At 42.3% G+C, this 72,089-nt stretch overlaps 2 protein-coding genes across 2 annotated transcripts in view; both read left to right on the top strand.

The window, feature by feature from the left end:
* The window catches only part of LOC136940303 (uncharacterized), a 13,687-nt gene extending 642 nt beyond the window's left edge, over positions 1–13,045 (top strand). The window contains exons 1-5 of the mRNA XM_067232365.1: positions 1–823; positions 1,787–1,996; positions 2,291–2,425; positions 2,463–2,622; positions 12,877–13,045. The exon at positions 1–823 is cut by the window's left edge and continues 642 nt beyond it. Of these exons, the coding sequence (XP_067088466.1) occupies positions 1–823; positions 1,787–1,996; positions 2,291–2,425; positions 2,463–2,622; positions 12,877–13,045 (1,497 nt within the window). The remainder of the gene's footprint in view (positions 824–1,786; positions 1,997–2,290; positions 2,426–2,462; positions 2,623–12,876) is intronic.
* A 1,240-nt stretch (positions 13,046–14,285) lies between these two features.
* rab40c (RAB40c, member RAS oncogene family) lies at positions 14,286–63,245 on the top strand. Its single transcript, XM_067232411.1, has 6 exons — positions 14,286–15,954; positions 41,292–41,352; positions 49,108–49,168; positions 50,402–50,479; positions 58,273–58,495; positions 59,560–63,245. The coding sequence occupies exons 1-6, from the start codon at positions 15,813–15,815 to the stop codon at positions 59,832–59,834; spliced, it is 840 nt and encodes a 279-aa protein (XP_067088512.1). The 5' UTR covers positions 14,286–15,812; the 3' UTR covers positions 59,835–63,245.
* The last annotated feature ends 8,844 nt before the right edge of the window (positions 63,246–72,089 follow it).

Below are 72,089 nucleotides of genomic sequence, written 5' to 3'. Positions count from 1 at the left end.
CCATCCTGCCCGCCCCGGCTGCTGCCTTTCCTGATGGGGCCCTGTCACCCCTGCGCTTCCCGCTCCGTGGACCCCTCTGCCTCCGGGCCTCCTCCTCCCCCCCCCCCCCCCCCCCCCGTGTCTGCCTCCCTCCGGGTGGCCATCCCCCAGGGTGATTACGTGGTCCTGGCGTCCTTCTCCTCCCGTCCCGGGTTGCAGCCCCCCGCACCAATGCCGTGCGCCGTGGCCCTGTCCTCCTCTGTTGTTGGGCTTCGCTGTCCGCCCTTCACCCGCTCTCCTCCCGTCCGGCCCTGGGGTGTTCGGTCCCGGCCCTCGCCCCTGGCTCCTGCCTGGCCCCCTTTCGCCTCCTCCGGCCCTCCTTCCCCTGCCCCTCCCTGCAGCCCCTCCTGTCCGGACCCGCGGGCCCTGACCCTGGTGGTCCGTCGCGATTTCGATGGCTGCTCTTTGTCTGCCTGCCGGAGCCTCCGTGCATGCTCTTCTGCGGCGGGACCCGCCCTCGCTCCTCCTGCTCCCTCGACCCAGCCGGCCTGCGGGCCTTGGGACCGCGTTCGAGGCCCTCCCATCCGCCCGCCTTTCTGGGTTTTCTTGGGGTTCACTGGCAGGACTCAAACTGCTTGCTGTCCGCCTGGCATTGGATGCAAAAGCAGGCCGTGCATCTTCGTGTTTCTTGAAGCACTCCGCTGGATCCTCCTCAATGAGTCCCCTCCTCCTCCATCTCCTGGACGACTTCCTCACTATCGGCCCCCCTTCATCTCCACTGGCGCAAGGGCCCCCACACTGCATCAGGCTTGGCTCTGCTACCAGCCTCCACCAACCACATCAGGCTCGGCTCTGCTACCGGCCTCCACCACACTGAATTAGGCTTGGCTCTGCTACCAGCCTCAGGCTTGGCTCTGCTACTAGCCTCAGGCTTGACTCTGCTACCAGCCTCCACGAACCACAACAGGCTTGGCTCTGCTACCAGCCTCAGGCTTGACTCTGCAACCAGCCTCCACGAACCACAACAGGCTTGGTTCCGCTACCAGCCTCCTTCACACCGCATTAGGTTTGGCTCTGCTACCAGCCTCTACCACACCGCATCAGGCTTGGCTCTGCTACCAGCCTCTACACTGCATCAGGCTTGGCTCTGCTACCAGCCTCTACCACACCGCATCAGGCTTGGCTCTGCTACCAGCCTTTATGAAACGCAACAGGCTTGGCTCTGCTACCAGCCTTTATGAACCGCAACAGGCTTGGCTCTGCTACCAGCCTTTATGAACCACAACAGGCTTGGCTCTGCTACCAGCCTCCACACTGCATTAGGCTTGGCTCTGCTACCAGCCTCTACCTCACTGCATTGGGCTCGGCTCTGCTACCAGCCTCTACCACACCGCATCAGGCTTGGCTGTGCTTCCAGCCTCTACCACACTGCATCAGGCTTGGCTCTGCTACCAGCCTTTATGAACCGCAACAGGCTTGGCTCTGCTACCAGCCTTGATGAACCGCAACAAGCTTGGCTCTGCTACCAGCCTCCACATTGCATTAGGCTTGGCTCTGCTACCAGCCTCTACCTCACTGCATTGGGCTCGGCTCTGCTAGCAGCCTCTAACACATTGCATCAGGCTTGGCTCTGCTACCAGCCTCTACCACACTGCATCATGTTCGGGTCTGCTACCAGCTTCCTCCACCATCAGGCTTGGCCTGCTACCAGCCTCCACCAACCGCCTACACCAACCACATCAGGCTCTGTTCTCTACCAGCCCCTCCTCGCTATTACACTAACTCCCCCTCCCGTCTCTCCATCCAGAAATTGCCTCTTGGCACAAGAGACGGACCACTTCCTATTTCCGGATCCTCCGTTTTCCTGTACCATCTTCCCATGATGGCACCCCTCCACAACCTTCACTCCACACCCAAGAGGCCATCCTCCAAGCTTCATTCCACGCACACATACACCTCTCCATCCGCACTTCCACTATCCTGTACCTTGGCAGCATCGGCTTCATCAACTTCTTCTGCAAGTTGCTCTCCCTCTGCACGGCTCCCCCTCACTGCCGACCTGCTAGCCGCCTGCATACACACCGCGCACTGGCTACTCCTCCCCTTCCACCCAAGAGGCCATGCTCCTCCTGGCCTTCTTTGGCTCCCTGAGGTGCTTGAGTTCACGTCCACCTTCAACCCCTACGCTCACCCATGTGTCTCTGGCATCACGCTACATTCCCCAGACAAATTCATCTTCACCCTAAAAAGCAGCAAATCAGAACAGGCCAGCTGTTCCGATCTTCCTCTTCTGCCTTAACTCTCCCCTCAGCACCTATGAGTCCCTGGATAATCTGGCTCTATCCAAACCAAGAAGCCATGCCCTCCCCTCCAGCCCACCATTCCTCACGGAATCAGGACATGTCCCCTCCCGCTTCTGGTTCCACCATCATCCTCGCCAAATCAGGTATTGACCCTTCACACTATTCCGCACATTCATTCAGGATCGGTACGGCCTCCTCTGCTTCCAGCCAGGGCGTTGCTGACCACACCATCAAGCTCCTGGGTCGCTGGTCCTCCCCAGGCATACCGCTCATACGTCAGGACCAACATCCCCGACCTTCACCACAGTCAGGCTTGCATCAGCCTCGCTGCAGCCCGTAGGTGAGTCTGTTCCTTTTGGGGATCTGCTTGAGCTGCTGCTCTGCCGTGACCCATTAGGACTCTCCGCCACACCCCGAGTCCATACCCGGACACCAGGCCCGGCTCTGCTACCGGCCTCCTCCACCATCGGGCTTGGCTCTGCTACCAGCTCTGCTTCAATAAAAGCCATCTATTCAATCTATGGTGTGATTACTGAACTCGTGAAATGGAGTTAGGCCTGAAAGGGTTAACTAAAGTTCTGGAGGAAGGTGGCACACCAAGACTCCTCCTTCTCCAATCAAACTAATACGCATCAGCCCAAAAAAGCACGGAAGAATGCGACCAAACTCCCTTTGGTCAATTAAGAGTTCTGTATAAAGTATCTTCCATTCCTCTGGTCCCTGTGCTAGCATGTTGTTGTCACCCTCCCACCCTTCCCTTTCTTCTCTGCTTCTCCCTGTCATCTATCCAGGCTTCCCAGGGGATCTGCTTGAGCTGCTGCTCGGCCGTGACCCATTAGGACTCTCCGCCACACCCCGGACACCAGGCCCGGCTCTGCTACCGGCTTCCTCCACCATCGGGCTTGGCTCTGCTACCAGCTCTGCTTCAATAAAAGCCGTCTATTCAATCTATGGTGTGAATACTGAACTCGTGAAATGTCATGGTGGGAATTCAAGTGGCACTGTGTACATCTGAATAGTCAAGATGGCAGTTTCAATATGATTTATTTAGTTTGTACAATTTAAGAATTAAGAGTACTCTGGACCGGTCATAGCGAAAGACATGCAGATGTAACCTACAGGTCGTCCGAGAGTGGTGAAGAACAACCCTAAAACCCTCCCTTATATAAACTTAGAACAAATGGTTCTTCTGATGGTCAATCCATCAATATAGCGGTCTCTGATTGGTCAGCACTGCTCAGTGACAGTTTGACTCCACATCAAGTGTCCCACAGTTCTTTGATGCCCCAGCTCCCTCTCTAAAGAAGGAGATGGTTAATGATACACAAACAGGACACAATCTCCTTGGCCAAAAGGTTAGGTCAGCTCGCTTAACTGAGATAACAATCTCCCCCAACCCCCAGACCTAAGACCCAAAGGTATCATAAATAACACCATAAATACCTTAAGACAATCTGAGTGTCCATTCTACAGTAAACCACACCACAGAGCCTTAGTTTCTTACATTCGTCTGTCTATAACAAAGGAACTTACTTTTTACCGCTTAAAGAAACATAGATATTGTAACTGTCAAAAACTGCCATAACAGTAGATAGCATCAAGTATGTGTGTGAATACACATGCTGTAACGTGAGTGTTGTACACTTCTTTGTTATTTGGATAACCGTTCTGCTGTTGGTGTTATGGTGCACGCGATATCCGCCTTTCCCCTCATTGAAATGACTGAGTGTGTACTTCTGCAAACCAGGGTTATCAGATGAGAATGGGCAAATTTGAGGCGTCTTACAGCAACGGGGCTACAGCCATTGCGATACATCCATTGTAAACAATAGCGCATGGTGCCGCCCCTCATTAGCATTTAAAGCTACAGACACCAAAACAGCGCATTCTGAGGAAAGCTCCTTGTGGGACTGCTAGTAGTGGCTGTAATTCTGCACCAAGGCTGAATTTCGGGAAAGAGACTTCTGATACAGTATTAGGGCTAAGGCCTATATAAAAGCATCCAAAAACAGCATGTCATGTCTCCTTTAAATAAACGCCTGTATATTTACACGTGCAATTGCAGGAATTAATTTTTTTTTCGTATATTTACACGTGTAATTGCAGGCGTTAAATAAACGTGTGTATATTTACACGTGTAATTGCAGGCGTTAAATAAACGCCTGTATATTTACACGTGCAATTGCAGGCGTTAAATAAACGCCACATACAAATCACTGCCCACAATTTCCCTAGCTCCTCCTGCAGTTATCTGGGCTAGTGTGATTTGATTATTCCCTGTATTTTCAAGTACCAGCCATAGAGTTAATATTACTAGAGTCAGGAGTCAGGTGGCTGAGCGGTTAGGGAAGCGGGCTTGTAATCAGAAGGTTGCCAGTTCGATTCCCGGCCGTGCAAGATGACGTTGTGTCCTTGGGCAAGGCACTTCACCCTACTTGCCTTGGGGGGAATGTCCCTGTACTTACTGTAAGTCGCTCTGGATAAGAGCGTCTGCTAAATGTAAATGTCTAAATGTAGAGGAAGCAACATTTGTCTTCCAAGATGGCATCCCCATTCATTTCTATGAGAAGTGCTCAGTGGCGCAGTGAGGCAAGCGAGAGCACGAAACTGGACCGCGCCATCTTTCCACTTCCGACTCTTCCGGTCTAGCTTTTTTTTTATGGTTGCGAGCGTGTGAGCTAAGGCATTGCAGTGGCAGAATGGGGTACAAGTCCGATAAGAATCAGAGACATGATGCAAACTTTACGGAAATGTATGCTGTCACTGTATAGTATTCCTTTCCTTACTTGGTTTTTAGAAATAGGCTATAGGGCTAAATAGGCTATAGGGCTATTCTAGATGGAACTCATCACATATGTTGCTTTTCTTCTTTGTGATATGAGTATGATTTCCAACGCATTGTATCGGATTAAATAAACTGTTAACATGAACACTTAGCTCCGTCGTTGTTCTCGCCAGGCAAAGAAAGCTTAATAGTTATTTTTGTAACAGAAATCTTCCATAATGCAGACTTACCATAGCTTACTGTCAACTTTATATTCAAACGAAATGCCACGAAATTCACACTGCCTTCAATTTAACATCAGTGTAGAAATGTGGCCTGAGTTTTATATGTTCAACCTACAAAACCAAACGCCTATTAATGTATATAAAGTGATCTAACAAGACTTGGTAATAATGTAATAAATTGAGAAGTGTGTCTAAAATATAGTCTACTTTATTGAACATGTGCCTTTGAAAGGTTGAAAGATGTTTCGATCAGATATAAGTGGGGGTGAAACAGTCACTGAGGTCCTTCATTGTCCCACAAAAGCAGTCTGGCTTGATGACACGATCAAAAAAAGAATAATGAGTGTGTTTAACAAAAGCTTCTGAAGGCAAGACTAATATTATTTAAATACATATCATTTCCTATTGTGGTTATCCGTTAAAGTATTAATCTTCATCTTTGCTCCAGATAGACATGTCAACAATCTATGCTCACGCTTAACATAATATAATATTTGCCATCATGTCATGAACGTTTTTACGAAAAATCAAATCTGTTTTAAAATAACGGGAATTAACTATATTAATAACATTTCATGTATGTGTGACAACCATTTGCTAAACTTGTTACAACAGGGCAGGCAACTGAAGCTCCAGGTAAATCGGCTATCGGCCAATGTGAACTTTTGTGCTCGTGCCCTGTTAGTATCCGTGAGCACATTTGCAGGCAACTTTTATTGACGTAAGCAAATACATGGGGTGCTAGTTTACCCATTTCGGATTGGTTTCAAACTGAGCAAAAATCAGGAAAAATTCTTCCATGAAAAAGCTAGTAGTATGAGCCATGTTCGAGAATCAAACACAAATTATTGGGGGAGATAGTTTTGTAAATGTTGACTGGAATTAATAGAAAAAAAACGACCGGAAGAGCCGGAAGTCTAACAAGAAATGCAATACCACCTACATCCACCGGGACCGTTGCTTCAAGCCGAGGGGCGAGGGGTGGGGGCTTGCTTGTACCCCATTCTGCCACTGCAATGCCTTAGCTCACACGCTCGCAACCATATAAATCTATGCTCGCAAATGGTTGTCGCAAAGTATGACGTGTACAGCTATTTGCATGCGTGCACGAGGTCTCTGAGCTAGGGGAAAAAGAGCCACTGTTTAAAGCTAGACCGGAAGAGTCGTGGAAAGAAAGAAGGAAAAAAGTGGAAAGAAGTGGAAATATGGCGCGGTCCAGTGAGCACTTTTCATAGAAATGAATGGGGACGCCATCTTGGAAGACAACAGTTGCTTCCTCTAGTAATATTAACTCTATGGCGGCCATACTGGGCGAGATCGGTAGGGCATATGGCGGCGATCTGTTTGGAAGTGACGTAGGTGGCATCTATGAATTGCGGTTTATTTAATATAAATAACGATGGCTTGAAGAATGCATAATAAAATTACTCAAATAAAAATATTTCATAGAAGTATCGGTATCGGTATTGATATCGACGATACTGGTCTTGAAAGTACTTGGTATCGGATCGAAAAGAAAATGATTGGTATCGCCCATCCCTATAGTATACTACTGTTTCCGAAAGTAGATGTACTTCCTTATTAATATCAGCTTATATTGTACATTACACTTCACAATTGTGTTTCGTATCACAAGTAAAATGAATCAGAATCAGAATCAGAATGGGATTTTTTCGCCATGAAAGTTTGCACAGACAAGGAATTTGCTTTGGCAGGAAGGTGCATACAATAAACATATACCTACAATTTAAATATGTGGACTATCTATACTAAGGGTACATAAACTATCAGTACTAAGTGGGATTAGAATATAATTAAATATACAATAAAATAAAATATAAGTTGCCGTAAATTACAATATAAAAAAAAAAAAATACAAATATTACAAAAAATACAAATTTACAAGATACCATTATTGTAATGCAGTGCAAAAAGCAGTGTGTTTTAAGCAGGAAGTCATTAGAGTCAGTGTGGTCCCTTGGCCTTGTTGAAGAGGCCAACAGCGGAAGGGAAGAAACTGTTTTTGTGGCGTGAGGTATTGGTCCTGATGGACCGCAGCCTTCTGCCGGAGGGGAGTGACTGAAACAGGGAGTGTCCAGGGAGGAGTCGGCCACAATCTTCCTCGCTCGCCTCAGGGTCCTCGAGGTGTGCAGGTCCTCGAGGGTAGGCAGATGCAGCCAATCACCTTCCCAGCAGTGCGGATGATACGCTGCAGTCTGCTCTTGTCCTTGGCAGTGGCAGCAGCGTACCAGACGGTGATGGAGGAGGTGAGGATGGACTCAATGATGGCTGAGTAGAAGTGCACCATCATTGTCTTTGGCAGGTTGAACTTCTTCAGCTGCGGAAGGAAGTACATCCTCTGTTGTGCTTTCTTGATGAGGGAGCTGATGTTCAGTTCCCACTTGAGGTCCTGGGAGAGGATAGTGCCCAGGAAGCGGAAGGACTCCACAGTGTTGACTGGGGAGTCACACAGGGTGATGGGGGTGAGTGGGGCTGTGTTCCTCCTGAAGTCCACAACCATCTCCACCGTCTTAAGAGCATTGAGCTCTAAGTTGTTCTGGCTGCACCAGGTCACCAGGTTGGCCGCTTCCCACCTATAATCAGACTCGTCTCCACCAGAGATGAGCCCAATAAGGGTGGTGTCGTCCGCAAACTTCAGGAGTTTGACGGACGGATGACTGGAGGTGCAACTGTTGGTGTACAGGGAAAAGAGCAGAGGAGAAAGGAAGCAGCCCTGAGGTGATCCGGTGCTGATGGACCGGGAGTCAGAGACTTGTGTTCCCAGCTTAACGCACTGCTTCCTGTCAGACAGGAAGTCTGTGATCCACCTGCAGGTGGAATCAGGCACGTTCAGCTGGGAGAGCTTGTCCTGAAGCAGGGCGGGGATGATGGTATTGAAGGCAGAGCTGAAGTCCACAAACAGGATCCTGGCATAGGATGCTGGGGAGTCCAGGTGCTGTAGGGTGAAGTGGAGGGCCATGTTAACTGCATCGTCCACAGACCTGTTGGCTCTGTAGGCAAACTGCAGGGGGTCCAGTAGAGGGTCAGTGATGGATTTAAGGTGTGCCAGCACCAGGCGCTCGAAAGACTTCATTACCACAGAGGTCAGGGCGACGGGTCTGTAGTCATTATGTCCTGTTGGCCTTGGCTTTTTGGGCACAGGGATGATGGTGGAGGACTTCAGACAGGCTGGCACATGGCATGTCTCAAGGGAGGTGTTAAAGATGTAGGTAAACACCGGAGACAGCTGGTCAGCGCAGTGCTTGAGGGTCGCTGGAGAGACAGAGTCCGGCCCAGCTGCTTTGCGGGGATTCTGCCTCTTGAAAAGTCTGTTAACTTCACCCTCCTGAATGGAGAGAGTCGTCACTGTAGAGGGGGGGAGGTGGGAGGCCTCCTGGGTGGGAAGGGGTAGTTCAGGACCGTCCAATTGTCTTTCAAATCTGCAGTAGAACTCATTCAGGTCGTTGGCTAGGCGGGAGTCGTTAGTGGAGTGGGGGGCTCTGGGCTTGTAGTTGGTAATCTGCCTGAGCCCTCTCCAGACAGAAGCAGAGTCGTTTGCAGAGAATTGGTGTTTTAGTCTCTCTGAGTACAGTCGTTTTGCCTCCCTCACCGCCTTGCTAAACCTGTTCTTCGACTCCTTGAAACTGTCTTTGTCCCCACTCCTAAACGCGGCCTCTTTCTCTGACCTCAACCTTCTGAGTTTAGCTGTAAACCAGGGTTTGTCGTTGTTGTAGCTTACCCTGGTGCGTGTTGGTATACAGCAGTCCTCACAGAAGCTGATGTATGATGTCACAGCCTCTGTGAGCTCATCCAGACTATTGGTAGCAGTCGTGAACATGTCCCAGTCAGTGCAGTCCAAGCACGCCCGCAGATCCTCCATAGCTTCACTGGTCCACTGTTTTGATGTCCTCACAGCAGGCTTACAGCGCTTTAGCTTCTGCCTGTATGCAGGAATCAGGTAGACCATGGCGTGGTCAGAGTGACCCAGTGCTGCCCAGGGGACCGCATGGTATACAAGGTGTTTCCTTCTCTGGTAGGACATTTGATGAATTGTCTATATTTTGGGAGTTCTTGAGTGAGATTGCCTTTGTTAAAATCGCCTAGCACAATAACCAAGGAATCCGGATTTTCATGCTCCACACTCAGTATCTGGCTGGCGAGCACACGTTGAGCTTCGTTGACGCTAGCCTGCGGAGGCATGTAGACGCCAACCAGAATGAATGATGCAAATTATGAGTAAATAATTATCACCCTGGCCTCTTTTCTTGAGGCGTTTCTGCAGCTGCCTTGCAGTACAGCTATAGTTAGCCTATATCTATCTCCCAGAAGTAGTGTCGTACGTGAACGATTCGTTCATTTTGAACGAATCATTAGTATGACTCGGGAGTAACAAGTAGTCTCAGAGAGCGATTCGTTTCTCGTGGCCGAAAAAAAAAAGTTACAATAACAAAACCTATAATTATCACTTGTGAACGAATATCATTCACGTCTTACTAAAGGCGAAAGTGATAGAAGTAAACAAATAGCCTACTTTCTGGTTCCTCTTCTGAGCCTATGCAAGTCACGTGAAAAATGATCCAAAGACTCATACCCGGCAGATGAACGAATCATTGATCCGAAGACTCGGTTGGCAGAAGAACGAAACATTGATCCGAAGACACGGTTGGGAAGTGAACGAAACATTGATCCGAAGACTCGGTTGTCAGAAGAACGAAACAGTAAGACGTGAATGATATTCGTTCACAAGTAATAATTACAGGTTTTGTTATTTAGACTTTTTTGTACTTTACTTACAGTAAGTGCAGTGTCATTGTTTGCCGCGATAATTAAATGTTAGTGTGAAATGACCATTTTGAATCATACAAACTGTCATGATGCATTATTTTAATCCAGGAATTTCTTTTAAAATAGTATCTTCTGGTTTACATGAGAATGTGATAAATGTTTGCAGTGGACGTATTAAAGCCAGGGAATTGGCTAAAAATCCCCCCCCCCCATTGAATTGAACGAATGACTCGAAAAAAGATTTGTTAATTTTACTGAACGAGATTCACAGAACCGAGTCAGTAAAATGATCCGAACCTCCCATCACTACCCAGAAGTTAACGAGCTGCGAAACGAATGTTCTGCCAGAGGTAGTCACGCGTGTTTTCGTGACGTTAGTGACGTTAGTCACGTCAGTAACTGTGGCTAGCAAGTTAGCCACCGTTAGCTTCACTTTTTTGCCACAAAAACGTAATTCCTACTTAAACCATGCAATGGAACGTAAATAAAAATACAAACACTCAATCGCTACCAAGACGAAACTTTTGACACCGACGTTCTCTATGTGGTCCAAATATTGAGGGATCCTTAGGGGTGCGAAAAGAAACATGAAATATATATGTGAGAGAATAAAGGCCGAAGGCAAAGCACAATGCTGTTGCTCTTGTTAGTTAGCTGTAACGGTTTTAAATTCTTGTACTCGCTGTGAAATATTTACTGTTGATTGTTTTTCTACAGGTACACTCTTGCACTTTTTGAGTTTCATGTTGTTTAATCGTAAATTGTTTAACTGCATGCTCTTATGGTTCTTCTCTTTGGCACTTATTTGTTTTTTCACAATGTATGCCTCATGTTTTGCTGCTCGCAATGTTTGGGGCTATCTCGTTGTTATGATCAGTGACCTATGCTCTTTTGTAAAGCTCTCTCTTGGAAGTTGCTTTGGATAAAATCGTCTGCTAAATGCGTAAATGTAAATGTAGAACAAAGGTTGTGTCCTTACCAAAGGCAAAGCACACCCAATTAAATGTCAATCAGCATCCAATTGCCAGGGATATCGAATTACATTTTGGGGTGGCACCTGGGGTGGCTAGTCCGATATCATGTACGGTCAAATCTTGGGTGAGAACCTCCTTCCCTCAGCCAGGGCTTAAAAATGGGTCGTGGATGGGTATTCCAGCATGACAATGACCCAAAACAAATGGCCAAGGCAACAAAGGAGTTGCTCAAGAAGAAGCACATTAAGGTCCTGGAGTAGCCTAGCCAGTCTCCAGACCTTAATCCCATAGAAAATTTGTGGAGGGAGCTGAAGGTTCGAGCCGCCAAATGTCAGCCTCGAAACCTTAATTAATTGGAGAAGATCTGCAAATTGGAGTGGGAAAAAGATCCCTCCTGAGATGTGTGCAAACCTGGTGGCCAACTACAAAAAGCGTCTGACCTCTGATCGCCAACAAGGGTTACAAAGTCATGTTTTGTACAAGGGCCAAATACTTATTTCACTCATTAAAATATAAATTTACAACAATTTTGACATGCGTTTTTCTGGATTTTGTTGTTGTTATTCTGTCTCTCACTGTTCAAATAAACCTACCATTAGAATTATAGACTGATCCTTTCTTTGTCAGTGGGCAAACGTACAAAATCAGCAGGGGATCAAAACATTTTAATCCCCTCACTGTATTTGGTGTTCACTATTTTTTATAATGTTTTCAGTATATTATTTTGGATAGACTCTTAATGGAGCTGACCCACTGGCTCTAAACCAAGGACATTTTTATGTATTTGGTGCCGGAGTGTGGGGTGGTTTTCCTCTGGAAAAAGCATTGCAAAGGGAGATACAGTGCATCCGGAAAGTATTCACAGCCCTTCACTTTTTCCACATTATGTTACAGACCTATTCCATAATGGATTAAATGCATTTTTTCCTCAAAATTCTAAAAATTGATTGGGAAATCTATTACAGATAAAATACGAAAAATCACAAAATTCACTGCCTTTGCCATGAAACTCAAAATTGAGCTCAGGTGCATCCTGTTTCCACTGATCATCCTTGAGATGTTCTACAACTTGATTTGAGTCCACCTGTGGTAAATTCAGTTGATTGGACATGATTTGTAAGGCAAACACCTGTCAATATAAGGTCCCACAGTTAACAGTGCATGTCAGAGCACAAACCAAGCCATGAAGTCCAAGGAATTGTCTGTAGACCTCCGAGACAGGATTGTATCGAGGCACAGATCTGGGGAAGCGTACAGAAAAATGTCTGCAGCATTGAAGATCCCAATGAGCACAGTGGCCTCCATCATCCATAAATGGAAGAAGTTTGGAACCACCAGGACTCTTCCTAGAGTTGGCCACCCGTTCAAACTGAGCGATCGGGGGAGAAGAGCCTTACGGTACATTACCAAGATAATCAGGCAGATTTTGGTCCAATTTCCCCCTTCCGACAATCCTAGGTAATGTCCTGACAATCCTAGGTAATGTCCCGATTATCTATTGATTATCTTATCAGATTTTCCCTTAGTGTGAGGTGTGTTAAGAGTGACCGAACTTGCTCGGAAGAACATCGGAGCCGCCCAGATTGCGAATCGTAAGATCAGAAATCCTGATGTTTGGGGGGAACCCCGAGGACAAACACCACACACTATAGGGGCAAAACGGTTAATTCTTTTCGGATTTTTTTGTCCTCAAGTTTGTGGTCTCTCACATTTTGAAAATCTTAAAAGATTAAAAAAATATTTTTGTGTGTACCCAGCATTAGCCAGGGAGGTGACCAAGAAACCATTGGTCACTGACAGAGCTCTAGTGAATGTTCTCCTCCAAGAGAGGAGAACCTTCCAGAAGGGCAACCGTCTCTGTACCACTCCACCAATCAGGCCGGTAGAGTGGCCAGATGGAAGCTACTCCTCAGTAAAAGGCACATGACAGCCTGCCTGGAGTTTGCCAAAGGGCACCTGAAGGACTCTCAGACCATGAGAAACATAATTCTCTGATCTGATGAAATAAAGATTGAACTCTTTGACCTGAATGCCAAGCGCCATGTCTGTAGGAAACCAGGCACCGCTCATCACCTGGCCTATACCATCCCTACAGTGGAGCATGGTGGTGGCAGTATCATGCTGTAGGGATGTTTTTCAGCAGCAGGATCTGGGAGACTATTCATGATCGAGGGAAAGCTGAATGCAGCAATGTACAGAGACATCTTTGATAACCTGCTCCAGAGCGCTCTGGACCTTAGACTGGGGCAAATGTTCATCTTCCAACAGGACAACGGCCCTAAGCACACAGCCAAGATAACAAAGGAGTGGCTTCGGGACAACTCTGGCTGGGCCACTCAAGGACATTCACAGAGCCCAAACTTGAACCCGATTGAACATTTCTGGAGAGATCTGAAAATGGCTGTGCACCGACGCTCCCCATCCAACCTGATGGAGCTTGAGGCCCTGCAAAGAAGAATGGGAGAAACTGACCAAAAATAGGTGTGCCAAGCTTATAGCATCATACTCAAAGACTTGAGGCTGTAATTGCTGCCAAAGGTGCTTGAACACTTTATACATGTTATATTTTTGTTCATAATTTTGGAAAGTCTATTAAATATTAAACAAACTTTTCACCTGCGTGCGTGCGTGTGTGTAAGAAAAATTGAATTCCAGAATTATACAATTTTGGAATAAGGCTGTAACAACGTGGTGCCATAAAGTGAAGCCCTGTGAAAACTGTCCAGCTGCCATGAAGTTTCACATTGATACAGACCATCAGACAATTGTATACTTGATTCAACACAAACCAAGTGTGTTATATTACAGTACATTTAGTACACGCTCTTATCCAGAGCGACTTACAGTAAGTACAGGGACATTCCCCTGAGGTAAGTAGGGTGAAGTTCCTTGCCCAAGGACACAACATTATTTGACACGGCCAGGAATCGAACCAGCAACCTTCTGATTACTAGCCCGATTCTCTAACCGCTCAGCCACTTGACTTATATTATAGGCTGTGTGGTTTATTTATTTGGTCCGTTTGTCATTTGCTGATTAAAAGACTTTCACCTTAATTTTCAACCTGGTCTTGCATTGTTGACAGTAATTTGGATGGAGTTTGGCTACACACCTATACATCAATCATGTGAATAGATATCCAATGAGCTTGGCGAATGGGCAGGACTTTGATAAGGGGGCGGGAATTGCGAGCGCCAGACATTGACAGCGCAGTGTGTAGATGAATGTCAGGACTGTTGTGCATCGCTATTATGAATATGATTTAGCATGGAGAGAAATTGGAAGATAACACGGACTGAGATTATAAAATACTTTTGCAATGACCTTTACTGTACGGTCAGGACTTGATGATATCCGTATCAAGATTTGTCTGCAGATTACAGCAAACAAGTTTTGGGTACAACCACAGATTCTTTTTAAAAGTTCCACATTTGTCGGGACGAAAGAAAGGGGCCTGAATTCAGATCTCGTCCGGGTGAAGTTATTGCCTCCTTCTCTGGCTTGGTCGGCTAGGTTTGTTGCAAGCTAACTAGCTTAGTAGCTATCTTAACACAAGTTATTCACAGCTAACAATAGGCTACACAACTACCAAATGTAACCATATCATCAGATTTTTTAAATGGAAGTTTAAGAGTTAACATTAATTGAATCATCTATTTTATTTAACTTTCTAGCCTTGCAAAAACCTGGTATTGCTGACTAGCTTCCCTGTGAATTGTATGGCTTGGCACTTGTTAGCTGGCGAAGTACTGTACAGTAGCTAGCTAGGCTACTAGTACCGCTAACGGGCTAGAATTTCGTGGTACTAGCTACCACCTCCGGTCTTGACAGGTACACTAGCTTCTAGCCAGATTTTTCAGCTATCGGTTAAGGGAAATGTTTTTTGTTGAATCGACTCTATATCTGTCTATCTTTGCTAAACTGTTTTGGGGATATAAGCACAGCTAGCTAGTACTGGTAGCAGTAGGAATCTGGCTAACGAAGGTTAGCTGGTTTACGCCATTCGAACAATGTGATCGAACAGGACCCCAGGAGCTGTGTCCTACTAGCTAGTTTTGGCCGGTGATGCGATCTTGATAATTACATATTCGTGTAACCTAGCAGGTCATCAGTCTGACATTATCACAAAAATATGTACATTTTGTTCTCGAGAGTCGATACTGCCAAATTACACTTTATCTTACAGTCTGTTAATAAGGACTACAACAGTTAGCCATCTATCTTTATTGTCTAGCTAAATGTTTTAAAACTAGTTTTGGCTGAAAAAATATGAGGTGACTTGCTTTGTGCTGGTTATATAGTTGGTGTATCACTCCTTAAAGTTGGAGCGTATTTATCTATTTATTCATTTTTACCTCCGGACCTATTGGAAGGATGTTTTGCTATTCAACCCCTCCACCCCATTCTCGAAGGCCAGCTTGTTTTAAGTGGAAGTTCATTTGACACATTAGCTATGTTTACCTTTGTCATGACATGATGCCCTGTTGTGAGCTGAAATAACTTCACCCTGATCAACATTCAACTCTACTGGAACTATACAGAGGATAAGAAGTTTACCACACACTCCTCCTCCCTGCTAGTAAACGCCATCGCCAGACAGGTTCATGACATAACTTCCTTCGGGTTCTGAAACGTATATATTTTCTGATATATTTTTTTAAGAACCCCCACATTCTCTGCTTTCCTCACTGGGGCCCATCTGTACGTTCCCTCTCTGCCCTCTCCTCCTCCAACTTTGTGGGGGGCACCGAGGTGAGGGAAGATGGGCACCCAGGGCAGCCCAGTGAAGAGCTATGACTACCTTCTCAAGTTTCTGCTGGTGGGAGACAGTGATGTCGGGAAAGGAGAGATACTGGACAGCCTGCAGGATGGCTCTGCGGAGTCCCCCTATGCCTACAGTAGTGGTGAGACCAACATTTTCTTAAACATTCCAATGTTGTCATAGCCAGGCCTATACACTAGCTAGCTAATCACATCCTTACTTAGAAACATGTTTTTTGCTCCCCAGCAATTTGCACGTGTAGGCTGCATGTTGACAGTTTGCGCTCCTCCTCTCCAGAATGTTAAAGCTGTTTTAATACAAACACATTACTGACAAATTGCAACTAAATCCAGGCGCACGCAACACTGTTAAACACTTACATTCTGAGACTCTTTCATGACTGGGAGCTACAGGAGTCTGTGTTTGTGCTATTGATGAATACTAGACATTGTAGTTGGAGTGGTAGATGGCTATAATACAACATTTCAACAATATAGAAGCCGTTACAGCGCAGAGCTGTTTTTGACTTCACAGACCCAGAACAAGACCTGTACATGGGGGTGTACAAGCTTCTGCTTGCGGAATGAATGCTCTGTGACACGTTTGATATAACTTGAGAGGCTTCTCTTTATTCATGGTGTGCCAGGTATATAAGGTCTCGCATGCTATATCCTACTGCCTTGCTCCCCGGCCCCCTTGTGGTAGCCTCATCTCCATGCCCATAACATTACGCCATTAACTAGATCCAGTTACATGACATCTTCCTCCTTTTGAGTTGTAGGCTAATTAACGGCATTGAGCTAACGGAGTGCAGCATCTCTTCTTAACCCTTGTGCTGCCTTCGGGTCACATGACCCAAAGGTTCATAACGAACCATCTTTGTGTTTACCCAATTTTACCCAATACAAAAACAAATAAAAATAATTTTCTTTTAACCTTCGCAATGTGGGGGGTCTGAGACAGCCCAACGGTTAAAAGAAAATGCTTCACTTTGTTTTTGTATGCGGTAAAGTTGTCGCAATACGACGGTGGGTCACAATTACTGATGGGTCAGAATGACCCGAAGATAACACAAGGGTTAAAGATGCTGTAAAGTGGAATTGAAAATGAGTTTTAAGTTCATCACACCACAGAACAATGTGTTGTGAACTACCCATCCAAATTCGAATGGGAAAAACACACAAAGAAGTATGTTAAATTAGGCTTTGAAATCGTCTTCTTTGCTTGAGACTGGGGGGACGTTTTGCCTGAAGGAGCTGAAGCTCCGCCCCCTCGAATTTATTGAATTTAGCAACAACAACAACAAGCTAAAGTTAACAACAGCAACTAGCTAAATCAATTGCAGATATCAGAACAGACCTACAAGCAGTCTGAGTGTTTTGTGTTAATTACTTTGTCTTTGACAATCGTACTTGTCTTTGCATATATTTTATTTTATTGTATATTTTATTTAATTATAATTCCACTTAGTACTGCTAGTTTATGTACCAATAGTATAGATAGTCCACATATTTAAATTTGAGGTCCCTATATGTTTATTGTATGCACCTTCCTGCCAAAGCAAATTCCTTGTCTTTGCAAACTTTCATGGCGAATAAATCCCATTCTGATTCTGATACCAGCTGAGTAACAATGCAACCGTCTGTGATCTGACGTAGATGGGTCGCTGTGACGTAAAAAAAAACGTCAGGTTTTTGCCCCGCCTATACAAAACCTGAGCTGAAAACGGGAGAGAAACTGTTCAACGGTCTAACTCCACATTTCAGTGCGACAAAGTTTGCGCGCTTTGCACATGCTTTCAGGAACTAATTTCACATTAATATAATGTACTGAGAAGCAAATCATGGAATTAGCTTGACAGCATCTTTAAGAAAATGAACAGTTTACAGTGGAAATTAAATCTAACAGTAAGTGACTGAAACTCAAGCTCTCAGCTGTTGAGTTGAAAGTTATAACTCATAAGACACCTTTTATAAGCCTTAACATTAGCTTCTGTAAATGCTATGACTAAACAAGATCCACATCAAAAGTGTTTTAAACAATGAACATCCACATGTCTCCTTAAAATGTTAACAATAAACATCTGTCTTTTCTTTTAGTTTCTCCACATTTCACTTCCCTTTTTTTCTTCTAATTCGTACTTAAGGATATGGGGTAACCTGAGGTAATGAGGTAGACTACTCATGTACCTCCATAGCTGCTGGAGATTATTCTGCTCCATCAGGCAAGCTATGTGTTAATCACAAGTCTTTCAGTCTCTCTGGTGGACGGATAATTCTCCCCCGTGAAGACACACGAGCCTGAGCAGTGGTCTGTACCACGGGCCCCGGTGGAACAATCTGTCTAACAGGTGAATGTGGAGAATGTTCAGCCACCTGCGTGTCCTCTGTTGTGTCTGGCTCTTGTGTAGGAAGGAACGTCGGGCGCAAGTGTCACATGTTCCTCTGTAGTGTCCCATGGTCCGTTTGGATCAGGTAGGACCTCGGAGTTGGGTGTGGCATTTGGACTGTCCCTGTTGTCGTCCAGCCTGACTCACCATCAAGTTTCACTGTCACCCGGATTGAGAGGTAGAAGTTGTTTGGCACCGTGGCGTTTGTTGTAGGCACGCCTGTAGCTGGGAGTCAGCTTGGCGCACTTTTGTGACGTCGGGCCATTTTGGAGACAGTACTTTGTTGACTGTAGGCACTGTTGTTTTGATCTGTCGGCCCATCATCAGCTGAGAAGGACTGCAACCCGTGGCATGCAGCGGAGTAGCTCTGTAGCTCATGAGAGCCAGGAACAGGTCAGCCTGCCAGAGAATCCTTTTCGCCGTTTGCACTGCCCTCTCAGCCTCCCCATTGGCATGAAGGTAGTGGGGGCTGGATGTAATGTGTTTAAAGTCAGAAGTCACAGAAAAGTGTTTAAACTCCTTACTTGAAAACTGTCTTCCATTGTCTGTGTGTAGCTCGTCTGGACACCCCCACCTGGCAAATATGTTTTTCAGCCGAGCACAGGTGGTGTCACTCGTCATGTTGGGCAGATGGGCTATTTCAAGATAGCGAGAGAAATAATCAATAACGATCAGATAGTTCTGCTTTGCATACTCACAGATGTCCGCTCCAATCTTTTGCCAGGGCCTTTGTTGCAGCGGTGTCGTTATCAGAGGCTCCTTCCTCTGTGTTGGTCTGACCTCCATACATTCTGGGCATGTTGTCAGTAGGTCCTGAATCTCGCTCTCCAGACCAGGCCACCACACGCTCATGTGTGACATTTAGTGATGCCCTGGTGCCCATCGTGCAGACGTTGCAATATGTCACTTCTCATGCTGTACGGGATGACGCTACAGTCGCCATAAAGCACAAGACCTTCTGACACAGACAGTCTATTCCTCCACTGGTGGTATGCTCTTGCTTGAGCTGGAATGTTATTCACATGTTTTGGCCAACCTTCGATCACCTGTCTGCTCACCACTCACAGTTCTCTGTCCATGCTCGTCTCCTGCTTGATCCTGTCCAGCTTCAGCTGAGACACGGGACATGCTTCATACTGAGACATTGCATATTAGTTCACACACTTCACTGTGTATGAAGGGTAGTGGCTGTCTAGATAGTGTGTCAGCTACTGTCAGTGTTTTCCCCGGAACATACTCTTTTCACCCAAATAAACGTACAGATACGTTTATTTTTTTTACCCAAAAAATACACCCGGTACGTTCTTTTTTTGGACGGTACGTTTATTTATTTATTTTAAATCGCCTCGTTTTAACGTTAAAACGAGAGAACAGGTTACGGGACTAATCAAGCCGTTCAGACTATGTACGTTTTAGCTAGGCTAGATATTCTATGCTAAAGCCCGCCTGTCAGTACAGCTTTGCCGTCAAATTACTTACCTTAGAATGTTGACCAGGATCTCTTCTTATTTCGCAAATGCATTCACTGATAAGTACAAGATCTTAAAGGAAACGATTGACCTCAACAAGATTTGTTTCTTTTTGAAGAATTACATTTGGGAACGCAGGAGTGATCGGCGGCATTGTTTTTAACGTTACTTCCGCGTCCCCCTCAACCTCGTTAGGGTTAGAGGCGAATGCATAGCCAATAGCTAATGGCAGCAGCCCCCTAAAATGATTTTATTACTCGCTCAAATGCAAGTTATTGGTACCACAATTGCTTGAATGAAACAATCAAATTAAATGTATATTTAATAAACACAACGTAATAATGCCGCCAAATGTACAGTATCCATAGTGACAGTAGGATAGCTCGAGCAAGTCACATCACAGAATGACACAAACAAAAATATCCGTTTGGTGGTTACGTTATGACCAACGATTGACGTTTGTGGAACCCCCGAAAGTTTTTAACATAATGTCATATCATAACCAACCAGGGACGTTCCTGGAACGTCCCGAATGTCCCTCGAAAGTTATTAACATAATGTCATATCATAACCTTCCTGGAACGTCCTGAATGTCCCCCGAAAATTTTTAAGATAACGTTGTATCATAACCAACCAGGTTATGAAAGTTTAAATTTAAATGTCTATAACTGAATAAATTGTGACCTTTTAGGAACTTTAATAACGTCCTAAGGAAGGATAACGTCACGGTATAACCTATAGGGGACCAAATAGGAACGTCACCGAACGTCCCCAGGATGTCCCTTGTTAGCTGGGTTATTTTATTTATTTTTTGCCCCCCTAAGCCTCAGTCCATATTTGGACTACATAGACAACCTAGGTGTCAAAAGTTCGTCTTGGTAGCGATTGAGTTGCTTGTATTTTTATTTACGTTCCGTTGCACGGTTTAAGTAGAAATTAAGTTTTTGTAGCGAAAAGTGAAGCTAACGGTGGCTAACTTGCTAGCCACAGTCAATGACGCTACTTACTTCACTAACGTCACGAAAACTCGCGTGACTACCTCTAGCAGAACATTAGTTTATCAGCTTGTTAACTTCTGGGAGATAGCTAGGCTAACTGCTTTACTGCAAGGCAGCTGCAGAAACGCCACAAGCAAAGAGGCCAGGGTGATAACTATTTACTAATTTTACTTTGTGATATGACACACAATTGTGATGTGTAATGTACAATATAAGCTGATATTATTAAGGAAGTACATCTACTTTCGGAAACAGTAGTCTACTATTTCACTGAAGTATTAGCATCATGACATTAGCCTCTGTTGCCCGGGCAACACATACTACAGTGGTCTATGATGCATCTGTTTTCAATCGTTAAAATAAACATTCCTCACAAATACATTTTCGTTGTAGGATTTATTATGACATTACAAGTAAACGATTTGTTGGTGAAATTATCATTACCTGTGGTTTTCAAATCAGTGCAACGCTGTAGCCTACGCGAGACACACTACAAAAACATCTACACAGCTGTTTAGGAAGTCAAACGGTGACAGAACATGTTCGGCACTCCCCTTACTTAATTCAAAAGTCTATCTGACTACTAACCTGAACTTCATTGCCACAGCCTAAACTTTGTCAATCTGTTCATGAAAATAAGTAATTTCAGCCTAAACCGTACAACGGAACGTTAAATCGAATTCAACCAACGCAATCGCTACCAAGACGAACACAGCAGTAGTCTAGTACTGTACTGTACAGTAGTAGTACAATTTACCGGGGCAGCTTCTCCACACAAGGCTATATCGCATTTTGCATTGTTACTGACAATGATCGCTACCAGTGAGCTTTTTATGAATGAGCGATTTTCCACTAAATAAATGTAAAGCTTATTTACGTTTTTGGGGGCATATTTTCTCATATTTTCTCTTTTTTTCAGTTAGCAGATTGGTACTATTTGAATCGCGATTCCATTTTCTATTGTCGGTAAAGTCGTAGAATAATCTTCAAAGGGGGTTCTTTATTAATGAATGAATGCAATATGAGTAGGCTAAATGCCTGAAAATATCACGAGAAGGGAAAACTTAAAAGGACGTTTAAGTCATAGAGATTAGGTCAATTTTTACACCGGTCTGCCAAATTTATTCGTTTTGATTCAACGATGATGCTGCCTCTTGCAGGGGAAATGAGAATACATCTATTTCATTCTACACTTCACTCGTATTTTGAGTTGTAAATGAGCAGCAAAATAAAATATGCTTTTAAATCTATGTAATCATTATAAATAGTAAGTATGCATTTTTATATAAAATATACAGAAATATCAGTTGTTAAGATTTCATTAAAAAACGGACCCCAGTGGAACCGACGCAAGCAAGCACACTCTATAATTTCCCCAGAAATTGTACCCTCTCTAGTTCAATCATATTTTGACATACCAAAGTGAAATTGCGTATGGTACTTCAGAGTAATGTCCTGTTAAAGTGTCTGTTAGGTTTGTAAAATAATCAGTCAAAAGCATTTGATTTATTGACACATAGATATTGAGGAAATGTGGACATTTACATAAATACACTTTATGCAGTCATTTTGTATTTCATACCTTATTCCTGATCACCCTATATGAAGACATGTACCCTACACATGAAAAACCCTGAGTTAAGTCAATTTGACCTATGGTTTATGAGTGTAGGTTTTCCCAAGTTTTTACTGTACAGCCAAATCTATCATAGTGGACCAAATGGGTCCTTGAGGCTTTTTTGTTCTTAATCAGAAATAAGGCATGTACACCAAGTTTCAGAAGAATTGGAGCAATGGGGTGGAAATGCCATCACTTTGAAAATTCCTCATACCGGAAGAACCCTAATATAAATAAATAAAACCTGGTCCCAACACAACCTCTTCTCCTGTCTGGCCCCCCAATGGTGGAATCAACTCCCCACCTCCATCAGGGACACTGACTGTCTCCCCACCTTCAAGAAAAGGCTCAAGACGCACTTGTTCCGGGAGTACAACGACACTTAGGAATGATTGGCTGGACCTGATGTTAGTTTCCTCCAGGATGAATTGTTGGTTTGTTGTAACTGTCTTAAAATGATCGTACTCGCCATGAAATATATTATTGTTGCTTGCTTTTTTTCCACAGGTACACTCTTGCACTTTTGAGGTTCTTGCTGTTTAATTGTAACTTGTCTAACTACATGCTCTTATTGTTCTTCCCTTTGGGACTTATTTGGCTTTGACAATGTATGCTTCATGTTTGGCTACCTGCAATTTTTTTACCTGCAAAAATCTCGTTGTTATGATCAGTGACCTATGCAAGTTTGTAAAACTCTCTTTTGGAAGTCGCTTTGGATAAAAGCGTATGCTAAATACATAAATGTAATGTAAATGTAAAATAAAAGTCAAACTTTTCTGTCATCCTTACAACACTGTTTAAAATTATACCAATTTAAGATTAGTTTAATTATATCTCACCTAATGCCACATTCAACATTGTTATTTATTTTTATAGTCTGAGATAAAACACCTTTTTGTCCTTTTTTGTGTGTCACACTATAGGACAGAAATGCTAGTTTCCATTTAAGAGGAAGTACAACTTATTACAGAATAATAAAGAATATTGAATTTGTATTAACAATAAACAGTATCATGTATACCATGTTTTTAGAAAACCAAAACACTTTTCACCAGCAAAATAAACTTTGATCACCAAAAACCTACATTTTATTAATGTGTCTATTTATAAAGTAGTTAATAAAACCTTATTAATTATTTAAAATGCTTCTTAAAGAGACATTGTCCTCTTGTGTAACGTCAAGTCCTGCGGTGTGACAGTCAAAAAGGTGGACATAAGTTCATATTTGAACAACTATGAAATAAAAACTTTTAATGTTAGATGTCAGGGGCTTTACAGGGTTCTTCAGTAACATGACCTTGAATCTGGTCCTTCAACTAAATAAAATATTCTGTGGAATTGGCCATTTTAAAATCAGGATATGGCATATAGCTTTCAATGACAAATTGTATTAAGTTCCAAAACAAATAGGTGGATGAAGAAAACTATTGCCGTTTACTAAAATGGACACTTTATAATGATGCCTGGGGTGTTTATCAAAATTTTAATACTTTACTTTTTGTCATGCTTGAGACAGTCACACCATAGAATTTGTTTTTTGTAAAAAAAAAAAAAAAAAAAAAAAAGAATTAATAGCAAGGTGTATCAGCCACTTTGGGGCTCATACAATGCAATCAGTCGTCCTGATGTCATCAGTGGTGTGTCTTACTGAGGTGATCAGAAATGGCTGTGTTGGCGGTTTGACTCTGCTACATGCGATTATTATATGATTTATTATTAATAAATATAGATATATACTACGGATCTCCAGTCAGCAAAATAACACAAAGTTCAGAAAAATTAAGGAAAACATACCGCCTGTACCTCTTCGAAAATATTTAGGTAAATCAAAGCTAAATGTAGGCTAATAACATGTGCGTTGCACTTTTTTAACTAAAGCTAGCTAGCTACTGTTTTGGGGGAAAAACTTGCGCTGTGGGAGCCGTTGGAAATATTTACGCATCTAAATGTTAAATCTTAAAAGAAAAAGAAACACTGTCTGAACATTTCTGATCCAGTCAGTAGCCTAACAGCAACAGTATGGTACTGACAGCCATAGTGATCCTACTGTATGTGTATCACCAAGGGGCATCATATATTTTGTGAAGAACGCTGTTACTGCTTGAGTAATTTCGTACATGAATGGAGTTAGGCTTTGAAACATTTCGATCAGTGATCCTGTCGGCTGTTATTTGGCTTATTTGACACACTGGTGTTCAGCATTTTAGCTATGCATCAGCTTTGTGGTGTTTTTTTAGGGCCGAATTAGGTTGGTGGTGTTGCCCCTTGAGGTATGGAGGACCAAACCTGCCATATTTACAAATTAATGAATAAATAAATGTCCACATCCATATTTTACATTTATGTATGTATTTATTTTTGTATTCATGTATTTATTCATTTATTGATTGATTGATTTATTGATTTATTCATTAATTTATATATTCATTTATTTATTCATTTATTTATTCATTTATTTATTCATTTATTTATTCATTTATTTATTCATTTATTTATTCATTTATTTATTCATTTATTTATTCATTTATTTATTCATTTATTTATTCATTGTTCCCAATATGATAATGAGAGGAGGCCAGTAGGCGTGGAAACTGACATTCAGACATTGCAATCTATCCAGAGCCATAGATTCAATCTAGCTAACGCCTGGGACACACTGGCTGCGAAGCGCCCTGAAGCGCCACAATCTGCTCCGAATGGCGCGATGCTGTTCACACTAGACGCGCATTTCTCCACGCCGGTCACCAAGCCTTTCACCTTGTCTGAGCTTTCCTTTTATACATGTAAAGCTGACATGGTACATAAACATGGCATAGGCTACAGGCTAATTAGGCAACTTGTTGCTCCAACAACCGTCGCAACAGCATCCCATTCCCAACATAACGTGGCAACGTTTGGCTTTTGTTGCCGTAGTCTTTGTAAAATACGTGCTGTGGGGCATATCTCCATGTAGGACTAAGCTACATTTCATCTTCGATGATTAACTTTGTCATCAATCTTCACAAATTTCTCTTCTGCTTGATTAGGGGCTATGACAGATCGTCTATCTCGCTCTTACACACAGGACAAAAATGTTGGTTTGACAATCAACAATCAGCATTTTTTATTTTTTTATGTTTACATTTTGAGAATTGATCGGATATCGTTTTTATCAACAACATAGCCTACATGGACAGGCTGGCCTACCTCGTTGAAAACAAAGATTTAATTCACCATATGATATTTGGATAAACAAACATATTATAAAGATTTGACTACGTTAGTTGTGGGCTATCACTTAACACCCAACTTCACTATGCTGACCGGCCAACCATGTGTTTACCCCGATAAAAACGATATCCGATCAATTCTCAAAATGTAAACATTTAAAAATAAAAAATCCTGATTGTTGATTGTCAAACCAACATTTTTGTATTGTGTGTAAGAGCGAGATAGACGATCTGTCATAGCCCCCAATCAAGCAGAAGATAAATTTGTGAAGATTGACGACACAAAGTTATTCATCGAAGATGAAATGTAGCTTAGTCCTACATGGAGTTGTATGCCCCACAGCACGTATTTTACAAAGACTACGGCAACAAAAGCCAAACGTTGCCACGTTATGTTGGGAATGGGATGCTGTTGCAACAGTTGTTGGAGCAACAAGTTGCCTAATTAGACTGTAGCCTATGCCATGTTTATGTACCATGTCAGCTTGACATGTATAAAAGGAAAGCTCAGACAAGGTGAAAGGCTTGGTGACCGACGTGGAGAAATGCGCGTCTAGTGTGAACAGCATCGCGCCATTCGGAGCAGATTGTGGCGCTTCAGGGCGCTTCGCAGCCAGTGTGTCCCAGGCGTTAGCTAGATTGAATCTATGGCTCTGGATTGATTGCAAAGTCTGAACGTCAGTTTCCACGCCTACTGGCCTCCTCTCATTATCATATTGGGAACAATGAATGAATGAATGAATGAATTAATAAATGAATAAATAAATGAATATATAAATCAATCAATAAATCAATCAATCAATAAATGAATAAATAAATGAATACAAAAATAAATACATACATAACTGTAAAATATATGTAACTATTGAATGACAATTGTGCATTAATGAATACATATATTCGTTGATTTCTGTCTAAATGCATGTATGTGGACATTTATTTATTCATTCATTCATTTGTAAATATGGCAGGTTTGGTCCTCCATATTGAGGTAGCAACGTTAGCCAGGCAGGTTTTGCACCATACTTGACACTGCGCAGCATCCTTTTCAAAGGCAAAATTGGCAAAGTGTCTGTAGTGTCAGGTTATGTCGAGCCTGAGGCCATCGTACAGGTCAAGGTAAAGTGTAACGTACACCAAAGTAAAATCGCAGCCTTTGCGATTACAAAATCTTGTTTTGTCACATTGCGATATAATCGCAAATGCAATTAATCGTTCATAATTCAGAGTGTGCACGGAGAGAGGGGGCTGTTCACAGACGGGTCTGTTGTAGTGAGTGAGAGAAAACGCGAGCGGGACAAGAAGGGGCTGAGCGAATAATATTTTAGTTAATATTAGCCGACAATCACTGCGCTCTGTCATGTTACAGAAAGCTTTGACAGAAAGATTCTGTCATGTGACAGAATCTTAGCTTTCCAACAATATATGCACAGCAGTTTTGTGCATTGCGTAGTTTAGTACCCAATAATCCTACAGCCCGCCTGCGGACCGTGGCTTTTGTCTCTCCATCTTTCTTTTTCTCCTTCTCTTTCCTGGCTCTGTTTTGTTCCTTCCTCTCCTCCTTCCATTTATTGTTGTCAGCTCCTCATCTCTTTAACATTAGAAGCACCAAGCAGGGGTCATTTGGGCCTAGTGAAGAGAAAAAAAAATCGCACACGATCACATTTCAGGAATTTCTGCTTTCTTGACCGTCCCCATCCTGCATGTTTTAGATGTTTCCCTGTGAAGACGTATTAGATAGTACCCAATTGCTGTGAAAGTACCAAGTCAATTAAGTGAATAGCTAAGTACAAGTTCAAGACAAAATCAATGTATTTATTATACATCTATAAGGTGCAGGTGTCTGTTACACGTTGAGCATCTCAGAACACTGGACAATGAATATAGGAACTCAAGGGAGTTCCTATATTCACAATATGGGAGGATACGGGACAATTAGCATAGCCTTCGCAAGCTCAGAAAAAGGGGCACTGCATGCTAGATAGCTTTTGTTTAGGTCTTAACCCTTGTGCTGCCTTCGGGTCACATGACCCAAAGGTTCAGAATCAGAATCAGAAAGGGATTTATTCGCCATGAAAGTTTGCACAGACAAGGAATTTGCTTTGGCAGGAAGGTGCATACAATAAACATATACCTAAAATTTAAATATGTGGACTAACTATACTAAGGGTACATAAACTAGCAGTACTAAGTGGGATAAATATAAGTTGCCGTAAATTACAATATAAAAATACAAAAATACAAATATTACAAAAAATACAAATACATAACAAACCATCGTTGTGTTTACCCAATTTTACCCAACACAAAAACAAATAAAAATAATTTTCTTTTAACCTTCGCAATGTTGGGGGTCTGAGACAGCCCAACGGTTAAAAGAAAATGCTTCACTTTGTTTTTGTATGCGGTAAAGTTGTCGCAATACGACGGTGGGTCACAATTACTGATGGGTCAGAATGACCCGAAGATAACACAAGGGTTAAGATAGGGCTCTTAGAAATGGCCTTGACCCTCCTCCTATTTTCCTTGTTCAAAGTAGCGTGGCATTATACACTTTGGTAATATTGTGACCTTGAATCATTAGCCAATAAAGTCACCAAACTGATATGTGTGTCAGGTGAATTAGTGGATGCTCAAACTATAGTTTGCAATCAGTAGGTCTATTGAAGGAGCCATTGAAATTGTCTCAAACATTCAAGGGACTGATAGTTATTGTTCTTTTTTTATTGACAGGGCACGGTCCAAGCATTTAAAAAATGATAAGTGTATTAGTTTGGTACTTCTAAGAGCTACTATCTCTGCTTGCTCTCCCGTTTATCCTGCTCTCAAATGTTTGCTCCCTGAACAATAAATTGAACTGTGGCTTGTGAGTTTACATCAACACGAAATGGTGCCAAAACTCTAAGGTACTTTCTAATTAGGCTACTGCTCGTCGCTGGTGGAGCTTATGACTGTCGTGTTCACACTTGTAGTTCGGTTCTCTTGGATCTCTTGGTCCGGATCAATTCATTTTATGATATCCTACATTTAGTCCTGGTTCGCAAACAGAGCAATCGCATCAAAGTTTTTTTCATCAAACCAAACTGCCAAGTGTGAACACACCCTTAGATTCAGACTATTTTATTTACCTCTGGAATTTACAACTGTTCTGTGAGGCTACATTTCCCCAGTGCAAACGCTAAGGAGGCGCTCTGTGAACTATAGAGTCATCAGCGAATTGTTCAATCCCCCCCCCCCCCCCCCCCCCCAATACTTGGACCGTGACTTGTCAATAAATAAAGAACAATTATGGTTTTGCCAGGATAACTGGATCTATCAGACCCTTGACTGTTTATGATGTCCCTGTATGTAAATATATGCTACTGACAGGCTGACCCACTAACCCAAAACTCCCTTTGCCGGGTCTCTACACTAGTTTTGACTGGAGACAACAAAGTCATTTTTAGACAACAAACGTTCTAATGAAATAATTACAGACTAACAACACGAAAATTAAGGACAGATTAGCGAAGGCAAGTTTGTTTTTTGACCTTCCCTTTAGCTCTGTGCAAGAAGCGCCGTCTAGCGACCATTACGTGTCAGTAATAAAGTACCTGTCTGTAGACTCACGGGGCAATTTGAGTAAAATGAGGGGTATAAGCGCTATAAGTAGGGGAAAATGGCTTGGCACTTTTAGTTTTAAGGGGAGACTACAGGTGAATAGTCCCCCAAAAATCCAGATTTTTATTTGGCTATGTATTTGAATAGAATACCACATAAAATGAAAATAACAAAAGATATTACAAAATCCCTCTGAAAATGGCTAGCTAAATTCTATGGCTTGACCTATTATGAGCCAAGAGTAGCTTGGCATGCATGCTGGATGTCATTTTGATAAAATTGCTGTTAAACATTTAGAAGTGTTAGAACGGGTTCTCTCTGGCTTTGTGTTCCCCCCTCACTGCGATGACAGTAAATAGCAATACATGATTTAGCTAGCCATATAATTGAAAGAATAAGCTTTTCAACAAATACTATTTAAGTAGGTTATTTCTTAAATTGCTGAGACAAATTAAAATGAAAACCGACAGGAAAACAGACGAGGATTTAAGGTTTTGTTTACTTGGCGAAGGTTGTATGAAATCATAAAAATGAACGATTTAGGGTTCCTCCGGTAGGAGGGAACCTATTGTATTTGTTAGTTTTATTAGGGTTCCTCCGGTAGGAGGAATATATATTTATTTATTATTTATTTTCGCACCCCTAAGGATCCCTCAATATTTGGACTACATAGACAACGTCGGTGTCAAAAGGTTCGTCTTGGTAGCGATTGCGTTGGTTGTTTTTTTATTTACGTTCTGTTGGTTGGTTTAAGTTGAAATTACGTTTTTGTGGCGAAAAGTGAAGCTAACGGTGGCTAATTTGCTAGCCACAGTCACTGACATTACTAACGTCACGAAAACATGCGTGACTACCTGTAGCAGAACATTCGTTTCGCATCTCATTAACTTGGGGGATAGCTAGGCTAACTATAGCTTTACTGCAAGGCAGCTGCAGAAACACCACAAGCAAAGAGGCCAGGGTGATAACTATTTACTCATTTTACTTTGTGATATGAAACAAAATTGTGAAATGTAACGTACAATATTAGCTGATATTATTAACGAAGGCCAACATCTATTTTCCGAAACGGTAGCGTTAGTCTACTATTTCACTGAAGCATTAGCATCATGACATTAGCCGCCCGGGCAACACATACTACAACGGTCTATGAAATAAACATTCCTCACAAATAAATGTTTGTTTTTGGATTTATTATGACATTACATAACAAGTAAACATGAAACACAATTGTGAAATGTGTACGCTGATATTAGATCTAATGTACAATGAGGAAGCTAACAAATAACACGAGCAGGTAGTAGCAGTGCTACGAGTATTATGCTAGGTTGCTAGGTAACGGAAGCTAACTAAAGCTCTAGCTTCCGTCTCGAAAAAGAGTCTGGTGAGAGCGTTGGAAACATTTAGAACTCACGCGTCTATCATCATCATTGTACCTACCATCATTTTTGAAGCGTGTCATTAAAAGCAGCATCATGTACATTGTAGCCTACATTGCGAGCTAACGGTGTCCGATAGCCTACTTTATGCTATAAAAATAGCGATAGCTATTAAATAACTCTTCATGGGCTTATTGACAAAGTAAATTCTGAAAAGTAACATTTTCTAAATATAGGTTACGTTGCAAGAAATAGGCTATTGAAGTCACTCATTGTTTTTTACCCATGGGAGTCAATGGCATGCAATGTGGTGCTACAGGCCACGCCCCAATTGTCAATTTTCAAAGTGATGGTATTTCCACCCCAAAATGCCTAAAACTTGCTATACATGCTAATTTATCAGGGGAAACCATACAGTGGTGACCCATACAGTCGGCATGTACGGTGAACATTTTGAAAAACGTACCAATATCTTCTCATGAACCATGACTCCAATTGACTAAAAATTCGGCCACATATGCAGTTATGCTAGTTTGGAACCACAAGAGCTATGGAAATACATGTCTGTGTCAAGTCAACAATAGGGTTACTCCGGTTGGAGGAAACCTATTGTTTTTGTTAGTATTCTTATTATTAGGGTTCCTCCGGTAGGAGGGAACCTATTGTTTTTGTTAGTATTCCTATCATTGTTATTTTTCCTTTTCTCCGCTAAATGGCTCAATAGCTCAAAAAGTCCTCGACCCGATTTTTTTCCAATTTGGCCCAATGATACAACAGGTCACTCACTACTCCCAGACGGCTAGTGGCCCATGTACACCCATAGGTGGCGCTATAAGCCACGCCCAAAGTCTACGTGATTTCCCCAGCGCCCCCTTTCTCCAAAATGGCTGAAAATTGGTATACTTGCCTTATTTCTCATGGGGAACAAAAAAGCCTCAAGGACCTATAAGGTCCGTCATGATAGATTTTGCTGTACTGTCCCAATTTGGTACAACCTTCAAAACCCTTCTCCTCATGAACCATAGATCCAATCGACTTGAAATTTGTTACAGATTTGTAGAAATACATGTCTTTCTATAGGGTGAAATTGAATAAGGAATGCAATACCCCCACCCGTCACCTACGGTCTTCTTCAGACAACCGCCTGGTGGTCCCACCGCTCAAGACCGCCCGGTCCCAACACAAGCTCTTCTCCTGTCTGGCCCCCCAGTGGTGGAATCAACTCCCCACCTCCATCAGAGACACTGACTGTCTCTCCACCTTCAAGAAAAGGCTCAAGACGCACTTGTTCCGGGAGTACAACAGTACTTAGGAATGGTTCGCTTGACCCGATGTTAGTTTCCTCAAGGATCACAATGACTCTTGCTCAGAGACTTGTTGCACTTGTGGTTAGTGGTAAAATTGTTTGTACTCGCTGTGATATATTGTTTTTTATTATTGTTGCTTGTCTTTTCTTTCCACAGGTACACTTGCACTTATAGCAGTTCATGTTGTTTAATTGTAACTTGTTTAACTACATGCTCTTATGGTTCTTCCCTTTGGCACTTACTTTGGTTGTTCACAATGTGTGCTTCATGTTTTGGCTACTCGCAATGTTTTGTGGCTATCTCGTTGTTATGATCAGTGACCTATGCACTTTGTAAAGCTCTCTCTTGGAAGTCGCTTTGGATAAAAGCGTCTGCTAAATGAATAAATGTAAATGTAAATGCAATACAAAATGGCTGAAAGAAGTGTATTTATGTAAATGTCCAAATTGCCACGATATCTTTGTGTTAATAAATCAAATATAATTTTGATTGATGGTTTTTCAAACCTTTGTGCCTTCAAGGTGACATCATTCTGAAGTACCATATGCAATTTCACCTTGATATGTCAATATATGATTGAATTCAATTGAATGGCTCCACAGCGTGCGCACACTCATCCTGCCCCTTGACACACTAGCGAGCATGGCTATACACACACACATGCTTTCTGATAATTGTGTGCTGACCAAGCCCCCACCCTCGGTTTTTAGCTCCTGTTTCATTTTGCTTCCAATCGCAGCTCGCCATTACGAATATAAATTCTTTTTCGGCGGCCATTGTTGTTTTCAACTGGAGACGCCTGATAGCCGTGTTGGAGGCAGCCACGTTCGGTAAGTCCTATTTACACATTTTAAGATAGAATCAATGATTGGGTTTGTGAAAGTACACTACTCTTGAATTATGGTGAAGGTTTGAGCACTTTAAGACCTTTAGATCGTGAGTTTGAAGTGTCGGAAAACCGAACTCGAAAAGTAGCTAGCTCTAGCTTTTTTCCTCTGTGTTTTTAATTAATCATTTTGCATCTCGGCGAATTATTCATCAAAAAGGACGAGGAGGGCAGCCTTTAAGAGAAAAAGCAATTCCCCACAGACTTGTCGGCTCAGAATTTTGATTTGGGGCGTGAAAGTCTTTGTAATAAGCCTATGCGCCAGGGAGACCGCATAGGCTTAGGCGGCAGCCATGTTTTGGTCGCATCATGTTCATAAGTTCACCATTTTGCAGTTAGGTCTACACGAAAAAGGTTGAGGAGGGCAGCCTTTAGGAGATGTGGGAATTGTGCTTTTAGCCAGATGCTCCGATTATTTTTGTGATTTGTGGACTTGCAATTGGAGTGATACTGCGTCCCGGGGGTACATTGTTTTGACATTAGCCTCAGAGTCAGACTCGGCTCGCCTACTTGCGGTGTGTAAACAGTTTTGTAATTCACTCAATTCTACTCCAAAAACGGGAGGGCTGCTTTTTGTAGACAAGAGCCTGCTAAAGATAGCCAGTATATCTGATTTTTCAAGGCGAGCCTGTTTCATTCGTCATATGCCCTGAGAAAGCGACCTACGTTAGCCAGGCTAGTTTTGCCAATTTCAGTAAGTCAGGCTATTTAAAGGTCTCCGACTGTCAGCATCACTGTTTACAGGCAAAGGTCGAGCTGGGCCCCGTTCGTCGTAAGGGTTGAAGCTAAGTTAATCAATTGTCCCTTTAGCCCGTTAACATTAGCGAGATGAGTGAGAATAGCAAATATCGGTTCGTCAACGGCTGATCCGCATCCAAATCATGTGGTTAATTTCAATCAGGCTAAACTTATCAGGGAAATTGCACGTGCACGTCCTACTTCAAAAGGCAGGAAAGGTCGATCACCAAAACCGTGATTTTCTAACGGTATGATGGCGGAAAATACAAAAGAGAGAGCGGTGATAGGCTATTCTCGCCATCCGAGCAAAACTATTATAATGAGTCACTATAAAACAATAAGCATATATTATCATGGCTAAGTCAAACACCGCCACCGCTGCCAGAGCAAGACAAGCAGCTTGGCAAAAAATTGCCAATAAGCTAAATGCGAAAGTTTTGGGGAAATGTATAGGCTCATTTTAAGTGCCTCATTACCCCAATCAATCAGATCACATTTCTTTAAATGTGCCTGCTGGTATAGGCTTAATGGAAATTAATAATCGAATGAGATCTTGCTAGCGAAAATAATGATCTCAACTCTTTCAGAATAAGTAGGCTAGATAAAAACAAGGCCAAAGAGTATCTAATTGATACGAATTCATAGACAATTATGAGGATATCCTGCGCTTATATCATGTAGGCCTACTATATATGTGCATTTAGGCCTATGTGTAAATCCCTCTTTGATTTAATTGACTGGGACATGGCCAGGGGATATGATGAATTGATTCATCAGCTGGTTAAGCGCCAAGTACACTTTTCTTACAGCAACGCATGCTGCGCCTTTACCAATGTTTTCTGCATCGCCTATACTGTATAAAAATGTAGCCTATAGCCTACCTGACGCAAAAAACCTCAAGGCTATGCAGTCTGAAGAACAGTTAAAGTTTCAAGTAGCTTTATTGTCAATTTCTTCACATGTCAAGACATAAAAAGGAATCGATATGACGTTTCCCACTCTCCCACAGTGAAACATATAAAAAGCACAGGCACAACAGATAAGACAAGACATTTCGTAAAACATAGCGTTACATATTCACATACAGCAGCATAAGCTCATAATAAAGCATAAAGCTTGCTGCGGCGTGTGATATTTGCAATGTACGGCAATGTAGAAGGTCTTGCAAATAAATGAGTCCTTGTCGGCTGAATCGATATCGCTCAAACAAGAACTCATCCGTGTGAAATAAACGATCTTGGCAATCACGAAGAACTCTATTGGTATGGAAAGCTAATCGAACTAAAATATAGCTCCTTGGTCAACTGGGTCTCTCAAAAAGGGAGCTGCCATGTTATTTTCCGGGGGTGTGGCAAGCTTATCCAGCTACACTTACGTTAGCCTGCTCTGGAGCAGGTTAGTGCTAATTGATATGTTACTATGGTGATTTATCGAAAGTTGCTTCCAAGAACCAAAAAGAGGGGCGTTTTTTATCTTAGCCTGAAAATTAGCTCGCTAAACTGCTTAGCGAGCTACGACGAATACCCCCCTGGTCTTTTGTCAGATGTGTATATATTGACCAGTTTAGAGCTAAATACCCCTGCCAGAGCCTGGAATCGAACCTGTGTTTTGAGTGGCTTTGCATGGGTCTCCATCAGGTCAACACATTTGGATTCAAGTTCAAGTAATGCCACTGCATTTCACAGTCAAAACTGTAGTTTATGTCAAGTGTAGATGGAAAAAGCCCTGCCTGCCAGCCCTCCAGAGACAGATAGTCATCCCACAGACACAGTAGCTCTGCAGACTGCTTTTTTGAGGACATTGATGAAAAAGGAAAAAACAGAATTTTTTACTTTGATTAAAGTCAAAATGTTTAATCCTTTCCATGTCCCAGTATGCCAAGCTGCTGACTTTTAGTGTCTTAAGTGATTAAACCAGTTCAAGTGATAGACTTTTGACCTGAATCCAATGATTATTCATCTGAATAAAAACCACTCAAGAGAAGTACTGCTTCTTTATTAATAGTATTTATGTATATATAATTGCGCAGCTCCCCCTGTCAATGATCTAGCATCTCCTCAGCACCTGTATTAAAAATTCTCTGGCGCCGTCCCTGCCCAGGGTTGATTGTAACTGGTGTTGGAAAACACATATAGTAGGGCAGAATAGAGGGACTGGGCAAAGGGTGCTGGTGTGGAAAGTCCCCAAAAACAGAATGGGCAGAAAATATTACATTTACATTTATTCATTTAGCAGACGCTTTTATCCAAAGCGACTTCCAAGAGAGAGCTTTACAAAGTGCATAGGTCACTGATCATAACAACAAGATAGCCAAAAAACATCGCGAGTAGCCAAAACATGAAGCACACATTGTGAACAACCAAAGTAAGTGCCAAAGGGAAGAACCATAAGAGCATGTAGTTAAACAAGTCACAACCAAACAACATGAACAGCTATAAGCGCAAGTGTACCTGTGGAAAAAAGCAAGCAACAGTAATAAAACAATATATCACAGCGAGAACCAAAAATTTAAATCAGTTACCACTAACCACGAGAGCAACAAGTCTCTAAGCAAGAGTCATTGTGATCCTTGAGGAAACTAACATCGGGTCAAGCGAACCGTTCCTAAGTAAGAAAGTCCCCAAAAACAGAATGGGCAGAAAATATTAGATGACATTGTATCGAGGCCCAATTGGAGAAGAAGCCATAGGATATTTACAATTGTAGTAGGCCATTAGATCTGTTTTAAAAGTTCAGGGGTGTAATTTGTTGGATATGAAGCCCCCACCCTCCACTCCAGAGACAGTTGGTGACAGAGAGGTGCAGACATTAAGTTAAACATAGTCATGAGTTAAGAGTAGAGTAAAAAATACAGATCCCCTTTCTGAATAAAGTTCGACTGATCTGATTTGTTGATTTCTGTTGCTATGAAAACCAGTTTAGCAAAGCTAACTAACATTGTTTTTAGCTAGCTTGCATTACCATTCAATAACTAACAAAACATTAGTACAAATAGCTTGCTAATCGAGCAGAACTTGTTAATGCAGGAGACTCAGAGACCTTAGCACGTCAGTAGCATCTCGTCATATCACGCAGTCGGCCTACAGCTAGATAATCAGCTGTCAGCGCTCTTGAGTACACAGCATGCAGTGCGGCATGTCAAAAAAACGCAAAGACTTGTGGAAAATAGTTCGGTTACAACGGCCATGCGAGGGATTTCAGTTGTTGTGTTCGTTCAGTTAGATGTTTGTAATGTTATTGTTTGTTAGTTAATATAATCTTGTTGGTCACCCTGAGTGTGCATGTCGTATAGTTTAACGGGAACAGAGAGTCGGCCACTTTATTATCAGAGACTACCCTCGCAAGGAGCTGGATGTGGGCTGTACCCTAGCCAATTGCCTATGAGGCTATTCTTGAGATCTACTCAAGGAGAAAGTGAATATACGTGGTTTTCAAGCGATCTTTGAGAGAGTTTGAAAACAATGTTGCGGTTGATATGTATTGATTGTGGGAGGTAATTTTTGGACTACATCTAAACCTCATGCGGCTGCTGCAGCATTTCTGCTTTGGCATGACATGCGCTGGGAGAGAGGGAAACAGCATGAATAGGGATAGTGTGCGGGTAGATGTGTCTTTATATAGGGTGAAATGGAATGAGAAATGCAATACAAAATGGCTGAAAGGGGTGTATTTATGTAAGTGTCCACATTGCCTCAATATGTTTGTGTCAATAAATCAAATATAATTTTGACTGATGGTTTTTCAAACCTTATTGGCTTCAAGGTGACATCATTCTGATGTACCATGCGCAATTTTATGCAATTTTACCTTGAAATGTCAACCGTTTCTTAACCTTTGTCCCAAAGCTGACCAAAGCTCATACTCTGCCCTTTCTACTCATACAATCTCAACAGTTGGTGTGTAGCAGAGAGGATAGAGAGACTGACTTGTGACCTTATGCTCATTAGTTCAAATCCCCATTCAGCCTATTGTTGTTGGCCAAACATGAAGTAGTTTTGCTCTCTTGTTGTCCAATTCTCCATCTTCAACAGTGTACATGTTTATAATATTTTGCCATTTTGCGGAGGAACCCGCATCGCTGCTTGCTCCTATATTTAGGGTTCCTCCGGTAGGAGGATTAATTATTTTTCGGCGGCCATTGTTGTCAACTGGAATTGCCTGATAGCGTGTTGGAGGAAGCCACGTTTGGTAAGTCCTATTTTTACACATTTTAAGCTAGAATCAATGATTGGGTTCGTGAAAGTACACTACTCTTGAATTATGGTGAAGGTTTGGGCACTTTGAGACCTTTAGATCGTGAGTTTGAAGTGAGGGAAAACCGAACCGAAAGCCTTTTCCCTCTGTGTTTATAATTAATGAATCATTTAGAATCTCGGCGAATTCTTCATCAAAAAGGTAGAGGAGGGCAGCTTTTAGGAGATCAAGCGATTCCCCACAGACCTACAGGCTCAGAATTGTGATTTGGGTCGTGAAAGTCTTTGTAATTGGAGTGAGTTCGGATGCCAGGGAGACTGCATAGGCTTAGGCGGCAGCCATGCTTTGGTCGCGTCATGTTCATAAATTCACCATTTTACAGTTCGGTCTACACCAAAAAAGACGAGCAGGGCAGCCTTCAAGAGATGTGGGAATTGTGCTTTTAGCCAGATGTTTTTTTTGTGATTTGTGCAAAACGTGCAAGTGGAGTGAGACTGCGTCCCGGGGATACTGTACATTGTTTTGACGTTAGCCTCAGAGTCAGACTCAGCTCGCCCACTGGCAGTGTGTAAACAATTTTGTATTTCACTCAATTCTACTCCAAAAACGTCAGGGAGGAGAAAACGACCTACGTTAGCTAGGCTAGTTTTGCTAATTTCACTAGGTCAAGCTATTTAAAGGTCTCTGACAGTCAGAATCACTGTTTACAGGCAAAGGTCGAACTGGTCTTTGGTCAGATGTGTATATTGACCAGTTTCGAGCTAAATACTCTTGCTAGAGCCTGGAATCGAACCAGTGTTTTGAGTGACTTTGCATGGGTCTCCAACACATTTGGATTCAAGTTCAAGTAGTGCCACTGCATTTCACAGTCATAACTGAAGACTGTATCAAGTGTAGATGGAAAAAGCTTCATTTCACTACTGACATGGACCCTTTCTTCACTTTTACAGGTCATGCAGAGGGCTGCTCAACAGAGTGCAACAGAGCATGCTGAGAGCAACAACAGAGGACGCTCAGTGTAACAGAGGATGCGACAGAGGATGCTGAGAGCAACAAAGACCCCTTGCTGGACTACCCCTCTCTACCTGGACAGCTTCTCTTCAGCCCTGCCCCCAAGACAGCTTCATCCAGCTGGCCTGCCCTGCCTGCCTGCCCCTGCCTTGATATCTCAAAAGATCACTGAATTACAGCTGTTTAAACTTCAAACACATCTTATAATGCTTACCACAGGACAAATAGCTTACTTTTCTATACAGTAACTGACCACAATGGTTCTCAACACTGAGAATAGCTCAGTAGGCTAAGACAGTGCACTGCAAGGAGCAAGGTCACAGGTTTTAAATCCAGCCACAGTCTTTTGGCCTGTCATAATTTTGATTATCTGTTTAGTTAAACAGGATGACATCATTCTGAAATACCATGTGCAATTTCACGTTGAAATGTCAACCGTTTCTTAACCTTTGTCCCAAAGCTGACCAAAGCTAATACTCAAATCACACAGCTAGATAATCAGCGTCAGCGCCCCTTGGGTACCCAGCATGCAGTGCGGTATGTCAAATAGGCAAAGACTTGTGGAAAATAGTGCGGTTACAACAGCCGTGCGAGGGATTTCAGTTGTTGTGTTCATTCAATTAGATGTTTGTAATGTTATTGTTTGTCAGTTAATATAATCTTGTTGGTCACCCTGATTGTGCATGTTGTGTATTTTAATGGGACCAGAGAGTTGGCTGCTGTACTGCCATAGCCTATTCTCGCAAGGAGCTGAACATGAGCTCTGCCCTAGCCCAGTTGCCCACATGACTATTGTTAATTGTGCATTGACTGAAAGAGATCAACTCAAGAAGAGTTACAATATATGTGGTTAATCAGCCATCTTGGGGATAGTTTGAAAAGAGTACTGTGGTTAAAATGTGTCAATTGTGGGAGGCATGTTTTTGAACTACCTCTAAACCTCATGCGGCCGCCGCAGCATTTCTGCCTTGGCATGACCTGCGCTGGGAGAGAGGGAAACGGCATGGATGGAAGTTGTGTGTGGGCAGATGTGTCTTTATATAGGGTGAAATGGAATAAGAAATGCAATACAAAATGGCTGAAAGGGGTGTATTTATGTAAATGTACACATTGCCTCAATATGTTTGTGTCAATAAATCAAATATCCTTTTGACTGATGGTTTTTCAAACCTTATGGGCTTCGAGATGACATCATTCGGAAGTAGTACCATGTGCAATTTCATGCAATTTTACCTTGAAATGTCAACCGTTTCTTAACCTTTGTCCCAAAGCTGACCAAAGGTAATATTTTGCCATTTCTATTCATAGAATCTCAACAGTTGGTGTGTAGCAGAGAGGATAGAGAGACTGACTTGTAACCTTACGCTCATGAGTTCAAATCCCCATTCAGCCTATTGTTGTTGGCCAAACATGAAGTAGTTTTGCTCTCTTGTTGTCCAAGTCTTGATCTTCTACAGTGTACATGTTTATAATATTTTGCCATTTTGCGGAGGAACCCGCATCGCTGCTTGCAGCTATATTTGTATTTGTTATTGGTAATAATTCTGTTCAAGTTATGAACGTTTACAGATTATAGATCCAAAATGTCAAATAATATCAAAATCATGATTTTTGTCTGTAGTACCTGGCCTTAAAGGCTTTGGCCGGGTTTCCCAGATTCGTTAAGAAGCTCTTAACGCTAAGAGCTTCTTAAGAACGCTCTTAGAATGCTCCTAAGAAGCTCTTAGCGTTAAGAGCTTCTTAACGAATCTGGGAAACCCGGCCTTTGTCAATTTGAGTGGTTTCTTCGCACTCTTCTTCTTAGGTTTATCAGTTGCCCCTGCTGCTGTAGCGTTGATAGATTGAGGAGAGATAATACACACAGAGCTGTGTGCCCCCCCTTTTCACCACACACCAGTGTAGTATGTAGGATGAGGTCTGGGATAGTTTCATTGTGCAAGGAGCACAAAGAAAATGAGGAATTCCACCCAGAATAGCAACTGGGGAATCAGATTTCCAGATTTTATTTATCTTCCAAAGTGTCCTGAAAGGGACACCCAAGCTTGGCTTCTAACTCACTGAAACACTTAAATAAACTTAAACTAAAATATATAGATATTATGCTACATCTGAGCTCAGCACAGATGTGGAATTTTGTAATGCTGTGTGTTTAACATGTGACAACTTAAGGATGCCCATGGCAGTACCAGGTTGTAGGCCTGTATCCAAAGGTCGGTCCACCTTTATTGGTGAAGAATCGTATATCACGTATAGTGTGTTGAAAGACTTAAACCTAACACCTGTGTGAAAACTACGGAACAACTACTAACTGTTAAGAGGCCATGTGTATATGTGTCATGACAAGCCCTAGCCACAAATCAGATTAAATAGATATGTCAGTACACTGTGGTGAAAAATAGATCGGTGTGCCTGAAGCCAAACTCTTGATGATCAAGAAACTGCCTCTGTCACAATAAGAACAGTCAACAGAGCTGAGACACACCACACTCACATACACGAGAAGCCTGTTTATAGACGTGTGGTTGAGGAAGTCTGAGTTGAAGACAAAGAATAAGTTGCAATTTTCTGTGGGGAATAGATGGCAGCATGCAGTAAGTTTTTTTTCCAGGAGTGTTCCTTTGAACCAAATCAGGCTCCTTGAACTCAGTGTTTCCCCTTCCTCATTCTTTCTCACCATCTAGGAATTGACTACAAGACCACCACCATTCTACTAGATGGGAGGAGAGTGAAGCTGGAGCTGTGGTGAGTATGGCGTCGGCACAATACCCTATTTCTTCTCCCTAGTTTTCTTTTTGTCTTTTGCCAACTCCTCATCTCCATTCATTTTCACCCACCTGCTCTTTTCTTCCTTCATTCCCAGTCACCTAATCCAACTTTTCCCAGAGTCGGAAGAGGGAAATTGCACATATTTAAAAGAAGTCATGCCTAATAGAGGGCCTCCATCACTTTTAGCTAATTGCCCAATGCACCTGGTATCTGACTGCCGCGTTGACCAATCAGCAGTATTTTAATTAAATGTATTGAAAATACGCATTTAATTACTTTTTAGTATTTTGTGGGACAAAAAATTGCCTAATCAAATGTGATTTGTAACAAAGTACTTTGAGATTGTATTTTGTGTATTTAAAATAATTAATCAAATATTAAAATTGTATTTTAAAATAAGACAAGAACTGTCATCACCAGGCCTAATAGGATTACTAAATATAGCCAATAACCGTTTTTGGCTAGATTCAAGTAAATCACATGAAACATCCTGTTGGGTTCAGCGTGCTCGTAAACTCTTTGTTTTCCTCATGACTGACCAGTATAAAAACTGGGGCACCAAGCAGCTGCTTTGGTGCCACATGCCTAAAATAGCGTTACAGATCATTAGGATTACTCCGTTAGGAGGAAACCTATTGGTTTTGTTAGTGTTCTTAGTATGCTTATCTCCCTTAACACAAGATATTTTTTTTTTGACTGTGCGAGTACTACTTGCACATGTGCAACCTGCAAATTTGACTTTTTATGTATTTTTCTCCTCATGTTGACTAGGAGGGAGCGAGTCTGCCAGAGTTGGCCAACGTGTGTGAGGGGGGAGGGTCCGTGAGTGATTATTCAACTGCATGGGTAACGTCATCTACACTCAGGTGTCTTGCAAAGGGAGTAATTGACGGCTAATTTTAACCTAAATCTAAAATCTGCATAAAAGTTAAGAATCTAAAGATGAATTTTAATTGGTTTTGTACAGTGTTGTGCATTTTCATACCTCTCATGAACTAGTTCAAAGTTCAGTTCATACAAGTAAATATGAATCGTTCACGTTCATAATTCACCATTTAAATTCTGAACTAGTTCATAGTTTAATTCATTTCATAGTTTTAAGGTGTGTGTTTACTGTGTGTAAAAATCCCGCAAAAAATAATAAGGTGCATCAGATCAGATGTTGTCGCTGAGTCGGCGTCTCTGCTTTCACTTGCCAAGAGCTGTTGTCTTGGAATATGTTGCTTGTTTGGTCTACGTGTGTGCGATGAATCATGGGTAACGTAGTGCGAAGTTGAGTTGGTTTAGGTTAGGCTACATAGCGAAAATGTTACGGGCACTGAGCAACGACATGGTGCAAGCATTCGATTTAGACAAAGTCTCTCCTCAGGAGAATGAAAACATTCCGTAACGTTTTAGCTAGACCTCAAATAATATGAACGTGGTCACCGTTCAAATTCATTATTTGTCAATAAGTTGCGTTCAGTTCATCGTTCTCATAAAAATGAACGTGTTCAATGAACGCGTTCAAAATAACGCGTTCAGTAGATGTTGCAAGAGCTTCAAGGGTCTGATAGATCCAGTTATCCTAGAAAGTCATTTTCTTCCTTTATTGATTTATTTATTCTCATAGCCAAAAGTTTCCTGTACAGTGAAAATTTGGGGAAACTTACAAAAATCTTCTCATCAACCATAGGTCCCATTGACTTGAAACTCAGTACAGGTGAAGGATTGTGTAGCAATAAAGAAGAAAATACAAAATGGCCAACATATTGTTGGTGAATATACACCTGTTGCACATATTTCATGTGTCCATAAATCAATGCCACATTGACCTAAGGACTTGATCAGTTCCACACACGAGGAGGACACTACAAAATGTTACCATGTGCAAAGGCAACTTCATATCTCCAAAACAATTAAAGGGAAATATGATTTTTTGCTAATGCTAAAATAATACTTTACACATATTCTAGTCATAAACCGATAAATCAGAAGTTCAAATGAACACTCTTGGCAACGTTTAACAACAACAAAACATTGATGAATGTAAGATGAAAAGTTGATTATTTTAAATTATTTGAAATATGCATGCTCAGCTAAATGCTAGGGAAATCTGCAAATGGCAGTCTTCCCCTCTTCCCTTCCGCGCTCATGCTCCAACATCTCACTGACACATCCAGGCCCTTGACATATGCGCAAGCTTGGGGCCACGCACATACAGTACCAATCAAAAGTTTGGACACATTTTCCCAAGCCCACACCATGCGCTCCTTGGCTTGAAGCAAAGGCCCCGAAGGATCTAGGTGGTATTGTATTTCCAATTTGGTATGGTATTTTTTTTAATATATATGCATTTATTTGAAAAGGGACAGTGTACATTGATAAACATGTAAATGCACCGGAATTAGCTAGGTTAGCTAGTTTTCATCCGTTGTCCCTTGGCAGGGCATGACAGAGAGATACGGAAATAAAAGAAAGAAATAATAATGAAAAATTATATAATTAAAATAAATAATAGTAAACAACAACAAAAAGAAGAAAAAAAAAGATAAGCAACAGTTTGACAAAACAGTGCAGTTAAGATAACAAATTGTAAAGACATACAAGGTAAACAACAGTGTGACAAAACACTTTCACATTTTGGCACATTCTTCTCATGAACCGTAGCTCAAATTGACTTGAAACTCTGTACAGATGTGTAGGATACATGTTTTCCTATTTGTTATTTAGCAAGGAAACATGTTGTGTACATGTCTCTACCATGTCAATTTTAAAATGGTTTGCAAACATTGGGAGGAATTTGTAACAAGTTACTTACAAACGTTATGTATTTGTGCCCATCTCTGTTAACACAGGTGACACCCAGGTGACACAGGTAATACACAGGGAATGTACAAAACAACTAGAGAGGTTACAATTTCTGGGGAAATTGTGAGGTGTGCTTGCATCGGTTGCAGATGGGTCAGTTTTTTTTACTTAAAAAAGAGTCTACAGACAGGGACGTTGTTACTGACACGTAATGGTCACCAGATGGCGCTTCTTACACTGAGCTAAAGGCAAGGTCGAACGATCAATTTGCCTTCGCTAATCTGTCCTTAATTTTCGTGTTGTTAGTCTGTGATTATTTCATTAGAACGTTTGTTGTCTAGCTCTTCAATCCTTTAGCAAAATTAAATTTATTATTAAGGATGTTACACAAGTTGCGGGTTAGACTGCAGTTGGTCTGTAAAAGCGTAGCCCGACAATATCAACATATTGTTGGCTGACAATGATCACTTTGTTGTCTCCAGTAAAAAGTATTTTAGGGACCCAGCAAAGGGAGTTTTGCGTTAGCGGATCAGTAGCATATATTTACACACAGTGACATCATAAACATTCAAGGGTCTGATAGATCCAGTTATTGTTCTTAATTTATTGACAGGGTACGGTCCATGTATTGCAAAAAATGAGAGAAGTGTATTAGTTTGGAACTTCTAAGCTAGAAGCTACGATCTCTGCTTGCTGACGTTTATCCTGCTCTCAAGTGTTTGCTCCCTGAACAATAAATTGGACTGTGGCTTGTGTGTCAACAACATAAGAATTGCTCTTATACCATTGTCCACACACAAATGTTTGTGACACAAATGCAGTTAAATTATTTTATCATTTTGAACACAATTGTATATGAACTGTACATATTGGGTATATTTTATACATTAACTTTGTCTGAATAACAGAAGACTCATATACGAGAGCCCTTGCGACCTCTGCTGATAACGCCATTAGATACACATACAAATAGGGCCAAAAGAATTACTGACGCTATCGGAATTTACATGTCATCTTCAATGCGCCGTATTCATTCGTAGAGGAACCTGGTTTGTTTTGCTTTTCCCTCCGTTGTACCGAACTCGTACCGAACCGTGATGTCTGAACTGAGGTATGGACCGAACCATGACTTCAGTGTACCGTTCCACCCCTAAAACACACATATCTAAGAAAAGTCAAGAAAGCAGGGTCCTGGAATTTGATAGAAGGTGAAGATACCTATTTATTTATTTTCCACTGCGCCCAAATGACCCCTCTGCGCTTCTAGGGTTAAGAAACGGATATTTCTGTATATTTGAAATAATATTTTTATGAAGATAGCATTGATTAAAAAGCATACATTTGTTGCTGCTCATTTACACTTCAAAATACAAAGAGTGAAGAGTAGAATGAAACAGGGTTTACTTCTCATTTCCCTTAGTGCAGAGGGAATGGTGATAGGCTATGTGGCAGTCTCACAAAGTTGAAATATTTCCCTGCTTCAACACACCTGATTCAAATGAATGGGTCATTATCTAGCTATGCAGTAGCCTAGTAACGACCACTCATTTTAATCAGTTGTGTTGGAACAGGGAAACATCTAAAACATGCAGGACGGGGTCCCTGATGACCAGAGTTGAGAATCACTGATCTACACTACTTATGAGCATCATTTGATACTCCTCTCGTAGTTAATTGCTACAATAATCTATCAGTCCCACCACAATACTAGCTCAACAGTACAAATACAGAAACAAATACAAAAACAAAGCTGACGAAGTATTAGCTAATTGGTTGGTAGCTAGTACTGTAGCTGGTTACATCCAGTGCTTTGGAGAACTGGATTATCTGCTACAGAACAGCACATCCAAGCAGGAATAATGTCCAATTTTCCTCACTCAGAGAAGCCGGTTGTGCTCCGTTTTGTTCCTAGATTCAGACCTGACCCCCGGACCAGTAAGTAAGTTGTACAGCTGATATAACTAGACTACCACTGTTTGGGATTGCAGGAGCTAACCAAATCCCCCCTTTCTGCCTCCCTCTCATGGACAGTAACCACACCCACCAATTACAATAACAATGAACTGGACTTTGCATTGTTGCACAAATAACAAAATACTCCACATATCTTGACTGTTCCGCCCTCGTTATGTTTCTGTTAGGTCGTCCATGTTGTTAAAAGCCCTTCACGATGCTGCTAATACTGAATATTGTTACTGTTACGTGTATTGATTATGCTAAGGTTTACACAGGGGTTATTTATGGGAAGTTTATTGGAGGGATATTGCACTTTGTATTGCACTTTTTATGTCAAACTATGCAGTGTTTGAATGCTCTAAACCGAATTTCGTTTTTTTTCTATGTTGATATCAATTCTATAATTGAAATCAAATCAACATTTATTTGTATAGCCCTTTTTACACGCATATCACAGAGGGATTCACATACGCCCATAGAACTGCCCCTCAACCAACCTCAGGGAACCAGTACTAACCAGTACGAAGGATGTACAAAATACAGGTTGTTGATATCACAGCCTGGAAACATAGCTAGTTACATGTTATCACCCTGGCCTTTGCCAGTGGCGTTTCTGCAGATGTCTTGCATTTTTAGTAGAAGTTAATGAGCTACTAAACTGATGGTGTACTATAGGTAATCGCGTGCGGGTTTGTGACATTTGTGACTGGCTAGCTAGTCATCCACCGTTAAGGCCGATTTATACTTCTCCGTTTTTATGGAGACGGACACAGGGAACGCCCTCTCCGACGAGGATTTCCCTCTCCATGCCCTCTCCGAGCCCTTCGGAGAGCTCTACGTGCACCTCCTGATTTTCCTGACTATCCGTCTGTCCGTCCGTCATTTTACGGATACTCCTTGGCTGTGATTGGTCCGTATTAAGAACCGCTTGCGTCAGGGGCGGGGTTGCCGTGATAAACAGGACGAACAGAATCCTTTGACCACCATTGCTGTAAGTTTTTACAATTCATATTTCAGCTAAACAGTACACGTAAATCAGCATCTGAATTAAAATGTGACGAGAAATGGGCAGTGTAGTTGCTGAAAATGTGCGTATTTTATTGATGAAACGGCTAATTTGTACATTCGCTCCGACTTCTCGATAACCTAGGTAAATAAACACTCGACGACGACTTACAAAAAAACGTTGCGCCACCTACTCTTCTGGCGGTGAATTGTTTTCAGCACCCACAGCCTTCGGAGTACTATAAATTCAACCAATCCGTCCGACTCCGTCCGTCCGTCTGTCCGTAACGGAGTCGGAGAAGTATAATTCGGCCTTTAGCTTCACTTTTCTCCACAAAAATGTAAATGATGCCTAAACTGGGCAACCATCCAGCCGATACAAGCAACACAATTGTGTACAAAAGAACATTTTGACACCGACATTGTCTATGTAGTGCAAACATTTACAGAGTTTTAAGGGTGGGAAAATAAATAATAATAAAAAATATATATATGAGATCGGTTGTGCCTTGCCAACACAATACAGTAACTTAACAACAAGTACCGTATGCAATGCTGTTCCCATGCATACTGTTAATGTTAAGCATAAACCAGCGAACTGTACAGAGTTTCAGTATTGAAATAAATGCCAAGCTTATAGGGAGAGGTGTAACAAGTACTGTGAGATGTACCTAGTAACAACTAAAAAGTCAAAACAACAATTTTCCCCTTTTGTACTTCACAGGACCTGATCTCCATTTAAATGAAAATTGGATAAATCTTCGTGCTCTAAAACTTATGACGAGTATTAGATAGAGATGTTTTTGTAATAAACACACGTTTTGCCCAAAATTATTTCAGTTTTATGAAAAATAAAGGTTCTGCTGTCAACATAAGCACTATTTGAAAACCTGTATAGATAAATATGATGGTGAAAGGATGAAAATAGAGACAGGGAGAGAGAAGATATTACAGGTAGACTAAAGACTCATCCAATTGAATTACCAAGCTTTAACCTACAAAACACAGAAAGCCTCCCATTCCCAGAAGTAAATCACCTGATCTTCTAACATGGTGCTGTTAAAAGGCTGTCTTGTTTAAATATAGAACAGGAAGAATGCATCTGCACTCTCAACCATGAGAGCACTACTCTGCTATCGGAAATGGTCTAAGTAGAGCTGGACCTGGCTACTAGTGACAGATGGATACATTTTGCCTCTCACTCAGTGGTCAATATAATGCACTCAACCCCTCTCTCTTATGCCGTGGCTACAGCAAGCGCGGAAATTCTGCCTTGCGGACGCGGTGTGGAGTTCTAATCCATTGTAAGCAATGAGTGTGTCTACACCAGACGCGGAAACTGAATGTACGCGCCAACAATTTCCATGTGGAAAATTGAGAAATAGACTGGCTTCTATTTTTATTATTTACCACCAGGTTTGCGTGGCCCTTTTTACATAGTCTGGTAATAAATATATGAAATGTAATGAAAATTATTATATTTTTTGCTGTAAATAATGAAGGAAGCAATAAATCTGATTATTTCCCAAACCCTCGATTCCATGGAGATTTAACGTTTCTAACGATTTTAACGTTGCTTTTCTATTTGAAGATACGATAGTGATAGTAAATAGATAGATTCAAGTGTTAAATAGTAAGTAAGATAGTTGACAGTGTTTATAAAATAAATAAACAAAGACAGCAAAACGGATTTATCTTCAATGCGTCCAGTGTAGCCGGTTAAATAAAATATCCGCTCTGTGAACGTTCTATTTCCGCACAGCAGAATTTCCGCGCTTGGTGTAGCCGTAGCGTTAACTAAAACATGAACCTGAAACTGATGGTAATCCTCTCTATCATTTCGCATCTCTCTCTCTGTTCAAAGGGTTTTGGTTGTGGTTAAGTTGATGAGCTTTTATGGTCTTTAACTTTATCTCTCTCTCTCTCTCTCTCTCTCTCTCTCTCTCTCTCTCTCTCTCTCTCTCTCTCTCTCTCTCTCAGGGACACGTCAGGCCAGGGCCGCTTCTGCACCATCTTCAGGTCGTACTCCAGAGGTGCTCAGGTGATGAACACTTGAAGACATGCATAAATAACTACACACACACCAACACCTGTCCTCTTGAGGAAAACCACCAGGAAGGGATCTCTAAAGACATAGTACAAGCGACAGCTGCTTCTGGAATTAATACAAGCCTATGAATCTACTACTACTACTACTAGTTGACCTATTATGAACAGGCTTTTTGGTATGACAACTACCTTCATTATGGATGCTTGGTTAGCTAATGCCCCTTTTAGTACTTTTTCTATGACTAATTGTGTTTCCTTATGGAAGAATAAAGTTCATTGAATTGAATACACTTCTGAAAGCCAATTCTAATGGATGCTAGATAATGCTTGTGTTATCTAGCTGCTTGTCTTCTTAGAGCTGTATACATTAGTGAGTAAGCCCTCAACAGAGTGTCCACTGGTTAGCCCTCTGAACAGGAAGTGGAGAGAAAAATTACTTGTGTGTGTGATATCTGCGTGTGTTGTGATATACATAATGTGTTGTGCGCTCACCTGTATGTGGACCTGCATCTAGGGTGACCACCCATCCCACTTTGCGTTGTACTGCACAGCATTTTCACCCCTTGTCCCGCACGTCGCATATTGAGAAAATGTCCCGCATTTTCATCAGTTTGTTGGTTTGTAATGATCATATTAAGAAAACATACATGCGTTCTTTTGCCTTTTTAAGAAAGCATTATATTTAATCTTTTTGCGGCATCGTTTTTCACCTATATTTAACAGCACTTCGTCAGAAGTACAAATACAACAGCCGTTTTTTATATCCAATGGTTGAAAAGAAAGGAGTAAACACGGTCACTATAGGTTGTGACGGCTGTCAATCAAGACTGGGCTAGGACATATACCTGGGTGAGGCCGATAGAAGGGGATACCGAAAGAGTGTTTTGCAGTCTAGTCATCTACATAATGCCTGCTGCCTTTGGGCTCGGTGATGTTGAATTTAAATGACATGTAAAATAAAGTCATGTTATGTTACATAGTGATATAATGGTCTTTTCTGGAAGGTACTAAATAACAAAGCATACTACAAATGTTTTTATTAAGTTAGATAGACATTATATAACAGTTTCAGGTTTCAGGTTTTAGTGTTGGTAATGTCAATGTCCCACATTGTCCCACACAAACTTAGTAATCGTCCCACATTTGGTTTGTTTGATGGTGATCACCTTACCTGCATCTAATCTACTCTACAGTGTTTAATTTGTCTGCACTTTCTGGACTTTAGGGCATCCTGCTGGTGTATGACATCACCAACCGGTGGTCCTTTGACGGCATCGACCGCTGGATTCGGGAGATCGACGAGGTGAGGTGGGGGGAGGGGGAAGAGGACTAGACTTGCAGACTGGGCTTGGTAGTGGGGTACTCCACAAGCAGTAGCTGCACTGGAGCCAGAGATAGGGGGCATGTCTAGATGGATTGGTCCATGGCCTGACTTAGAGGCAAGTTGTGCACTTTGTACATTTATTCTCACCAAGACTCAATGTGATACCCTTGGGGTCCTCAGATGGGTCATAAAATGCAGGTTTGTGAAATGGTGTACCTCCTCCAGGTTTCTGTGCCAGCCCCTCTCCTTTTCAGAGCTGGGCTAGGGGCATTAAAACACACTGCTTTTTGCACTGCATTACAAAATGGTATCTTGAACATTTGTATTTTTTGTAATATTTGTATTTTTATATTGTAAATTACGGCAACTTATATTTTATTTTATTGTATATTTTATTGAATTCTAATTCCACTTAGTACTGCTAGTTTATGTACCCTTAGTACAGATAGTCCACATATTTAAATTTGAGGTCCCTATATGTTTATTGTATGCACCTTCCTGCCAAAGCAAATTCCTTGTCTGTGCAAACTTTCATGGCAAATAAATCCCATTCTGATTCTTTTGAGTAGCGGACTGGGCATCAGGAGCACCAGGTGGGCCGAAGCACTTTTGGGCCGCAGGGCCGCTGGCCCTGTAGTTTTTTTTACTACTAATAAAAATGTCGCCAGAATATTGAGCAACAAGGTTGTCCTGCCCCCCTTTCCCCCAGGCCGGTTGGTCTATTCCAAATGAACGTTTTGTGCGTCTTGAGCCTTTTCTTGAAGGTGGAGAGACAGTCAGTGTCCCTGATGGAGGTGGGGAGTTGATTCCACCATTGGGGGGCCAGACAGGAGAAGAGGTTGTGTTGGGACCGGGTTGGTGCACTCTATGTGCACAGACTGGAGTCTAATGGTAATGGTGGTCAGATGGCTTAGGGAATCGAGCTACCAATCAGATGGTTGCCCTGGCCGTACCAAATTATGTTGTGTCCCTGGGAAAGGCACTTCACCCTACTTGCCTCGGGGGAATGTCCCTGTACTTACTGTAAGTCGCTCTGGATAAGAGCGTCTGCTAAATGACTAAATGTAATATTTGTAAATGTAATTTTAGGTAGATTACCATATCTGCCTTACTAATCCAATTCAAGAATTCCCCTGGAAGTGAAACCAGATTCGTTGTTACCAGGTGGTTTGTGGTCTGCACCACCCTGACTGGTGGTTGAACATCGGAGAGATTTCCAAGAAGCATCCCTCTAGGATTGTCTTTGGCATTCTTTGCCTGACGCGCGCCTCAATGCACACAACAGCGGAACAGAACATGCCCCTGGTGCACACAAGCACAGACTATCCTGAAACACACACAATAATATACAAGTGACCATTAACAGTGCCTGGAATCAGAATCCAAGCATTACCAATGCTGTCATAGCACTGACCAAAACACCCTAAAAACTAAAACATTTGGAATACATTCTGCATCTAAAAAGTTCTCCACTTTCCAGTAACACCCATGAAAAAAGAGACAAGGCCATTGAATGTACCAAGTACAACTAAGTTTGGAGTGACTCACGGTATTGGAGCCTCATTCCTAGATGCTTCCTAGAATTCCACAGACTCCCATGGCAGACAAACATAAGCCCTTAGCATTAGCAACAAGCCACTGCCCAACAGCTTATTTCATAGTAGATGGGCTATATTGACTAACAGGGCCCAGAGACACTTAATGGGTACTTTAGGGGTTTGTTTCTGGCCCTTACTCTCTGCTTACATCATGTCCTTCCTGCTGGCTCTGTAGAAGCAGAGAAGATGTCCTCTGTGTGTGTGCCATGTGAAACAGGAGTCGGGGTAGTATTTTTGGCTAAAGTATATAGAGACTTTTCTTTCCTTCTCCACCCCTACAGCAGTCTGCGGCTGGATCTAAACCCTAAAGAGAGGGAGAGAAGGCTGGAATATGAGAGAGCCAAACACAGGCAGACAGACGGGTAAAGAGAGAGGCAGACAGACCAAAAAAAAAAAAAAGACTGTATAAGGGAAGAAATAAGTAGGGTTCGATGGAGGAAGTGTGGAAAATGAAGGTGAGAAAGGAGGGAGAAAGAGAAGGAGCTGGAGAGGATATATTAGACTATGGGATGTTAACAGAGTGTTCTTTAGGGCTGTCGGAACACATGTTTGAAGACACAAATGTATGTGAAATGGGAGCAATGGACCCCTCTTGAATAAGTAACATGGGTGCCCAACAACTTGTTTTTATTATGCGACATTTTGCAACATCCATCTTTTCCATTCTTCAAGAATGACCTATTTTAGAGATTGGATGCTGGATGGAGAAGTTGGAAAAGTGCACGACGACCAAGGGCACGGAGTGATGGTAGCATCTTCTCTTTCAGTATAGAACAGTACATCTGTGAATTCATGATGCCATCAATGAAATGCAGCTCCCAGACACCAACAGCACTCATGCAGCCCCACATAAGGATACTGCCACCACCATGTTTCACTGTAGGCACCATGCATTTTTCTTTGTATTCCTCACCTTTGCGACGCCATACAGTTTTGAAGCCATCAGTTCCAAAAACATTGATCTATGTCTCATCACTCCAGAGTATAGAGTCCCAGTAGTCTTCATCTTTGTCAGCATGGGCCCTGGCAAACTGTAGGCAGGCTTTTTTGTGCCTGGCCTTTAGGAGAGGCTTCTTTCATGGACGGCACCCTTGCATGCCATTCCTCTGCAGTGTATGCCGTATTGTGTCACGGGAAATAGTCACCCCAGTTTGGCTTGATACTTCTTTAGATAACTGCAGTGAACTTGCATGCCGATTTTCTTCAACTCTTCTCATCAGAAGAGGTGGTAACTTCCGTGGACGACCTGGACGTCTCTGTGAGATGGTTGCAGGTCCAGCTTTTTTAAATTGTTGTACCACTTTTGCTACAGTATTCTGACTGATAAGTAAAGCTTTGCTGATCTTCTTGTAGCCTTCACCTTTCTGGTGTAGAGAAATTATTTTCTTTCTCAGGTCTTGTGACATTTCTCTTCCATGCGGTGCCATTGCTGATAGCATGAAATGGGAAGTAGCCCAACACCCTTTTATAGTCAACTGTCTGCTGGACACCTGTGTAATGAATAATTGGACTCACCTGTTGTAGAATTCCTGTTAAATTAAATGTTGCTAAAATGTTGCTTTGCTCCAAACACTTTCGGTGGGATGTACTCATTTTTGCATCACCCTAATTTGAGTTAAACTAAAAAACATTTGTATCCTAAATTATATTATTAAAGGGGTCATTGACTGATTTTATAGGGTATTTCACACTGTTCCTTAAGGTCTCCGAATAGGGTATGTAACATTGGTTGGTCCTGGTATCTAATTGGTTGGTTCCTTAAGGTCTCCAAATAGGGTATGTAACATTGGTTGGTCAGAGAAGGGCTGATCCAAGATGGCGCCGATGATGGCTGCCTCGGTTGCTAGGTGCGCTCTGTATTGTCTTGTTTTGTCTGTTAATTCAGTGTTCTGCCAAGATTTCTGTTGTTCTCTAACAAGAGAAGTACTTCTAAACATCAGGACTACAACTCCTGTGGAGTTATTTCCCTTCCAGTGGCAGATTTAGTGGGAATTCTAGCCAGTGCCGCGCTAGGCTTTGCCCATGCAGTGAAACGCAGAAGAAGGGGAAAGCGAGCGGGAGCGCTAGTTCGGCTATGCAGATGTGGAATCCGAACAGTGCTTCCAAGTTTTTTCCTCTCCAACGTACGTTCACTGTGCAATAAAATGGACGAACTTAAGCTACTGATGGTGAAAAACAGAGACTTTCTTTCATCTTCGGTTTTGTGCTTCACGGAGATATGGCTGTGCGATTTGATCCCGGACACCGCATTACATATGGCAGGCTTTCAACTTGTGAGAGCTGACCGGGACACTGCACTCTCCGGCAAAACCAAAGGCGGTGGTATTTGTTTCTACATCAACAGTGGCTGGTGTGTAGATGTGACAGTGATTCTGCAACATTGTTCTCCGGATCTGGAATAATTTTTTATAAACTTCAAACCTTTTTACTCGCCAAGAGAATTTGCGTCACTCATTTTGGTCGGAGTCTACATGGCGCCGGGTCCACAGGTTAAAGAGGCCCAACGCATGCTCGCCGACCAGATTCTGAGTTTGGAGCGAGCAAACCCAGGTTCCCTTGTTATCGTACTCAGCGACTTTAACAAAGGTAATCTCAGCCACGAACTCCCTAAATACAGACAATTCATCAAATGCCCAACCAGAGAAGAGAACACTCTGGATCACTGCTACACTACAGTCAGTAGAGCCTACCACGCCGTCCCTCGTGCAGCACTGGGTCACTCTGACCATGCCATGGTACATCTGATTCCTGCATACAGGCAGAAATTAAAGCTCTGTAAACCTGTTGTGAGGACATCAAAACAGTGGACCAGTGAGGCTATGGAGGATCTGCGGGCGTGCTTCGACTGTACTGACTGGGATATGTTCACGACTGCTACCAATGGTCTGGATGAACTCACAGAGGCTGTGACATCATACATCAGCTTCTGTGAGGACTGCTGTATTCCAACACGCACCAGGGTGAACTTCAACAACGACAAGCCCTGGTTCTCAGCAGAGCTCAGAAGGTTGAGGTCAGAGAAGGAGGAAGCATTTAGGAGTGGGGATAGAGACAGATTCAAGGAGTCAAAGAACAGGTTTAGCAAGGCGGTGAGAGAGGCTAAACGACTGTACTCAGAGAGACTGAAGCACCAGTTCTCTGCTAACGGCTCTGCTTCTGTCTGGAGAGGGCTCAGGCAGATTACCAACTACAAGCCCAGAGCCCCCCACTCCACTAACGACTCCCGCCTGGCCAACGACTTGAACGAGTTCTACTGTAGATTTGAAAGACAATTGGACTGTCCTGATCTACCCCCTCCAACCCAAGAGGCCTCCCCCTCCCCCCCTCTACAGTGACAACTCTCCATTCAGGAGTGAAGTTAACAGACTTTTCAAGAGGCAAAACCCCCGCAAAGCAGCTGGGCCGTACTCTGTCTCTCCTGCCACCCTCAAGCACTCCGCTGACCAGCTGTCTCCGGTGTTTACCAACATCTTTAACACCTCCCTGGAGACATTCCATGTGCCAGCCTGTTTCAAGTCCTCCACCATCATCCCTGTGCCCAAAAAGCCAAGGCCAACAGGACTCAATGACTACAGACCCGTCGCCCTGACCTCTGTGGTTATGAAGTCTTTTGAGCACCTTGTGCTGGCACACCTCAAATCCATCACCGACCCTTTCCTGGACCCACTGCAGTTTGCCTACAGAGCCAACAGGTCGGTGGATGACGCCGTTAACATGGCCCTCCACTTCACCCTACAGCACCTGGACTCCCCAACATCCTACGCCAGGATCCTGTTTGTGGATTTCAGCTCTGCCTTCAACACCATCATCCCCGCCCTGCTTCAGGACAAGCTCTCCCAGCCGAACGTGCTCGACTCCACCTGCAGGTGGATCACAGACTTCCTGTCTGACAGGAAGCAGTGCGTTAAGCTGGGAACACAAGTCTCTGACTCCCGGTCCATCAGCAACGGATCTCCATCAGCACCGGATCTCCTCAGGGCTGTGTCCTTTCCCCTCTGCTCTTCTCCCTGTACACCAACAGTTGCACCCCCAGTCATCCGACTGTCAAACTTCTGAAGTTTGCGGACGACACCACCCTCATTGGGCTCATCTGTGACAGGGACAAGTCTGATTATAGGTGGGAAGCTGACAACCTGGTGACTTGGTGCAGCCAGAACAACTTAGAGCTCAATGCTCTTAAGACAGTGGAGATGGTTGTGGACTTCAGGAAGAATACAGCCCCACTCACCCCCATCACCCGGTGCGACTCCCCAGTCAACACTGTGGAGTCTTTCCGCTTCCTGGGCACCATCCTCTCCCAGGACCTCAAGTGGGAACTGAAAATCAGCTCCCTCACCAAGAAAGCACAACAGAGGATGTACTTCCTACGGCAGCTGAAGAAATTCAACCTGCCAAAGACAATGATGGTGCACTTCTACACAGCCATCATTGAGTCCATCCTCACCTCTTCCATCACCATCTGGTACGCTGCTGCCACTGCCAAGGACCAGAGCAGACTGCAGCGTATCATCCGCACTGCTGAGAAGGTGATCGGCTGCAAGCTGCCTACCCTCGAAGACATGCACACCTCGAGGACACTGAGGCGAGCGAGGAAGATTGTGGCCGACCCCTCCCACCCTGGCCACTCCCTGTTCCAGCTACTCCCCTCCAGTAGAAGGCTGCGGTCCAGGACCAAAACCTAACGCCATAAGAACAGTTTCTTTCCATCTGCTACTGGCCTCTTCAACAAGGCCAAGGACTCCCATTGACATTCATTCATTATTTAACCCAGTATCTTATTGCACTATGTTGACCACTCATGCTGCTCATTCTTATTCTTATTCTTAGTTTTATATATATTTTATTTTATATTTAAATTGTTTTATTCTTAGATTGTTTAGTTCTTAGGAATAGTTAAACTTCTGTACCTTTACTTAATTTAAGATTCGTATATGTTTAGTGTTTGCACCTCCCTGGCACAGTAAATTACGTGTTTGTATAACATACATGGCAAATAAACCGAATTCTGATTCTGATTCAGAAAATGGCCCGGGCGCTGTTCTATGCGCCCTAATGCAACCCTGTTAAATAGCCCTAGAATCAAACGAGAGGTTTTCTCCCTTTTATGGTATGCTCATGAATACTTAGATGAGCTGCACACTGATTGGTTGGTTTACAACGAGCGAAGCTGCGGAGCAAAGACGCAACATAGCCAAACATGCATCGTGAATTGTAGATTTACATGACAACACAGGTTATTTATTCTAATGAAACACAGTCATGAAAATGAAATAACGTTAGCCCCATTGCCAATAAACTAAATCATCACACATTCTACCTATGCTAGATACAGGAGACGTTAGCATTGCTAATAACTGTTAGCGACAAAATCATACTTACAGCTTGCTGTTGTGATGAGCATACGGTCAACAGTACCTCTTTTCAGCAACAGCTTCTTAGCAAATCCTTCTTTAAATTGTCCAAGGTTTTTAAAACCGTCTTTGGTGAAATGGTTCGTGCAAATGAATAATTGAGTGTCGAACTTCACAGGGATCATCTCATAGACAAACATCAGCCATGCCCGTTGGCATAATCTTCCTTGGGAAGATTATGAAAAGTGTCAGCATTCCCTGTACACCCTGTACACTGCAATTACGACCTTGGTCCATTTTCAATATCCTTAAAAAACTTCCAAACTTTCTTCTTTGTAATTCCCGTGGAAGTACACAAAGCAGTGCGCAGCTAAACTAGTGTCTGAGATCTACGCAACCTCCATTTATGTTCCTGTGCCAGAACACCAGTGGGCTGGTCTGTATGTACATTTTGGGGCGTGACAAAGGTACAGACCAGAGCCAAAAAAGGTGGAGCCAACTTTGTGACGGCATAGGAGGTTGTCAATGGACGTTGAGGTTCACTGTATGTCAATTTTACCCACCAAACTGTCGTTATTCAACTATGACAAGGTAAACTCGGTTTTGCTTTACTTTCAAGTTATAAGTGAAACAGATGTTATATTAAACTTAGTCTTGTCAACATTTTGGACAATTGTTTTAGTATTCATTGAGATATTATTTAAAATGTTTCTTTTCAAAGGGGGTGTACTCATTTACGCTGAGCACTGTATGTGCTCTGGACAAGTAACAAAACCATAACATTTTTTAAACCTTAATCTTAGAATCTCCCCCTATTTCCCAGCATGCACCAGGCGTACCCAGGATCCTAGTGGGCAACCGGCTCCATCTGGCGTTCAAACGGCAGGTGCCCACCGAGCAGGCAAGGGCGTACGCCGAAAAGAACGGCATGACCTTCTTCGAGGTCAGCCCCCTGTGCAACTTCAACGTCATTGAGTCGTTCACGGAGCTGTCACGCATCGTGCTCATGAGGCACGGCATGGAAAAGTTCTGGAAGCCCAACCGAGGTGTGGATGGCTGCAGAATAATCTGTTTGTGTCTCTGTGTATGTGTGCATGGAGGCAAAGTCGTCTATGCTAAAGACTTTGTCCACACAGCTGCTCTTCTCTGCCTTTTGGCTCTGCAGTGTCTTCCGCTGAAACACTCCATCCTGCTTTCTCCTGGCCCTCTCCTCCTCCCTCCCGCTCTTTCATCCATCAATCACCTTTCCTTTCCTCCTTTGCCCTCTGGTCCCCCCCACCCCCTTCTCCAAACCTTAATGGCTTGTCCTGTTTTGAGGGAAGAGGGTTTGGGAGCTGTGTCTCAAGTGCACCAGCTGCCTCTCTTGTGATGCTGCCCATTCCGCCAGCAAGATCCAAAGCACGCCAATAGGCAGTAATACACCACCGCCATCTTTCAAGATGGCAGCCACGGTGTCCAGACGGCGTTCAGCTCATTCTCCGCTCTCCTCCTACTCCATCATCACTTCTTTGTTCAAACCATCTATAATGGGAAAGAAAAAGAGAGGCAGATGGAGAGTTGCTTGCATTATCTATGTCCCAGCTTGCCCTGAGCAAATTAATTCCAGGCTTGCTTAAGTGAGTAAATCACTTAAAATTTGCCAAGAAAGTGCATGGACCGTTCCCCTCTGGTGTGAGGGGAAGGATAATGCTTTTAACCAACATTTATCGTATTTAGTGGACTTGACAGAATTAGCACCGGTTTCCCCAGATGCTTGTTCAAAGCTGTGATTGTTGACTGGTCAAGTTGGATTTCTAAGTCTTGTTGGAGTTCCATTCGTCATAAATTTCCGGGTCTAGAGTGTTTATAAACACCTCTTTCTATCCTTCCCTGTTCCTCTTTACTATGATTGGAAATGTATGGTAAACAAACTGCTACGTTTCCTGTGAAATTAGTGATTTATTAGATGAAAGACGACCAACATTAAAATAATATTAGACTCCCGGGGCCTGGTCAAGTGTTGGGTTCTAACTCATAGGATGTGGTGCGATGTTCTGTAGCATTTTGTAGCAACTCTTTCATGGCTAATCCTCATCTCCCTCTCCCACTCTCTCTCTCTCCCCATCCTTAGTGTTCAGCCTGCAGGATCTGTGTTGCCGGGCGATCGTGTCCTGCACGCCCGTCCACCTCATCGACAAGCTGCCGCTGCCCGTGGCCATCAAGTCCCACCTCAAGTCCTTCTCTATGGCCAATGGCATGAACGCCGTCATGATGCACGGACGCTCCTACTCCCTGGCCAGCGCAGCTGGTGGCTCCAAGGGCAACAGTCTGAAGCGTTCCAAGTCCATCCGACCGCCCCAGAGCCCGCCCCAGAACTGCACACGCAGCAACTGCAAGATTTCATAGTCTTAGCCCTGGGGGAGGAGGGGATGGTGGTGTATGGGGATGCATGTCACGTTTAGTCAGAGATGAATTGGGCCTCTTGGGAACAGCTGCCCACCCTGCCACTCTTCCCAGTAGAATGGAACCCCACCCTACCTGAAGACCCCCCATCTACTCCGATCCAACCCACCACCCCGCCCCCAACCATTAGGAAAACTTTGAAAATGTGGAGACTTTTTGAACGATGGACCTTCTTGTGAACCCTGAAAAAGAGCCCCCTCCCCCCCTTACACATACACACACAATAACAAGATATATTAAAATATATATATAATGAAAGACACATGCTGCCTGCCTGTAAAGAAATGTAACCAATGCATCAAAACACTGTGTCATTCTCAGTTAAATTTGAATGTAACTTTACCAGACACTCTGTACATCACTGTGTATCTATGAGTCCTTTCTGGAGCTCTTGACATCGTCCTGTATTTTTTATGTGAGTTTAGAAACGGAATCGGTTGGGTCAGGATGTAAAAAAAAGTTTTGCTTTTTTTCTGCTCATCCACTGTCGTTTATTCAAGTTCCAAAGTCTTCCCTTCTTCCTGTGTTGCTAGTTGCATTGTGTAACCCCTGTGTAACACTGTTGATTATTCAACAATCACTACCTATAATATCAATGATAGAACTAATGGCATAACAACCCTTGTGAAGACGTCCATTAGCACCATCTGGTGCCCACTCCACTAACCATTGCGCTTTTCAAAATAAGGGCTCTTTGGCATGACCCCCAGAGTCTAATGGGCTGTGTCCCTGTGTTCTGACTCGACCAATTGGTAGATTCAGTAGCAAGCACCTTTCACTCCAAGTCTGTAGGAATCCATCCTGGCTTGTATTGTATGGGGCTTGAGCTCTCTCACACCTTCTTAGACCTACCACTGGGGAATCATCTGTAAGTTTCTGTATTGGACTGAAGGCCTCTGGGAGATGTAGTAAGAGACGGGTTCAAGACAGCTTTCCATTCGCATCACGTTCCCCACAGCCACCAAAGGGAGGCATTTGGGCACAGACAGAGATTCATTTGACTTTGTTTCTTCCCCTCTTGCTTCCCTCTCTTTCTCTCTCCTTCTTCCTCCTCTCGTTCCTCTGGATGTCGTTCTGGGGAAATCCTGCTCAGAGCACTTGATGAATTTCACATTTCATGTCTCACAGTTCCTGCTTGTTACACTCTGCCATACATGTGTTGTTGAATCCCACCCCTCAAGAATGCTCTTTCCCCAGGATGTCTTAGGACCACCACAGCCTCAGAGACCTTTACATACACAAGTCCTACATGAGCTATATCCACATCACTGCAGGCTATATCCTCCTTGTGCCAAACCTGGCCAATGGACAACCACAACAATGCAAATCGTTTGGATTTACAATTAGAGGGTAAACATGGATTCCTATTTGTTTCCTATTGCCATGTCTAGTTTTTAGTTCTGAGTATCCCCCAAACAATTTTCTTGGTTTGCTTTTATTATCCCTCACAGTTAATGAGATTTCCAAATGTTTGTTCTTTAGTTCTTTCTCTCTGGTCAAAACATGTACCCAGTGTTAGATATACAGCATGTGGAGGAAGTTTTTTTTATTTTACTAAGTCATATTTGAGGCTGCTTCTTCAACTTTGACTAAACCATGGCACCGGCTCTGTTTCAGTGATATGGAATGAGAGAGTGCCCAAGTGAAGGGTATGTTGAGGTACTATTTAGCATAAACAAAGCACAGTCTTTTACATCTTATTCTGCTCCATCCATTTTGCTCCTTCCTTCTTCACCTCTGGTTTCCTCCCCCTCTTCCCTCCTCCGTTCCATCCTTGTCACTTTGTTCTCCCTATGCACTCTTTCTCTTTCCTCCTCTGCTTCAGATCTGTGCACTGACTCCCCTACTGTCCCATTATTAATTGCTCCTGAATAATATTTTTTTTTGTTTCTCTCATAGATCTCTGGAGTTACTTTTTTTTCTTCTTTTTTTTATACAGTCAGACCCACTCCCCCCTTCTCTTTCTCACTCTTCCCTCCCCCTCTCACTCTTCCCTCCCCCTCTGTTCCAGCATCAGCGAACTAGCCTTCTGCTACTTTCTCGCCATCCTGCATTTGTCTACTGGATCACTCAGACTGCTCGTTTCCCCCTCCATCAACCAGAGGAACCGCCGGTCCTCTAATATATTTGTGTTTTTTTCTTCGTCCTTTGTTGTTTACTCCTTCCCGTCTTCCTTCTCTTGATTCCTACCTCCACCCCAACCCATGTGCCCTGTGACGTCATACCCCGTTCAGTAAACCACAGATTGTCCAGAGTGTTGTGTTGGGCCTGAACCCTGGGCTTCTGCTAGGTTAACCCCCACTCTGTTATCTCAGGGAGTGGCCCTTGCCTCAAACTCCAGAATCACCCAATGAAGCCTGCAGGCTCCAGGAAACACGTTTCCATTTACCAACCATTGATTTCAATGTCTGATTACACTTTGTGACTTTGAATCTTATGTTGGTGGGGATCTTAACCTGTATAATCTGGTCCATAAGGCCGAGTGGTGATTCTGACACAAAGGCCATTTTGTTTTATCTCTTACAAGGGCTGCAAGTGTACCCCTTTCCCGCTATACTGTACGTGTGTGATGATGAACTAGTTTTAACTTGTATTTTAGTTAACTTTCTTACTTGTCTTAAGGGGCTATTATATATAGCCAACTGGCCTGCTTGTGCTCATTTGATTGCTTGACTGCCTCCAGTATTGTAATGTGTGAATGAACTGAAAATAACTTTCACAATGCCTGACACTTATTTTTCCTTTGAAATAAGCTTTTGCTCTCCAGAAGCCTACTTTTCTGTGTTAATAGGAAAGGTTGTTGTGTTGTCTTTTGCCTGGATGGGAGCCACCCAGTCAGCCATTTTAGTCTGTGAAGCGGAGGGGGTGGTGAAGGTGCCATTTGTGGTGTTGCACATCATAAGGTGTAGTACACGCCTTCTGGATCTACCTTTTTTTAACAATTTTTTCTTTTAATTTAAAACTTTTATAATTTATCGTGTTTTTTTTCCAAAGCACCTTTCTTGATGTTGAACTTATTATACTGTCTGACATTGCTTTGTTTCCCGAAGGGACTTTTATGGATTACATTTTTTATTTAATGCAGATTGAAGAATGTGCTATGTGACCTCAATGTTATGTCAGGGCTCCTTCGGGCTGGCCACAGAACTTTTCAGTTGTATAAGGGACAAGTGTTATAAGCAAATGTGATGGTGTAAACACTATTTTTCCTTTGGTTGATGCTGCTGAGTAACTTAATTGAGGAGTAAGCATGTGTTCTGAAAATAAGATGAACATTTGTTTTTAAATTATTGATTGTACAGTTTCTAGGCTACGGTATGAAAGTCCTTTTCAAAATAAAAGTGTTAACGATGTCATCAACTCAAATGTATTGTTTACTTAATATTTACATTTACATTACATTTATTCATTTAGCAGACGCTTTTATCCAAAGCGACTTCCAAGAGAGAGCTTTACAAAGTGCATAGGTCACTGATCATAACAACAAGATAGCCAAAAAACATCGCGAGTAGCCAAAACATGAAGCACACATTGTGAACAACCAAAGTAAGTGCCAAAGGGAAGAACCATAAGAGCATGTAGTTAAACAAGTTACAATTAAACAACATGAACAGCTATAAGTGCAAGTGTACCTGTGGAAAAAAGCAAGCAACAGTAATAAAAAAAAAAATTCTCGCTGTGATATATTGTTTTATCAGTTACCACTAACCACAAGAGCAACAAGTCTCTAAGCAAGAGTCATTGTGATCCTTGAGGAAACTAACATCGGGTCAAGCGAACCGTTCCTAAGTACCGTTGTACTCCCGGAACAAGTGCGTCTTGAGCCTTTTCTTGAAGGTGGAGAGACAGTCAGTGTCTCTGATGGAGGTGGGGAGTTGATTCCACCACTGGGGGGCCAGACAGGAGAAGAGCTTGTGTTGGGACCGGGCGGTCTTGAGCGGTGGGACCACCAGGCGGTTGTCTGAAGAAGACCTTAGGTGACGGGTGGGGGTGTAAGGCTGCAGGAGAGACTTGATGTAGACGGGTGCAGTCCCGTTCACTGCTCGGAAGGTCAATACCAGGGTCTTGAATCTGATACGGGCCATGATAGGTAGCCAGTGGAGAGAGATGAGGAGCGGGGTAACATGGGAGCGTCTGGGTAGATTGTAGACCAGGCGGGCCGCCGCGTTCTGAATCCTCTGAAGAGGGCGGGTTGCACATGCTGGGAGACCAGCGAGCAGCGAGTTGCAATAGTCCAACTTGGAGAGGACGAGTGCTTGGACTAGCAGCTGGGTGGAGTGCTCAGACAGGTATCTCCTGATCTTCCGGATGTTGTAGAGGGTGAATCTACACGACCGGGAGACCGCAGCAATGTGGGCCGTGAGGGAGAGCTCGTCGTCCATGGTAACCCCAAGGTTCCTGGCAGAGGATGAAGGGGTCACCGTCGCAGATCCCAGGGATAGCAGGGATTTGCATCAATACATTTTTCATTGATAATGTTGTTGATCCATAAACATCACAAAGTTAACTGAAAATATAATATGTGGTGGCCAAGCAGGTCAGACAAACCAGAAGAAACTTTCGACATCTAGTCACTGCGGTGTACCTGGCTTCCTTTGCAGTGGCTTATAGTCTCGCTAAGCAGAGAATCAGAGACATGACAAGCTTGTCAGCTTTGGCTGGATTTGAACCTCTGACGTTGACATTGCCAGGACACTGAGCTATTCTCAGTGCTGGAAATCAGATTTCAGTGACTGCGTAAAAATATAAGGAATTTTTCCTGTGGCAAGCGGTTGTCAGATTTGTCCCAAGTTTAAACAGCTGTAATTCAGTTCTATTTTGACATGTCAAGGTGATTGTGGTCTGAAGATAATCTGTGCCAAATTAGGTGAATATTTGGTATTCACCAAAAACGTTTTATTCATTCATTCAAAATGGCGGCCACATCAATTCAGCTGGTATCACAATTGAATATGTGTCAGACACGGGATCGCCCCCTAGAGGTTAGATGACACAACCTTTTGTGGACCTCTTTGAAACAGGGTCCTGAGCACCTGTACCAAGTTTTTTGTCAATTCAGCAAATATTTCCTGAGATATGATCTTCATCGCCGACTTTGATCAGCTTTACCAGAATGTGAAAAGGTTTGTGAGGCTTGATCTGAAGATAAATGGTGCCACATTTTTGCTTATTGCAGCGCCACCTACAGGTGAAATGGCATGACCTATTTTGGACCTCTTTAGAACAGGGTCCCTAGTCCTTATACTAAATTTGGTGTCAATGCAGTAAAGAGGTGCTGAGATATGACCTCACTTCTTTTATGGTGGCTTGGTTGACTACTTTGATTGGCTGTTCCAGTCAAAAGGTTTATATAATCAAAACACATGATGTATTTTGTGAGGCTTGGTCTGAAGATGATCTGTGCTAAATTTAGTGAAGATTGGACAAACCTTATAGGAGAGGTAGCGAAAAAACTTTATATTCAAAATGGCGGCCACATCAATTCAGCCACATCAATTTGATTGGCTGTAACTAACAAACGGTTGCGAAAATCAAAGCTCCAGGGGATAACATTTGTAAGGCTTGGTCTGAAGATCATCTGTGGCAATTTTGAAGAAGATTCGTCAGGAATTGTAGGAGGTGTAGCGAACATTAACGTTAACATTCAAAATGGCGGAGAATCTATATGACTGGGTATGACGTCCATACATGGACTTGTCTTGATCCAGGGAATCCAATGATACCTCATTTTGGAAAATGCGGCATATGCTTCAAAGGTAACGTGTGTAAACACACCTTCAACTTTGACCCATTGGTGGCGCTAGAGGGTTGGAATGGGAGACATGAAACTTGGTGAAAGTGCTGAGGGGACAGGTCCCAAAGAGTGTGCCAAATTTCACAACTTCTGACCATGTGGTTCTAGGGACTGCCATAGACTCCCATGGCAGATGTATAATAATAATAATGAATATAGCTGCGAGCACCAATGGCGGATTCCTCCTAACATTGCGAACCATTGAAAAATGTATATTCTTCACAAATTGTCACTGTATAGAAACATCCATGCTGTAGACTTACCAATGGGATACCAAATCTGAAATGCAATACCATCAAGATCCACAAGGGCTTTTATTTCAAGCCAAGGAGTGAAGGGAGGGGGCTTGGTGAGCTAGACCCCGAAGCCATTTGTTTTGAGAATAATGGCTGGCTGATGAAGTTATTGGCTGGCTAGCCAGCTCAGCCAAAACCTAAATGGCTGCTGCAGCCGCCAAAATGTTAATAGCTAAAAATGCCTGAAGCTGCCACTTCATGTCTACAGATGTGTATGTTATACTTATTTACTAGATCTCAATATTTCCGAGTTCTAAAAGAGTACAAAAATATCGATAAAACACTAGTCCTGACAAAACAGCATTCTTACTTCCAAAAACTGAAGATCTAACAAACGTCTGAGTATGCAACATAGAAATTAAGAAAGTATGTGAGAACAACACAATTACCTTTTCGTAACAGTATTTACTTTTTATCGGCGATATTGACAACAGAGGTTAAGGAACTTCTCTGTAATCAAAATATCGTCTCCGTTTTCAATTTGAAGCAGTAGATCTAGCTTACGGTAGGAAATCTCCCTTTGAATCCTCTCTCTAGCTTCGCCTCGGCCAAAGATGGACGACGAGGACCATGCATGAATTATTCACGCCTACAGTACGGTGTTCTGTACAAATACCACTTTGACATACATGATCCGCTGGCTAGATGTAACATGATCTTATCTACTACCCACAATAGTTCAGCCTTTTTGCAGCAGCATTTGATCAGAGTTAGAGTAGCTTTTCCAGTTGCACAACAAAGTCACGTAATGTGACGAGATTGAATTTAAAAGTATTTAAAAAACTCACCAGGGACAACGACAACATCGGCAAACCTGCACCATGGATTATTATATTTATGTCATCTTTAAATTCAGTGTCTGAACAGGACTGGGTGTGCAGGCACACATGATTAATTTCTCCTCCATCTTGATACTGAAACCTAGATTCTAGGTTTGCTGACAATGACAACCGTTGCTACTTTACAAGAAACAAGGAACCAATCTGATTGGTCAACGCTCTTCATCACTACATTTAAGAGCTAGAAAAACTGTTCCACTGTTCAAACTGTATTTCTGTTTTTACATCTTTCAATTATTAATACTTTTCAGAATCAGAATGGGTTTTATTCGCCAAGAAACTTCAAACAGACGTGGAAGTAGAAGTGCACCATCATTGTCTTTGGCAGGTTGAATTTCTTCAGCTGTCGTAGGAAGTACATCCTCTGTTGTGCTTTCTTGGTGTGGGAGCTGATGTTCAGTTCCCAATCGCGGAAGGACTCCACAGTGTTGACAGGGGTTGCACAGAGTAATGGGGGTGACTGTCTTAAGAGCATTGAGCTCTAACATAACGCTTTAACATTTATGAAATTAAGATACCCTTTTCATTTCACTCTTTTTACTCCTTTGTCAACCGTAAGAAAATATTGCAATGCATAACAATGACAGATATACCTTTAACACTGTCTCACCATTCTGGTTTCAAAGCAACACTTTTTTCACCTTCATACTGCTGACATACTTTTGTCTGCTATGATATCGATAGAGCTACTAGTAACTGTTGTTATTTATGCAATATGACAGCACAAAGCACTTAAAACATTAATAGGTTTAAATGTCACAAATGTACTTCCTTGCTGCTCACTACATGTTTAAGCTACCTACTCCATTCAAAAATCAATGTGTTGACCAGCTGTTTACAGCTTTAAACCCCTCATCTAATTTAGGGCACTAAATGAAGCGGACGTGACATGCACGCCTTCCAGTACCAAGCCGAATGAAAGAGCAGCGAGCAAACGTCCCTCCCTACACCTCGTCAGGCCAAAGCAATCAAATCACATCTTTCCAGCTACCGAAACAATGGATTGTAGATATCTCCCATACAGTCTATGATATCAACCAATAACTAAACTTGCAGAAACAATGAAATACAATGAAAAACTATTAAAATTGTAAGTTCAGTGCACATTGTTTTTTTCATTATATCTACAGAGATAAAAATGTTTGATTATGCATTTAAATATCAGTCTTCTGGACACAGCTTGTGATAAGTATGATATGCTCTTGTGTGCTATGACATTGATTTTTACGATATGTGCCCAAAAATGCTTAAACAATTTATAGGTTTATTTTGCACAAACATATCCCTCCTGCACCCAACATTTTTACGCAATAAATTCCGTTCAAACATCAACCTGTTCAAGCTGACCAGCTGTTTACAAACCCATTTATACTTCCAGTAGCATGCCGAATGAACGAGCAGCGAGCAAAACACCCCTCACTACACAATTTAAGTAAAGGAACAGTTTGAAAGTACCACAATGCTAAACAATGTCACTTTCCTACTGCATTCTCATTGTGTTGAAAAATATATTCTTAACCTTTTTTTTATTTTATTTTTTACCTTCATCACTATTCAAAGCAAAATCGTGTGAACACACTTAAGCTAAAAACACTAATTTTAACTGTTATCACTACTCAGTTTTAAAATATGAAAGGCTGGGAAATCATTTTCTATTGTGATGTAATAAAAAAACTCAGAACTTTTTCTCACAATACTGTTTACATACTTTCACACTGTTTTTAAGCTATAAACACATTTTTTACAGTTGTTTTTGCATCCTTTTTCATCTGTAAAAACTATCGCAATGCATAACAAAGACAGATATAACATTTTTTAAAGCACATACCTTTTTTAAACATTTTGTAAAACCTTGTTCACTATTCAAGCCATCAAAACAATCGTTTCGACTGCTTTCAGCAAACACATACATTTTCTTCAGGAAATGTACCTTTCTAGTTTTTTTTTAGCACTTTAAACTTTAATACCTTAAAAACTTTAAAAGTTATCAATGAGAAAAGTAATAGCACACTAGAGCAGCTCAGACTTTATCAAATGAAGTTTGAACGGTGTTTCTATCTTAAACGGTGTGAAAGGAGTAGGCGACGGAAAAAAGTGGGAGGAAAAAAATAAATAACTAGAAAGGTAAATTTCCTGAAGAAAATGTGTGTGTTTGCTGAAAGCAGTTGAAACGATTGTTTTGATGGCTTGAATAGTGAAGGTTTTACAATTTTTTTAAAAGAGGTATGTGCTTTAAAAACAAAATGGTGAGAAAAAGTGTTAAAAGTATATCTGTCATTGTTATGCATTGCGATATTTTCTTACTGTTGAAAATGGAGAAAAAACAGTGAAGAAAAGAGTATCTTATTGATTTTCATACATTTTTAAGCGTTAAAAGTATTAAAGAATGAAAGATTGAGAAAAAGAAAAAAGTTTGAAGTTAGAAAAATGAGCAAATATAGTGATGAAGAGTATATTGCATAACAGTTATCAATATAGCAGACAAAAGTATGTCAGCAGTATGAAGGTGAAAATAAGTGTTGCTTTGAAACCAAAATGGTGAGACAGTGTTAAAAGTATATCTGTCATTGTTATGCATTGCTATATTTTCTCACGGTTGAAAAAGGAGAAAAAAGAGTGATGAAAAGGGTGTCTTATTTAATTTCATAAATGTTAAAGCGTTATGTTAGAGACATTTTATATTTTATTTCATTCTAAACCTTTTACATTTTTAAACCCTTAGTATTAGTTAGACTTTTACACTTCTTATTTACATTTACATTTACATTTAGTCATTTAGCAGACGCTCTTATCCAGAGCGACTTACAGTAAGTACAGGGACATTCCCCCGAGGCAAGTAGGGTGAAGTGCCTTGCCCAAGGACACAACGTCAGTTGGCATGACCGGGAATCGAACTGGCAACCTTCGGATTACTAGTCCGACTCCCTCACCGCTCAGCCACCTGACTCCCCGACTCTCTTAAACAGAAAAAAGTTTGAACAGTGGAACAGTGAAGAGCGTTGGCCAATCGGATTGGTTCCTTGTTTCTTGTAACGTAGCAACTGTTGGTCATTGTCAACATTTCTAACCTAGAATCTAGGTTTTAGGTTCAAGATGAAGGAGAAACTAATCATGTGTGCCTGCACAACCAGTCCTGTTCAGACACTTAATTTAAAGATGACATCAAAATAATAATCCATAGTGCAGGGTTGCCGATGTTGTCGATGTCCCTGGTTTTTTAAAATTCAATCTCGTCACATTATGTGACTTTGTTGTGCAACTGGAAAAGCTAGCTACTCTAACTCAGAATGCTGCTGCAAAAAAAGCAGAACTCATGCTACATCTAGCCAGCGGATCATTTCTTGCAAGTGTGTCAAAGTGGTATTTTTACAGACTGTATTAACACCGTAGGCGTGAATAATGCATGCATCGTCATTGTCGTCCATCTTTAGCCGAAGAAGCTAGAGAGAGGATGCAATGGGAGATTTCCAACAGTAAGCTAGATACTGCTTCAAATTGAAAACGGAGACGATCTTTTGATTAAAGACAAGTTCCTTAACCTCTGTTGTCAATATCAGCATTTGTTTGTTGGTAACGAACGAGAGCCAGTTCTCGCAGTTCTATGGCAGCTACAGTACTGTATGATGACAGTCGTAGTTAGCGTTGTAAGCACTCGTCACTAGAATGGCAATAACTTTAAAACAAAGATCATATTTCAAATCTGTCTGCTGTTCTACATTGCCCACACAATTATGTATATATATCAACTCTAACATGGCCTGTATCTTGTATGGAAAGTGCTCGAAAATTAACTAGCTTGTCTAATGTATGGTGGACTGAGAAAACATATTTGTCAAAGCAGAGCGGACGGATGTTGTGGGAGAATTCCTAATGTGTTAGATTTACTGCTTCAAATTCAAAACGGAGAATATATTTAGAGTAAAGACAAGTTTCTTAACGTCTGCGTTCAATATCGTCAACTAAAAGTAAAAACTTTTCAGTTACGAAGCTTTTGTTCGTAGTAACGCCAGCTGCAGTAAACCTTTCGTGACCCCGGTTTGGCAGTTCGTGACAGTCGGATGACAGTAGTGATGGGCATTCCGGCTCTTTTTCGTGAGCCGGCTCGTATGGCTCAGCTCACCAAAAAGAGCCGGCTCTTTTGGCTCCCGAACGGCTCTTTAAAAAATTATGAACTAAACTAACATCATAGTCAACTATGAACTTGACTATGATGGGTGTGAAAACAATTTGAACTAGAGAGGATACAATTTCTGGGGAAATTGTAGGGTGTACTTGCTTGCGTCGGTTGCACAGGGGTCTGTATATTTAATATAAAAATGCATCGGGCCTACTTATTATTTATAAAGATTACATAGATTTAAAAGCATCTTTTTTTTTGCTGCTCATTTACAACTCAAAATACCAGTGAAGTGTAGAATGAAATATGATGTCTTCTCATTTCCCCTGCAAGAGGCAGCTGACAGGCTGAATCAAAACGAATACATTTGGCAGACCGGTGTAAAAATTGACCTAATCTCTATGATTTAAACGTCCTTTTAAGTTGTCCCTTCTCGTGATATTTTCAGGCATTTAGCCTACTCATATTGCATTCATTCATTAATAAAGAACCCCCTTTGAAGATTATTCTACGACTTTACCGGCAGAAGATAGAATCGCGATTCAAACAGTACCATCTGCTAACTGAAAATATGCCCCCAAAAATGTAAATAAGCTTGACATTTATTTAGTGGAAAATCGCTCATTCATAAAAAGCTCACTGGTAGCGATCATTGTCAGTAACAACGCAAAATGCGATATAGCCCTGTGTGGAGAAGCTGCCCCGGTAAATTCTACTACTACAGTACAGTACTAGACTACTGCTGTGTTCGTCTTGGTAGCGATTGCGTTGGTTGAATTGGATTTAACGTTCCGTTGTACGGTTTAAGCTGAAATTATTTATTTTCATGAACAGATTGACAACGTTTAGGCTGTGGCAATGAAGTTCAGGTTAGTAGATAGTAAGTGCCGAACATGTTCTGTCGCCGTTTGACTTCCTAAACAGCTGTGTAGTGTAGATGTTTTTGTAGTGTGTCTCGCGTAAGCTACAGCGTTGCAGTGAGCTACACTGGTTTGAAACCACAGGTAATGGTAATTTCACCAACAAATCGTTTACTAATGTCAAAATAAATCCTACAACGAAAATGTATATGTGAGGAATGTTTATTTTAACGATTGAAAACAGATAACGCTACATTATAGACCACTGTAGTATGTGTTGCCCGGGCAACAC

This window comes from Osmerus mordax, chromosome 3, assembly GCF_038355195.1.
Source record: "Osmerus mordax isolate fOsmMor3 chromosome 3, fOsmMor3.pri, whole genome shotgun sequence".
Lineage (NCBI taxonomy): Eukaryota > Metazoa > Chordata > Actinopteri > Osmeriformes > Osmeridae > Osmerus > Osmerus mordax.
This window is presented reverse-complemented; position numbering and strand designations above follow the sequence as displayed.

Excerpts from the sequence above, each read along its gene's own strand:
- rab40c (XM_067232411.1), top strand. The coding sequence starts at position 15,813 with ATGGGCACCCAGGGCAGCCCAGTGAAGAGCTATGACTACCTTCTCAAG. Across the intron at positions 15,955-41,291 it reads CCCCTATGCCTACAGTAGTG|GAATTGACTACAAGACCACC; the intron begins GTGAGACCAACA and ends CTCACCATCTAG. Across the intron at positions 41,353-49,107 it reads AGAGTGAAGCTGGAGCTGTG|GGACACGTCAGGCCAGGGCC; the intron begins GTGAGTATGGCG and ends TCTCTCTCTCAG.